This window comes from Chlamydotis macqueenii, chromosome 2, assembly GCF_036417535.1.
Source record: "Chlamydotis macqueenii isolate bChlMac1 chromosome 2, bChlMac1.mat, whole genome shotgun sequence".
Taxonomy (NCBI): Eukaryota; Metazoa; Chordata; class Aves; order Otidiformes; family Otididae; genus Chlamydotis; species Chlamydotis macqueenii.
This window is the reverse complement of record NC_141557.1, coordinates 126,539,457-126,600,404: the sequence shown is the minus strand read 5'-3', so window position 1 is coordinate 126,600,404 and position 60,948 is coordinate 126,539,457. Positions and strand designations below refer to the sequence as shown.

The 60,948-nt window shown below is 38.1% G+C and overlaps 2 protein-coding genes and 1 non-coding gene across 8 annotated transcripts; 1 reads left to right on the top strand and 2 right to left on the bottom strand.

The window, feature by feature from the left end:
• Positions 1 to 582: 582 nt before the first annotated feature.
• On the bottom strand, positions 583 to 23,929 carry MTFR1 (mitochondrial fission regulator 1). Of its 4 annotated transcripts, none has more exons than XM_086740878.1 (8): positions 23,897 to 23,929; positions 17,691 to 17,833; positions 14,384 to 14,482; positions 9,284 to 9,402; positions 6,019 to 6,260; positions 4,205 to 4,457; positions 3,853 to 4,021; positions 583 to 2,241 (listed from the first exon to the last, which is right to left on the bottom strand). In XM_086740878.1, exons 2-8 carry the CDS (start codon positions 17,754 to 17,756, stop codon positions 2,182 to 2,184), a joined length of 1,008 nt encoding a protein of 335 aa, XP_086597004.1. In that variant the 5' UTR covers positions 17,757 to 17,833; positions 23,897 to 23,929; the 3' UTR covers positions 583 to 2,181. The 4 variants fall into 4 exon arrangements, with proteins under 4 accessions (XP_086597004.1, XP_086597007.1, XP_086597006.1 ...); XM_086740881.1 differs by having other exon boundaries at positions 3,859 to 4,021; XM_086740880.1 differs by lacking the exon at positions 23,897 to 23,929 and adding an exon at positions 23,492 to 23,510.
• On the bottom strand, positions 11,520 to 11,592 carry TRNAV-AAC (transfer RNA valine (anticodon AAC)). The gene has a single exon. It is a non-coding gene; the product is annotated as a tRNA-Val (tRNA).
• A 609-nt stretch (positions 23,930 to 24,538) lies between the features above and the next one.
• ARMC1 (armadillo repeat containing 1) lies at positions 24,539 to 55,924 on the top strand. 3 transcript variants are annotated; one of them, XM_086740875.1, is made up of 7 exons: positions 24,539 to 24,667; positions 26,914 to 27,114; positions 31,205 to 31,296; positions 50,743 to 50,932; positions 54,198 to 54,314; positions 54,398 to 54,472; positions 55,010 to 55,924. In XM_086740875.1, exons 2-7 carry the CDS (start codon positions 26,923 to 26,925, stop codon positions 55,199 to 55,201), a joined length of 858 nt encoding a protein of 285 aa, XP_086597001.1. In that variant the 5' UTR covers positions 24,539 to 24,667; positions 26,914 to 26,922; the 3' UTR covers positions 55,202 to 55,924. The 3 variants fall into 3 exon arrangements, with proteins under 3 accessions (XP_086597001.1, XP_086597003.1, XP_086597002.1); XM_086740876.1 differs by having other exon boundaries at positions 24,552 to 24,667; positions 26,911 to 27,114; XM_086740877.1 differs by lacking the exon at positions 54,198 to 54,314.
• Positions 55,925 to 60,948: the final 5,024 nt, after the last annotated feature.

Genomic DNA, 60,948 nt, shown 5'->3' with positions numbered 1-60,948 from the left:
GTTCAAACTGTAAATGGTTTAGTGTGGTGTCCCCTCCCCCTCCTGTTTTAGCCTAGTTTAATAGGTCAAGTGAGGTCCTGAATTTTACAGTTAATGTAACTCAATCCAGTTATGTAATTATTGCAAATGTCAGAGTTCAAATCAAGTAAACTGAAAGACTTTCAGCAGAGGCTTTGTTTGTCTTGGGGGAAAAAAAGAGGACTTCAGCAGAGGTTTTCTGTGCCACAGCTGGGGACTGTTGGGAGAACCCAGCGTACCAGAGGATGGACAGGCTGTTAAACAAGCACCTTCCTGTTACGTTTGTGGTGAGGCATAAACTTCTCACTAGTTTGTGTTTGTGGTCGTGTGGTTTTTTTTTTTGTTGGTTTTTTTTGGTTGTTTTTTTTTTTTTAAATCTGAGTGTAACAACTAACAAACAGTGCTGTGCTGTTCTGTGACTAACTCCACTGTTATTCCTGCTGCACAGCAAGGTAAGTAGTCCAGTCCTGAAATCACTACATTTATCTATAGTGCCTGTAATAGAATGTCAACTATATTGTGGCTGCTGTCGTTTGTAGAGTACCACAAATCACACACACAGTATTTATTTTAACTGCTTTTAATTTTATATAGTGGCAATAGAGCATTAAATACAAAACTCGAAAACAAATTTAACTTTCAAAAAGGTGTTTTAAAGGCATTTAAAAGAACACAAAGGTTTTTAATGGCCTGTCAGTAAGACTGATGGCAGAGCGTTGTGGAAATGACACTGTGTACATATTAACACCATTTCAAGTTTCACACCACGAAGCCTCCTCCTCGGTCCTACAGCCTACATTCCAGTTATAAGCAGCAAAGCTTCAGTCATCTTTAGTAACACAGTCAGAGCCATTTGCCTGTCTTTATTTAAGAAGTGCTGCTTTTTTTTTTTTCTTTTCCTAGAAAACAGAAGCTCTAAGAGGCACTTGCACTTGTTCCAGCAGCCAGTGTGTAGCTAAGTTGTAGCTCTCTGGTTCCTAAAGAGTGTTTTAGTTTTTTTTTCAACCTGAATTTTATTTTTAGCTTGAGCCCTTTCTGCATCTGTGGCTGGAGACATGAGCTTAGGGGGTTGCTTAAGGAATTAACTCTCTACAGGTCTGGCAGCAAATAGCTGCTATGGGATGACCCCAGATGCGCTTGAAACCAGGTTATGTGCAACAGCTCCTACCATCTCTTCCCTGCAAACAGGACCATGAGGGCTTTTGCTGTCCTCAACTGCTAGAAACCTGTCCAGGGACCCAAGACAGCTGGGGATAAAAAGGTGTCCATGAGCATCTCTTAGCACAGCTGAGATCAGCAATATACTTTTGGCAACTTGCACCCCACAGTACTTTGTACATTTTTTCCTTATCTACACCACTTCTATGCTAGTTAACACATACTCTGACATTATTTTACTCTGCTGCTGTCTACTGGTTATTTCAAATTCACTGGACTACCTATTCACAGTGGCTCCCACAGCATGATTTACTCACTTGTCACATGCTCTTTATGTTGGCCACGGGATGATACAAAGAGGTTTTGCTCTCTTACCCTTGTAAGCTCATTTGAAGCCTGAACAAAACCACAGGAAAAAAAAAACCACCCCGAAAACCCTAACCAAAAATGTGCTACTACTTAAAATGTCTCACACTGACCAGGTGAACTCTGCAGCAGATGTAAGTTTCTTCACTTTCTTTCAAGCAGGAAGTGGAAAGCATTCAGACTTTCTTTGGGCTAAAAATTTGCTAAAATTAAGTTTAAAAGAAAGACTCTGACATGAAATTTCAGTATCAAACTAAACACTGTAGTGCAAGTTAGAGCTCAAATAACTGATATTAACTTAAGGGTGTATCGCTATCATTATTAACATGTACACAATTTTTTAAGGTGGTCAGTTACACACAAAGAATGTTGTACATATAACTTAGTGTTAATAAACTAAAACCACCACATAAGTCTGAGTAGAAAGCCAAGTTTGAATACAAAATTAATACCTGAGTATGATGGTCAAATTTATTTCCCTTGACAAATTGCATACAGACATGTTTAGTGCCTCAATTCTACTTTTCATGTTAGGTTTTTCCTGTGTTGTAAGAGACCACTCAGCACTAGTGCTATTTACAACATAAAAGATTTCAGACATAACAGCTTAACAGTCTTTAATGTAGTGATTTTAATACATTAAGATTTTTCAATTAAAGTCTTCATTTTTCCTGTAGACTTCAGCATGTGCGGTCCAAACTGAGAAGGAAACCAGAAACACGTTCAGACTGCTTTCAGCAGAAACTTTATCCGTGTAAGTTGTAAGTAAACTAGAACTTGGGCAGAGACAATTTCCTTTATCAACCTGCTGCTCCGCATGTGGATTTCACCCACCTTGTAGCAGCAAAGTAAAGGGAAACCTGTGTCAGCCATCAGCTGAAATCACTCGGATGAGGCAGCTGTCTGCCTGCTGGAGCAACTCTGACTGCAGGGAGTTCACTCTACCACTCAAAACAAGAAGATAGATGCAGTTCTCCTTAGAAGCTGACAACCATTTTCTCCGGCAGGAGTTTAACGGTATTTCTGTTCTTACTCCTGTATTTTTGGGCAAGTCCTTTTAAAAACTGTATTGTACAAGGACTGATCTAGCAAAGAAGTTAGATACAGTTAAGTAACTGATGACAGATGTCCATCAGCTCATTGTGGCTTAACATTGTATTATTTAACCAATTAAAACCTTCAATTTTCTTAGCTTTTGAGGACTTTATGATCCTTAATCTCAAAAGATGGACTGTAATTTTCAAAACTGGGAAGTCATGAAAAACCCATGCGTTAATAAAACCTTGCCAACTCATGTTCTTTTCCTTAAAGCCCTAGAGATGCTGGGAAAAAAGTGACTGATTCTTGGGGAATATCTAGCTTTTTAGTTCTGAAGAACAGCTTGAATGTTACAGGAGTATACCTTAACGGCCTAAAGCTGAAGGCAAGTAAGTCAAAATTAATAAGCTAAGTACTCAGAAATACTTACACTTGTGGCTTGGGAATATTATTTTCCTCAGAACTTAATTCAGAGTGCAGCCAGCTTTTGGAGTTTTATCTGCATTTTTCCAAATGCACAAAGGGAAAAATAACTCTTTACTCCCTCTCTGGTTCTATAGCACAAAGCTTCAAGACTGCTTACTAACAAAACTGATCTACACTAACTTGTTTTTTAAGTAAGTGTTTATTGCTAGAAACTTGCATCTTGAACATTCACTGCTTAAAAACCCTTAACTTCAATTTCAAATCAACCTGAAATAAACTAGAAGCCATTAACTTGTACTATGATGTGAATTTTTAATATTTCATTTTAACATTCTCAGACTATAAAGAAACTGCTTTTAGTTACTCAGCGTTTCTGGTTACTAGAAGAAACTCCTTATACCAAGGCCCAGCGGGCATTCTGAACAATTTGCTTTCTGCATTCCTAGGAATAGCTGACATGTTCCAGGGTCTCACTTCAGAATGTCACATCTGAATGGTTAAAGGTTGGTCATAGCAGGCAAACTGAGTTCAGATTTGTTTCTGGTATGAGCCCTTAGGAATTGAGATTTCAGAATATCACATGCTCATAGCAACAGAAAAGATGTTTGTTTAAAAAATAAGATAAGTAGAACAGGGCTTTTTAAACCTACGGCCAAAAAAGTACACGGTCTTAAGACTTGATACTAAAAACGTATGATGGCCACAAATCCTGGCATATCAGCAGTACTTCATAGGGCTTTGTGGACAGGGATGCTAACTTGTAGGTATTTGCACATTTGTTAAAAAGACACGTTGGCTTTCATGACAAATATAATTTCATCCAAGCATGTGTTCAGAAATACTTACCAGCACTACTTCAGTCTTTGTCTTTGTTTCAGTCTTTGGAATCACTCTTTCTGTTTCTCTTTGGTTATCATTTTGGTATCGATAAGCAAATTTCTTTTTGAGCGCTTCTGCTATTAATGCTGCAGGATCTGTCGGGTCAGCCACTTTAGATTTTGTATCTTCTGATGACCTAGAGAAGAAAGTGAGAAGCATTAACGTAGTCCAAACCAAAGCTTTAGAAGTTGTGAATGCTTTTGCATTCTCTTTGCCAGATGCTATGTCAGCATCTCTCTCACCTTGAAGTTGTTATGAGTCACAAAACCAAATCATTACTGCGAATGTTAAGACACTGATATTTATTTATATTTATTACCTTTTAACTGAGCGTAGTTTCACGCTGTTCATGTCTTTGAGGATTTCTAGCATGTTTGGCATTTCAGGCTTCTTTGGACCATTTTCTGCCAGATTCTGCCCAGAGTTCGTTTTTTTATTTTTCCTTTCTTTAATGAGCTCAATTGCAGACATACTCTGTTGTAGACCTGGGAGAGGGAGTGGTGGTGGAGGAGGGGGTGGCGGTGGTGGAGGTGCAGCAGGGACAGCAGCTGAAGCAACTGGACTTGACCCAACTACAAATAAAAACATGCATTCCATGTCAGTTTACTCGTAAATCTCCTATCTCACAAATGAGATGTGAAAATATGACTTCAATAGCTTCACTTGCCTCCCCTCTACCTTCTTGGCATTATCACAAAACTTCTTCATCCCTAAACCACCTAAGTGGATTCAACTAAAAGCCACATAAAAGTCCTTAAAGAGTGAGAAGCATTTTTGAATTTGCAATATTTAAATTTAAGCTTATTCCAACTCCCTGGGTTTAAGGGTTTTTAGGCCAGCTGGTCATCTGTCTGAAGACAGAGATTCTCACAATAACCTTGATTTCAAGTTCCGTGTACTCTTTAGGTAAAAATTGATGTTATAACACCAGTAATAAATTGTCAAATAAATAAAGAAACCTCTGCTCAAATGCACCTTCAAAGAAATTAGCAAAATCACATCAAACCAGAATTTTGAGGCTTGGAGTATACAGTGTGTAAAGCTATGTGTATAGGTAACACAGAGGAGTCCACTCATGTACATGTAGGCATACACAGTGTCATTACCATATTCTACCAGAAGAGGGAGGTAAAGATGATAAAAATCAAATAAAAATTTAATTTTCCTAATAAATAAAGGTAAAGGAAAAATGATGAAAAGTAAGTTATGAGTTATTTCACAAAACCTCACAGTAATTACAATTCCAGAGTGAAACCATGTGATCCTTAAAACTATTTCACAGTTTTAAATATGAAGAGTTAAGGAAAAACAAAGTAACTGTTGTCAGTTTGCAGACAAACTAAACAAGAGCATCTGAAGAATCATATTCTGATTTTATACATAAACACAGGCAAAACTGTATTTGCTAACTGACCTCAGGAAAGAGTGAAAACAAATTGGCTGTGATCTCCTGTTGACAGGAGCCATCTCCCACTAATCTTTGGAGATGGTAGACAGAGAACTGGAAGGCAGAAGTGAGGGAAGGAGAAAGAAACTTGGGAAAAGAAGAATTACTCTGTTGACTACTAGAAATAGTGCACCACTTATGGTTCCATCTGGACAATGTGTCTGATTCCAGAGATTACGCCAGTAACCAATCTACTTTCCTGTTATTTATTTCATAAACTTGAGATGTATATTGCATATTCCAAAAGTGTAATTAACATCTTGTATGATTACTTCATTGTATCAGAGAGTCTATTTCATTACTGGATGGGAAGACTTAACTATTAGTAATCAAGCTACACTTTTTCAGTTTGGTTTAAGCCATCATGTTTATCATAAGCTTTGCTCCGAAAGCTGTTTAATACTTCCTTACTCATCCAACAGATTCAGAATTCTGGCAGGCTTTCACACAAACTTGGAGACTTTTGAAATACTAGAAAATACAGAAAATCTGGCAAGTCGCTTGTCTTTCAGACCTATTCTGTATCCCTTGGTTAGTATGCTACGTCTGTCTACAAAACTAACAAAAACAATATGGAGAAGCGTTCAGTATTGCAGTATCTCACAAAAATGAATTAGCACATTATTAATTATAAAACAGACAAATTCATTGACTAATTTGTGCTAAGAGTACAACAAATTTAATACCTGCTATCAGGTTCTGTTGTTCTTGCAAGATTACAATTTTGGCTATTTGTGCTCTTAAATTGGCTAGTTCATTTTCTAGAGCACTGATCTTCTGCAGAGCTTCCTCGTTCGCGGTCACCATGCTCCTCGACGCTGGTGGTTCTTCCAACGGGTTTTCTAAGGACATCTGTCTGCATGGGGACTTTCTGGAATGATGTAGTTCAACTGAAACAGGCTGGGCTGGTTTTGACCAAAATTCTGACCTGTAACAAAAATATCACAAGATTCCTTTTAAAAAAGGCTTTGTTATAGATAAAAACTAAAGCACCGTTACATACAAACCAGGAATATAAGTTGAGGGCCTGAATTTAAAACTGGCTTTTACACAAATCACTTCCACCAAGACATTATATAGCTTAAAGTAAACAAGAGCTTCACATCCTTTCTGTTTGCATCATGAGCTGTATTTCCTCTCTTTCCCTAGCCAGCTTTTTGTGGAATCATTGATTTCAGGAGAAAAAAGGAATACATTCTCTCTCACCACCAGTCTATTTCTCTACCTCATACCTATTTTATTTTTGTTGGAATTCAGATCTGTTTGTCTTCCCTCCCTCCCCCCCCCAAGTGCTACAATTTTTTTCGCCATAGGCTGCAACATCTCTTGTAGTTGATTCTTTGGAAGAAGAAGGAAGAGTTTCTTAGTCCCGCAGTATGTGAAACAGTATAGTGGTGCAGAGGCTGCTTGTCAGTAAATGGGAAAGGGTCTTATATCTAGTTTTCTAACACAATAAATAAAACTATAGACAAGAACACTTCATACAGTTTTAGAGAGTCTGTAAGTTTCCTTCTTCTTCCTCAAAAGAGCAGCAAAATGCAACTCCTGCCTTTCTTTATTACCCACCAAAGCTCAAGCTGTGTTAAACGCTGAGGCATTACTGAGCATCTGCAATCAAATAAGCACTTACAAAAGGTTATATTCACTCACACCACCGATGTTTTTAAATAGTTTGTCTCAAGTAAAATCAATAAGGATTAATGATAACAGATTATCATAAACATCATAACTGCAAAATATGACCACATACTTAATTCCTCAGTCCTCCTTAACTTCAATACCAAAACTTCTCAGGCAGGTCAGGATTCTATTTTTTTACTCGAACATGAGAGTAACAACAGTGGCCAGTGATAAGACTTTTCAAAATGTGTAGAATGGCTCCAGACTAATACAGCTTAAAAGCCCCATTGCTCTGGATGCCCGGGTTAAGCTACTCTGGATGCACATCATCTTAGACCTGCAGTTGTGCTAGACTTCAAGCAAGAGCCAAGATTTAAGGCTAGAACAAGCCCTGTGCTCTGACCACCTCCATTCAGGATTAGATACACATTTGACAAGTCTTCCACAACGCTGACAGAAAACATCAGCACAACTTGCAGAAATTTGATCAAGCAGAATTGAGTATTATCAAGGATGTTAAAATTTAGGTGTTGTTTTCTACATAGGAATAGAGAGTAACTAAAGCTGAGAAAACAATGGGATGCTTCCTATAGCAGCCATCTCCCTGCTCTCCTTACGTACGTACAGTGGAAGGAGCCAGTGATCACTTCACTCTTTAAAATCTGCCTTCTGGAGCAGAATAGCTGAACAACAAAGGGTATTTTCAGCTCAGAGCAGTAACAGTGTTTTAAGCAAATGTCTTGATTGGGCTCTAACACTGTGGAAAAATGTTATGCCTGTATTGTCACCACTGCTCTGACCTAGGGGTAGAGGAAAAATGATTTGTCATTTAATCGCTTCCTCTATAGAACTTCATTCGCAGAAAAAATAACGTCTGCAAGACTGTTTACTGAATTACACAGTGAATATATATTTAATAGTAACACCTATGTGAACTTGTCAAAACAGAGAACTCCAAATGCTAGGAAAACACCTAATGCATGCTAGCTCCACAACATAATACCGTGCACAGACGTAATAAACAGTGCACATTGAAATACTCATATTTGCTAAGTAATTAACTTACCATGCTCCATTATAAGCTGTTTGCCTAAGGTCACTATATATCTGCAGGATTATTTTAGTGCCATCCCACACCCATCTGTCCCCCTTCACCTCTTCACGTGCAGCCGTCTTGGCAAATATACAAGTTCTACATCTTTCGTAACGGGTTCTTTGAAGCAACAAAGATCTATTCTCCCTGTTGTCTCCATTAAACACAACAGCTTTACAGTTAAATCCTTAAACAAAATGTTTCTGTGCAAGCAAAAGCAGCATTGGGCAGTTAATTTCCTTCGCATCAAATGCACTTTACAAATAGTGTTTCCCAAACAAGTGTTGATTTCTGTGACTCCCCTCTGAGTTTGTGAAATTAATGTGGCAGTGCCAGAATGTTTGTTATGCAAAGCTTCATCTGGCAAGTCACGTTGGAGGGCATCTAGGTCATTACTAACCTATTTTGTGCTTTCAAATTAAGAACAGTATCCTCCAGTAATCTCTGAAGCCAACAATCTGTGCCTTTCTCTGGAAGGTTAGTTTGTTTAGAAGAAAAACTTCCTCTGCACTGCAGAACCGTACCTTTATTTCTGGCTGGTTGGAGCAGCAATTTGAGTAGGCTGGAATAGAGAACTTCATCACTTCAGCCAACCTGTTTCATGCAGTTACAGCGCTATGTAGTCCAACACAACAGCACCTATCCCATCATTCTGGACACAGGTGCTCACATGCTTCCCTGCCAGTTTTTATTATGAAGATTGAAGACGAAATACAAACCATAATTGTTTAATTGTCTTTAGCAGACTGCACAGCCTTAACCAGAAAGGTGGAAAACAACGTGCCAATTATTGGATTGTTAGAATGTCCATTGCTGCTAATTAGGAAGCTGTACAGCACACTGGCCCATATTAACGAAAATCTCAGGAGAACTGAAGAAGAATCAGTGTAAGCTATTGTGCCATACCACAGCAGACATTTTTGAGGGGAAAAGGTTGCTTGAAGCTGTCATGTGCAATTCTTTGCAATAAATAAGTACATAAAAACCACAGTCTTCTGTGGTTCTGTGGTACAGTCAATCTCCTGTATGTTTTCAAACCAGTCTTTCATTCATAATCCTGTTAGTCTAACCTCTACTTTTTTTCTAGACCCTGCCTTTTCTATCACTCTTGCCTCGCTCTTCTCCCAGCATTCAAGTGCTCTCCATTAACTGCAATGCACAGTAGATTCTCCTAGGATAGAAGTCAGGTTTCTTCCTCTCAGTTTAGAAGTTCAAAAAAGAAGATTTGAGGAGCATACCTGAGCCTTGTAGAGACTTCACCTTCTTCTTGAGCAACCCAACCCACATCTGCGAAGGAGGCCACCGCATCTTCTCTAAGTTGACTAGGATGGTTGCCTTCTGTGGCATGAGAAGTAAGCTAAATTTTAAAGACAAGATTGAAGGTTTTAGGGTGACTATTCTCAGACCATGTCACAGTTATTTTACCCAGTACTTTTAGTGAGGCTACATGTAACTATGAACACATACATGCACAAAACACATCTGTAGACTTAGCACACTTATTTCTGTCCAGAACCATTTCAGTGACTTCAACAAACTATTCAATCATCTAGTCTGCTGAAGACTTTACAGAAACTATTTTTGTTTTTAAGGTTCACAGCTAACTACATATACCACCACACGACACTACTGAACAATAAAAATCCAATGCAAATTGTTACCTTAAAGACAAACAAATATCAACATTCCCAAGTAGTTTGCTATATCAAACATATCAAATAATATGTTTTAAAACATTATATTAATGATAAAATTATAATAGTTAAATATGATAATAACTCATAGTTAAAAACACATTAAGGCTGTTACGTTTTGTTTCCTTTCCCCTACAACTTCCAGAATTTCTGTACAAGAATTAATGTGTTTACATTACACAGGGGTGGGGAGGAGGGGAAAGCCATTCCTACCAGCTCAGTAGTCACAAAGACCTTGAGTGAGAGGTGGGATGCAATCATAACAGAATACAATATTTACTAACAATCTTATTTACAACATGACAAAGTGACCATTTTCCAGCATGGTTCTGCCATTAGCTTTATAGCTGTTTGAAGCCAAACGTGAGCAAAGCTCCACAGACTGGAACCTTTCTTAGACTTAAGTTAACTGACCTGAACAGAGATTTGAAAAATCGTTTGGATCATCAATACATGCTCCATAGCCACAAAGATACAAAATGGTTTCAAATCTACTTTGAAATACTGGCTGTTTCCCTGATTAGACAAGGCCATGTGTAGTCAGTGACTGGACTACTGAGCAGCCTGGTCTCAGTATCTTAGCAGATAAAAGCTTCTAAAACATCTTTCAGTAATGTCTTCTGCTCAGTCTGTCTCCTTGAGTTACTTAACTGCGCCACTGCTTTTGCGTGTAGTACATACAATCCACGTGCCAAATTTGCACAAGTCGTTGCAGCTGTTTAAGCACTGCCTGCTGCTGACAGTGGCCAAATGGCTAGTAATACTGACAGAGACGGTGGCAGTACTTAACAGTCTGTGAATACAGCCTTGATCCAGTCTGTTAGCACCTAGGGCAGTTTTCAAGGCAACTCAACTCTGGAAGAGGAAACTATTATGTAGCAGCAACTATGGAATGTTCGCATTAACCTGAATTTGTAACAGACCTGTAGGTCTGCTGTCTGGATGAGGTGAAACCATTTCTGAAGAAAATCCAGAGGTATTTTAGTTGTAGCCTTTGATATACAAGTCCCAGGAAGAAAGAAGTTGTGGGTTGGGGTTGTTTTTTCCCCAGGAGTTGTTACAATTAGCTTTGGAAATCAAGATTAGTCATCTTCACCTCACACTCTCGTAACTTGTATGTGAGCCTTCATCACAGCTCCCAGGAGTGTGTACTGGCACCATTAGATCATTTGGAAACAACAGGGTTTTTTCCAGGTAGCATCAACACAGACGGTAATACGTTTATCACATTAACAGTTGTGCCTAATACCATCACAGTCTGCCTCTCTTTAAAACAGTCTAGAGAATACTATATTGCATGTTAGGATTTTCATTATTTAGCTTTCCTTGGCTTTTTTCTTTTTTTTAAATAAAAAGAAATTTTCATGACCACAGCACCTGTATTAATGTTAATGGCAATTTAAAAAAATCCATAATACATTAGCCACTTCTTGCAGGTGATACAGATTTTCCTGATGGCAATGGTCACATGAGGAACTATTACTATGAAAAGACTGAAAGTCCATTTAAATAAAGGCACTACATGTACCTGCGTCAAAAATAATTTTATAAAACAACAGCAAGGAATGCATTTACCACTGCCACGTTTCCTGCACTGTGAGATAAATAACTTCTAATCCAACATTTAGTAGAAAGCCTTCTATTACATTGTGGTATAAGTTCCTTCTTACCTTTTTATTCATATTTATATGAATTTGTATTTATATGTAAAGAGAATCTGCTTGTTACCCTACATACACATTTCTTTTCATCCAACCCCCAAAAGGGCCAACCTCATCAGTGTTTCCGCCTGGTTTCGAACCAGGGACCTTTCGCGTGTTAGGCGAACGTGATAACCACTACACTACGGAAACACCACTTTGCAGACCATACATGCAGGATCCCTACCTTTTTGTCTACTCTACAACTGGAAAGTAGAATAACCATTTCTATACAGTTAAGGACAGAAAAAACCTCTAATTTAAAATTACAAACACAATTAGATATTAAACATTTAAAAATACTTCTTCCAGTAAGACAAACTTGCTATGATTTTTCAAATTATCTCAGTAAATTCTGATGTTTGCTATGTGCACACCAATTCCTTAGGAGACTTCTACAGAGTTACCAGGTCTCCATTAGACAAACAGGAAAAGCACAGGACTAGAACAGAGATGCTGTAGCTTAAAGATGCCATCCTGAGAGACAGTAATATAGGCCTGGTTGAATCTACCTAGGCTATATTGGCAAGTTTAATTTTATTTTCTCTTAAAGACTACAGATAAACCTAAAAGATATGACATACATAAGAGCTATATGAACTACTTTCATTTGTTCATACCATATAGAGTATATAAGCCAAGCTCTGCCACCGCCTACTGAATACATAAACAGCATTTAGCAATCAATTTAAATGTTGACTATGGCAAGATCCATACAAACAGATACTACAACAGCCAGTAGACTTCAAAACTCAAACTGCTAGGCTACTACTCTTTTTTTTTTTTCAGACTAGCTGAACAAAAGCATGCTAGAAGAGATGAAAGAATTAATGTAACAGAGATATTCTTTCAATATCTCTTGTCCACTTATCATAAGGAAAACGAAGACCAGTGTGAAAGCATTGCTCTTAGATGAAGTTAAAAACACTGATGATATACATGCACCCTCAGATGAAGCAAGTAAGGTTTGCTTTGTTTTTTAAGTAAAGTGACTTACAGCAAGGTTCAGTGCATGGTCCTTTCATAATATAGCTAAAGCTGGCAAGAAAGAAAGAAGAAGAGACAGCTACAGGAAAGCATCAGTTGCAATAGCATAAAAACGATCAAGATCAGTATTGAACTTCACTATAGAATCTTAATGCTGAGATAAAGACATAAAAAACAGATGTTAGCATCACACTTTTACATGTTCAACAGTTTATATATTAAAATAGTTTAAAGCCTGAAAAAACCATATACATTTTAACGCCTTTCAAGGCTCACATTCTGAAATTCATACTTCTAGTTCAACCAACTCTGACAATTGTACTTCTATTTTTAGGATCCTTTCCCTTCTTCTAATAGAAGATGAATGCTTATACTTAGTGTGCATAAAATCTAAGCAAAGTGGACTGAATGTCTCTGTATGAGGAAAAAAAGGCAAATATTTTATTTATTCTAACACAATTCACATTACGACATATACATATTTTTGCTTCAACACTAAAAGAAACAGATTCCCCAGATGTGTCTTACAGCACTTAGCAAGTACATAAACCAGAAATGTCTTCTTTCATGTATTATATTAAGAGAAGGCAGTATTTGGCTAATTATCTGCAAAGGAGTATCATCTTCCCTTGTATGGCCTTTACAGTACAGAAAATCAGACACATTATGCAAAGACTTCACTTCCTTTCAAATCTGAGGTACACAGAACCTTATTGCTGGCATAACTACTATTAATTACACATACGAAAGTTTAAATTCAGTATGTCGTCTTGTTGTCCTCCTCACCTGCACAAATTCCCATCCCCACAATATATATAATTTCTTTTTTAAGTTTCACAAAGCACTAGTAGTAGGAGATGGTTGCCTTCCTAGTTTCTCAATGTAACTATTTAAGAGAGGCAAAATGTTAGCATAGCGTTTACTATCACACCAAAAAGGCTTCTATGGTAATCTGAACTATCTGATTTTGCTACTGTGATTTCAAGTCTAAATATTGTTCATACATTTCGTATAGGATAAAGATATTACTTTAAACAGTGAAAGATTGAGCTGTGTGGAAATTACCTTGTCTTAGTGTGGCTGATGATTCCCACCATTCACCTTTATGTTCCCCACTCTTGCTTGGCCCAAGAAACATTCCTCTCTCAGCTCGAGTTTAAACACTAAATTTTTCAAATTCTATACCCACCCGCTATTCCCAGCACACACAGAGTTGAAGAGATTATGCGTAACAGTTTCCAGTTTCCCATCTGTTCCTGAGTTGTTACAAAAAGCAAGGGTTTTCTCCTCCTTAAGCTTTTACCCTCACTCTTTACCCTCCCACTCTATGCAGTTGAAGTTAAAAGCAAACAAGTCAGCTGCATAGAACAGATGTTCCCCTTTCACCTATACAGTGCCAGCCTTTTATTTAAAACAAAAGCAAACAAGGTACTCCTGTTACCTTGATTGGTTGTTTTGTTTTTTTTTTAATTTCTGATAAAGTTGTTTATTATCCCAAATATTTTAAAGTAACACAGTTCATCTTTACATGCCTCTTACGCCTAGCTTATAAGTACTGTTTATAGAAATAAGTTCCAAATGTTTTTCCCTTTTATGAATATATATTTTTTGCAATATCATCTTTTTGGTACTGTATTGCCTTATTTTAGAAGTTCCAATTCCCTTAGGGGAAAAAAAAAAGTTTCAAGTTTCATTTTGTGTGTTACAGCAACACAGATTCAGGTTTTAGGTAGTACAGAAGCTGAAGAATCCACATTTGGGAAAAACCTGAACTGGAAGTGGGAAGAACCTAAGTAAACTGATTCTCCTATGTGTCTAGTTTATCGCATTCTGCTTTTACAAACCCTCTAGTTATTAACTTAAATGAACCGCGTATTTGCTTAAAAATCTTTTGATGCAAGAGCAAATCCCTTTATTAGTACAGTGAAACACACTCTAAACCACTAAGAACACGTACCTGAAATTGAACTCTTGGACACTGTATAAGAGAGAGGTTAGTACCAATTTTTCTTACAATACTTCGAGATGAACCGTAAGGCTTGCTTGACCAAAGCACCTAGAAAGGAAGGAAAAAGAAGTCAGCTGTTAATGAGCCAGAATAGAAGGGAAAAAAAAAAAACAAACGAAAAAAAAAAAAACCACAAAACCACCAGAGAGGAATAGGAAAGATTTCAACACAGGGAAAGACAACAAGAATAATGCAAAGAATAAAAAGAATAACGGAAAGACTCTAACACAGAGTACGTTGTTAGAAAACAGTCAGAACACTGTACAGTAACGTAAAAAAATTGGTCTGTGTTTACTTCTAGAACCATAGAATAGTTTGGGTTGGAAGGGGCCTTCAAAGGTCAATCTAGTCCAACCCCCCTGCAAGGAGCAGGGACATCTCCAACCAGATCAGGTTGTTCAGAGCACAGTCCTTCTTATGTTGGGGGCTCCAGAGCTGGACGCACTACTCCAAGTGAGGTCTCACCAGAGCAGAGCAGAGAGGAAGAATCACCTTCCTCAACCTGCTGGCCACGCTTCTTTTGATGCGGCCCAGGATGCGGTTGGCTTTCTCAGCCGCAAGGGCACATTGCCTGCTCATGTTGAGCTTCTCATCCACCAGCACTCCCAAGTCCTTCTCCTCAGGGCTGCTCTTGATTCATTCTCCACTCAGCCTTTATTTGTTCCTGGGACTGCCCCAGCCCATGTGCAGGACCTTGCACTTGGCCTGGCTGAACTTCATGAGGTTTGCACGGGCCCACCTCTCCAGCCTGTCCAGGTCCCTCTGGATGGCATCCCTCCCCTCCAGCGTGTCAACTGCACCACACAGCTTGGTGTCATCCGTGAACTTGCTGAGGGTGCTCCCTATCCCACTGTCCATGTCACCAACAGGGCTGGTCCCAATACTGACCCGTGAGGAATGCCACTTGTCACTAGTCTCCATTTGGCCATTGAGCTGTTGACCGCAATTCTTTGAGTGCGGCCATCCAGCCAGTCCCTTATCCACTGAGTGGATATGGCTGTAAATATGAATTTACTACTCAAACCTTAGTTTTTAAAGGCTCATAGCATCAAGCAAACTCAAAAACTTGTTACAAGGCTGCCCAATAAAGAAATCTTAGATGAAATCCAGGCTACTAATACTGAAATAACTCTCATCTAGCAGGGCAATATTGCATGTGTGATTAGCATTGTGCAGCTGTGGGAATTTCACAACACACAGCTGAATAACATTTTGATACACTAAGCAAAGATCACTACTCTTAGGTTCTGTTAAAAAGAAAATTTATGCTCCGTGGTACTTATCCCCAGATTATATGATCTCAGAAATGTCACACAAACATTTTTCTTCTTTTTGAATAAGTAATTTTTCTTCCTCTGGCTTTATTGGAACGCATAAGTTTTCACAAAATAAATGTGCACTGCAGATAAGCTATGCTAGGTCCTCCCATCAGAGCCCCAACTTTGCCATTAACCCACTCACAGCAATTATTTTCCCTTCTGTGAAACACCCATTCTCTTGCTTAATATGCTGCTAAGTTTGAACAGAATTTTTTTCAATGCAGAGTACTGTACTGATTCTGCATTTTGGATGCCACAAAGACCTCACATTTGTGACTGTCACATCACTGTTTGTCTACACATCTGAGCAAAGAGCAGGTAGGATCAGGAGCCTTCAAGAAAAAGTCACTGGCATACAGTACCACAGTAACACAGCCTCACTATTCACAATGGATTCTGACGTTAGCAGCAGAAGTGTCTGTGATAGCTTCAAAGTGACATTGCACTGAAAAAAATATACTAGTCAAGGGAAGGCTTAATTAATTACAGAAGTACTTCCACAACAGGAAAAGAGCCTAGACTATATGCTGTATTACCAACATAAGTGCAGTGCATTTTAAACAAGTGGCAAAACTTGTTTAGAGATTGCTCAGACCACAGCCAAGATGTCGACTAGCATCCAGATCCTCAAAAATATTTGGTGCCCAAATGCCCTTGGGCTGTTCAACAACAGAGGTTTGGTGCATCAAAACGTTTAGTGACTCAGTTTTGGTAATTCAAGATATGTCTGGACAATATTTTCAAAAGACTGCACACAAGCTGTGCCACAAGGTATGCAAATAAAGTCATCACACTGCTCAGCTGAGCTAATAAGCTCTACCCAAGTTCATACAACTTCTTGTTGACTTGAAGCACTGGCAGAGCAAGTCTGCAAAATATTACTTAGTCATACCCACTTATTGCATCAGTGTGTTGCTGTTGTCCAGAAAAGCTAACATTTGGAAATGTAACTGCATTATCACAAGCTTGATACAAGTAGAGAACAGGAGGAAACATTAAAAACTTGTTTCCCCCCTCCTGCTGACAATGACTACAGCAACGAACATGGCAGTCCAGCATATTCTTATATTTTCAAAGTTACACTGCACAAAATCTCAGATCCAAGTTCAAATAACATCCTAAAATACAGACTGTTATTGGTAATTTTGATTTACAATGTGTAAAAGATTTTGCTCTCCATAAATTCCCAAGATTGAAAAAAGGTTCTACCACAATAATTCAGAGTAAGAACTGCCCTTTTAAGTAATGCACATAGCTGTTAAGGATTTCCCCACTGTTAAAACACTAAAATATTTTGACAATGCACAGGGATTGCTGCCCTGAGGTCAATATTTCTACTCAAAATAACCTCCTAAAGGGCCCAGTGACAAAGCAGTTGATGTGTAGCAGATCGATCTCTCTCTTTCTGCTAAGCATTCAAAGAAAACTCTCTACACACTTTCCTCCAAGAGAAGAGGAACATTCCTGTTTTCCCAGTAAAGAACAGCACCATGTTGCTCTCATGTAGCGTAACACTTTCAGAAGAGATAAATATAGCAACACAACTATCACCATCTCAGTTTCATGGGGCTTTTCATATCTCCAAGGTAAGAGCAAAGAAATAAGTTTATTTAAGAATCAGTATCACTGTTAACAATCAGTTGAAAATTTTCCTTCAGTTTCAAAACACACATAGAAGTCCACCATGAAAAGCAGTGTTTACAATGTAAACAGTTTGTTATCAGAGCCAGAAGGAACTGCATGATATTTTTAACACATATTTACTCAACGCTTCGGTGTCTAAGTAGTAAACTTCGCACTTTTTTCAGCAATGCAGAATCATAAAAGCATTGAGTATACTTGATGTGTTCTGCTGGAACAGGTAAGCACAAACTAACACGTATGAAGTGCTTTCTAGACCCGATTTTCTGAAAACAAAGCACCTTCAAAACACTTACTGAGTCCATGTTCAATCCCACTTGTTCAAAAGCCATTCTAATTAAGCGCTTAAGCCAGCAAATCATTTGGAATGGAAAAAGCCTTTCCAAACTTGGATTTAAGCCTTCCAAGCACACAGGGCTGCAGAGGTTCCATAGTATTTCTGAAACGAGAAAGATAAGAATTTTCAATGCATATTGTGGAACATATACAGAAGTTAACTCCTCCACGTATTCCTAAAAAAAACAAGCTTTAGAAACAGTTACCGAAAACAAGACGTGTTAGGTGAAAACAACTCCTAGTACTGCAAAGTACAGGCATTCAGAACGCATTTACTTAATACAGATGACAAAGATTTTTAGTAGCATCAATTTTAAGAAATCAAAGCTGTTGCAAAGTTAATGACTAAAAAGCCGGGGAAACGATAGCTCACTTGAGCTTGGACAGATGATGGTGTCCAACAGCTCCAAGTGAGCACCGAACACCATGGAATGCCTGCAGCTGGGGATGAGCACTAAGAGTAATGTGCCATACTCCTATCTAAACCTCATGTCCATGCAGGAACAAACTATAGCAAGCTGATCACTTCTCTTCATTCACATGCTCTTACAGCTTTGTGGTTTCCTCCTTTTTCCCACAACTGAGGAGAGAAAGGAAACATGGAAAAATGACTCATGCAAGAAAATGACAGGAAATAGCGTAGATGTGGGACCTGAAAATATTCAAGCCATTTATAAAGTTGGACAGATTTCAAGTTGTGTCTATTTATATGTACTACTATTCACTTAAATCAAGATGTTTTCGTTGCTCCTCTAGTGAAAATAGTGTAGCTTTTCTTTAACTGTTCTACACCAGTTATTACTTGGATGCTACTGAGAAGTGTATACCAGGAAAAAAAAAAAAAAAAAAAAAAAGGAAGCCATAGATTTAGGTTTATCTACATTTTGTGTATGAGGCTAGAAACAACACGCTGTTCAACTCTGAACATGTTTGCAGTACGAACAACAGTGTGGCTGAAGCCGCTATGTATACACAGTGATGACTAGAGCAACGGAACAGCAAGGAACTGCTACTTGAGGAGTTTGAAAGTCAGGAGACAGAAGAGCTATGCTGTTTGAAAGTGCGCACAGGCGTTACAGTTAAACCATCACTGTTTCCATTACAAATGTTTTTTTTCAACAGTTTACAGTTCCTTAGTAATAACCTGCTTCTTGTGGAAACTTGGCAGGAACAGTGCAACTCTACAGTTATCTTTTTTTAGAAAGTAAAAGACAGTTCCTAAGAGGATTTAATTTTGTTTCTGAATAAACTGCCCATCTATCAGCTAAAGGTGGACTAATGAACACGTAACATTAAAAAAAAAAGTTACCTAAAAAAAAAGCGAACCAACTACCATGAGATTAGACTGGAAACTATAATTGCTATAAGAAGAAAAACAATAGGGAAGAATAATGGGCTACCTACCAAACAGCCATGAATATAAACTACAGTTGTACATAATAAGTAACTCATGGACTTATTTATGGAAAGCTGGAAAAGTCCGTTACCATCTACTTGATCTATTCTTCCTTGAGGCATCTGTTGCTCTTTCCTTAGACAAGCTATCGGACTGTATGGATCTTTGATCACATTGCACCTGCTGTACTTTTAAAACAGGAAGAATATAAGACTTTCTACATGCCCCATGTTAGATTTGGCATCATATCTGGCACAGTAGACATGCAGTGACATAAAAGAGACATAAAAGGAATGCTCTTTTAAAAGGGGAAACCTGTTCCAAAAGTGTGATGCACGTGACGCACTCTGCCTTATTCCAAAGTTCAGACTTGTTGAACACGTAGTGTGAAAATCAAAGAGAAGAAAAACGAAAGTCATGTCAAAAAGAGGGAAAAAAAGGTAGAGATTGTATTGCTGAGCAATTGCAAGGACAGGGCTGTCTGGTAAAGGCAAGTTACAGGACTATAAAGGGATTACTGTATTCTGACACGTTGCTCTTTCAACAGATAGCGAGGTCATTAGTTTGAAAATCCTCATATGTAGTCAGAGTCATGTTTTGTTCCAGGAAGTGAAGAAAAGGTATTATTTTGTTTCTGATCAACTGAGAGGACTGAGTCTTTAGTAAGAGACAACTTGTACAGAAGTGAAAAGAGAGTGTTAGAACTTCCTCTGAGGAAATCAGAGCAGGTCTAGAAAGTTTCCACAAACCTAAGAAACTGAGAGGCGAAGAAGTAAAGGAATGACACAAGAACCAAGAAAATAACCAGCAAGAGGCACAAAAGCAGACACAGGAAATAAGTAGCATATTAGGATTACAGAATAGTATAAATATTAAGTAGGAAGTAAAAAAAAAAGGGTAAGGTACAAAATGGGTTCCAGCTTACAGGCACTGAAAAAAAATCCTACACTTGTATTAGGAGTAAGCAGGAGATGAGAGAGCCACGATGCAACAGCAGAGGAAAGAAAGAAATGAGTGATATAGTCATTATATTCCATGTTTTCATATGAAAATAGTAGAAAAGACAGAGACAGATGTTAGAATTAGATAACAGTTTCTAATGAAATGCACCTTGAACAGCTCAGAAATTAGCCAAAGCAATTTCTGAAGTATTAGTGATTACTTTTAGAAGCTTGTTCAATAAGCTCCAACAGACCCCGGAACAAAAGAAGGAGCATGACGACACAAAGCTTTGGGAATAGTCCAAAATACTTATTCTGCCCTAAAACCTTTAGGTGAGCTTTATAATTCCAGGTTCCAAGACTTTCATGACTGAACACAAAAGAACATCCATTCAACAAAACAACTATTTCAGTACAATGATTATTTATAGTTCACATTATAAATCATTGTTTCTTCTGTAGCCTAAATACTTAAAACTACCTAAGACTGGGGTCATCAGCTCCTTGCTCTTCTCAATGACCTGGTACCTACTTTTGTAGAAGAAAGTGACTGAAGTCAATCCGTAAGACTGCAGAGTACCAACTAGTTCCCTTAGTTCCCAGCATTAAGGAAAACCACCATGTTTTAATAGCCTCCAGCTAATTTGTTATCTAAAAGGAGATCTAAAAGGAAAACGTTTCTAAGTATATCAGCTTGATATTTTTATGAGATCTATTCTTCTTCCAGAATTATCCCCAGACAAACTTTGACACTCATTTCTTCCAGACTATATTGGACTATACCTTTCTTCATAAATCTCAGTTATTTCACAATTATTTTATGTGCCAAGAACAGAAAGGGCTCAAATGAAAATGCTGGACAGCAAGAATGAAAATATCAGGAATTTTTTCTCTCATGCTCTGTATACATGCCAATTTCAGAAGTAGGAATTAAACGTTTATTGCTTTTAGTAAACTAGAATAATACCTCTTTTAAAACACTGATGTTTGCTTTATTTGTCCTCTATCTTCTTTATGCTAGTTAAACTAAAAGTTATAGTAGTTTAATTCCCCTAAAACTTCCCCAACCAAATTACTGCAATAAAATGCTCTGAGTGATAGTAACACTGCTATAAAACATGGTTGTTCTGCTGTGCTTAAGCAAAACTATCACAACGACAAGCAGTAGTGATAGGCAAGATTCCCAGAAGAGTTTAGAAAACTAAAACACAAAGAATTGCATTTCACTGGGTTAGAATTTTGTGGGTTCTTCATGTATAAAACTCTACTTACACAGAAATTAGCAATGCTGAAGAACTTTCTTTCTGATACGGAAACATGCAGAAATCCCATGGTTCAGAAATGAGGAGATCTACATCTCTGAGTGCCGGGATTCTCACTTCAGCCTCCTTGAACTCTCTTTTGCCCTCACTTTTGCAGGTTTTATTCGATACTGTCATATCAAATATCAGTCTACAAAGCTGAGAGATAATACCACTTATAGATTACTGTTCATGAAATAAATATAAAGGCTCTGGAGGCTTTACACATAAGGCATACCACTCAGTAAATATGAAATAGAGCCCTTTGCCAGACTTTCTAGTAAGTCCTACACATGAAAGATGAAAAGAAAGAAAAATCAGACACAACTGCTTTCAAATTGAAATTCTCTATATGTATTTTCCAATGTTGTATTTGTCCAAGTCCCTTTCAAATTATGAGTACTCACTCTTAAAAAGAAATAAGATATTCAGATTTTTCTTACTGAAGGAAGTCTCTCTCATTCTTGTAAGATCCACACAAAAATAAAAGAGAATAACTTAATGGGCTTTATGCTGCAGATCAGCTTTAACAAAGAATAAATAAATGCATGATATCTGAAAAATGGAAGGTCTAGTCTCTAAGTTGAAAGGCTACGTATAACATAAAGAAGTACAAAATTTTCAGAGAAGCATGGTTTCAAAGGAATACCAACCACATCAAAAATCACACACAAAAAGTGCAGGTTCCTCCTTATTTCATCAGGAAACTAGGGCACACATATTTTCACAGCCTTTAAGATTGACACATATGACCCAAACATATCTCACAAAATTATATCCATATGGAAACATATTAAAAAAAAGCTATAAAGAAAGATAAAGCCAAGAAAAAAATATCACAGCAACAGCAAGCCAAGCAGGCAGGAAGACTCTTCTGATGAAGGACCAGAACCTCTCCCAGATCAACACAGACCAGCTATAAGTAACGTAAGTATTTAGCAGAGATCACACAGCCAAATACAGAGGTCTGTTTTTTGGCTTGTAAGTCTCAAATAATGAAGTGTCTACCACTTTCAGAAATACCTGCTTGGAAAGATACGCAAAGAGAGATAAAAGTCAGTGAATACTACAGAGACAATCAAGGGTCTACCTAAGCTAACATCAGCATGAAATCTAAAGCAAGAATTGAAAATAATACATACCAGCAACAGAAGTTGTTAAAGCTTTCCTAAGAATATAGCCTAGTTATATACACCTCAAAGTGCAAAACCATATTAATCACATTTTACTGATGTTACCGTATCTTGCCAGCTAAGGACAGAGAACAAAGAAGCCCCACGTTTAAACACTAGTTTAATCAAAAGCCTTTGCTCAGTGGAGATTATACCTACACGCTGCAATATGACACCATGCAGAGGTGAAATCCTTCAACATCTCTAAACCATACAGTGTTATACTATACAGACATAACCATACACCTACACTTTCCTGCCAGACATACAGACCTCCCCAGTCATTGCTGCGAAAGCCAGTCCTTCTGCTACATCTCTGAGAAACAGGCGCATGCAAATTTTATCAACAAAATGGTATATTTGTCTGAAAAAGCACTTAAAATTTTCAATTCCACCCCCTCTCAAAGCTCTCTTTTGTAACAACGTTGAGTTCCTACACACTGGGAGAGGATTCCAGCTACGGACCTTTGTGAAAAAAAATATTTTGATTCAGTGGCAGTTAACTGGAACTTTTAGAGACAATGCACAGGAAACTCATCTCTCTTCTTTTTTTCTCTATCACGTAGGTAAAAAGCAGTGTGTATCAGAAGACAGAATTATTTCCTTTTCATTTAGTCTTCGTAAGTCTTGTCTTCACAAGAACTACAGAGGAGTACTGTTTGAGGACAGCATGTAAATAAGAATAAAGTCTGGCTTGACTGGGATCAATGCACTACGGTTGATGCCAGCATTCAAACTCTACTCACACTCAGTACTTGGAATTTCAACACCTTGTTAAACAAAATAAAAACAAGCACCTAGCAAGTTACTTATTTATGACAGTTGCATAAGAACCTGAGCACAGCAGCAGCATCACTAGAAGTATACAAAGGAAGCGTCATAAGTTTACAGAAAAGGAAAATAAGGACCAGATCCCTTAAGAGTAGGCTGTTTTCCCCCTCTATGTGCTACCTCAATATCCTTAAAAAAACATCCCTGAAGCTTCTCCAGGTTATTTTTTATCTGCATGCTTTCCCGCAACCTCTCACTCCCACCGCAGCACCGTCAGAGCGTTTCAAGTTCCGGTCAGCTCGCCTGCAGGAAGAACAGCCTCCACCCCAACACCCCGAGCCGTTTCCACGCTGCTCCGCTGCGCTCCTCTCCTCGGCCCCCTCGCAAGGCCCTCGCCCGCCTGGCACCTGCCCTGCCCCAGCCCGGCCCTGGGCGCTGCCACGCTGCCCGGGGACAGCAGCCATCAGCCGGGCCGCCCTCAGGGGCCTGTACCCGCTTCCAGCCGGGCAGCGGCCCTACGAGAGGGGTTGCCCAAGGGGAAAAAGAGGCCCCACGGCCGCCGCTGCCGCCCCCACCTCGCCTTACCCGCCGGCCGCCGCGCTCTCTCACCCGCCTCTTCCACCGCGGCTCCCGACACCTCCCCCCCCTACCCCCCTCCTCATCGGCAGCCAATCCGCTGCCGCCTAGCCACCACCCCGACCAATAGTCAAGCGCGCCCGCGGGAGGCGGGATCTCGAGTGCCCTCCGCCGGGCTGCGGCACGGTGACCTACCCGGCAGCCCGCGGGCCCGGCGGAGCCTGGCGAAACCGCCCCGCCCCTGGCTCGTGCGTGGGGACTGTCCACTTGGGGTGTCCAAATGGGGGTGCGCGCTGTGTGTCCGTGCAGGATCAGGTGTGTTTTGCACCGTATTACTTTACAGTACGCTTTACACCTTACTTGCGCAGTAATTTCATGTTCTAGTGGTGACCATCTATAGAAAACAAATATTTAACAAGTAAATAAATGGGACTAAGGGGCCGTGCCCCCCCGTCACTTCCTCCCAGGCAAGGTCCTGAGGCCCTCTCCGAACTGCAAGTCCCAGAGTGCAGAGCGGCGACGTCGGCAGGGGGCGAGGCAGCCACCGGCAGCCAATCGCGCCTCCTCAGGAACAAAGCGCGCCGCGAGTGGCCGAGAGGCGCGCGGGGGTCCGGGCCAATCGGGTTGCGGGGTGGTGGGGGGTGCGGGGGTCGGAGCGGGCTGTGGCGGGTGGCGCTGTGCCGCGGGCGCTCCTCCCGCCGTTCTCCGCAGGCCGTGCCGCCCCCGCGGGCCATGGGGGCGCGGGGCTGAGCTTTCGGGCCGGAGACATCTTTTGCGACGGTACGGGGCCGCAGAGGGGAACAGGCTGTGCCGAGGGGCGGGAACGGGGGGCGCTGGGGAAGGCCAGGATGGCTGTGAGAGGGGGTGGCGGCGGCGGCGGCGGCGGCGGCGGGGCCGGCTGAGGTTCCTCCTGCCCTCCCTGAAGCTCACGTCGACCGGTTGCTGGAGGGTTGTACCTCCGCCGAGCGAGGGGCCCGGGAGCCGAGCCGCAGGGCCTTGTCGCAGGCGGGCTGTCAGCTCCGTCGCTTAGGGAGAGCTCAGCGTGACAGGGGAGGTGTGAAGCTGTGGCGGTTCTTCTCCTGGGCCTTCCCGGTGAGACACAGAGCGGAAAGGGAGACCGACAGAGAGATCTGCCGTGCCTTTGTTGAGCTTTGCTCTCAGAACTGGAAGGAGGAGAAAAGAGCCTACACCTCACTAACTTCTCTGATAGGCCTCCACATTCTAGATAACTTCTTAAAACTTCTAAAACAACTTAATTCTTTTTTATAAAAAGATGCTAGAGGTCCTGGTTTTTGTAAAATTGGCTGTTGTAGGCAGTGGAGAAGGTAAGGACTTCAATTGTTTCCCCAGCTGTGGCTGAGGAGAGGAGGAGAAGGTTCTGGGGAGGATGTAAGTGGGCCCTAATGGAATAGGAGGGGGTAGAATTTGGCTTCCTGCTTTTTCAGGAGATTAGAAGCAAGAAGGCAAAAGGTGACCAGAATGGAGAGAGTTGTAGGGATGATATTGTGGTCAGGATGCAAAACTGGAAGTCAGAGACTTAGATTAGCATCAACTCACAACTGACTTGATTTTTAAGTTCTGAGTAAGTTACTTTGCCAACTGTGAAAAATAATTAATAGCACTTAACAGAAATCTTTTAATTTAGTTGTCTGCTTGGGAAATATAAATTATTATTTATTGGTTGAGCTGCTGTATTTGCCAGTTGACCTCTTGTGAACATGTGATGGTCAAGAAAGGTGGCCTGGAGAGTAATCATTGGCATGTACTTTTCGCACTAATACTCTCTTTCCTGAAGGAAGGATCAGTGACTTGGAGATAAACAGCATTTTTCTATGTGAAAGTGTCAGAAATTATCATAGCCAAAATTCGTATTTGTGGTTGGTTGTTTTTGCTGAGTATGGTTAATTCATGTTGCTGAAAGGCCTACCTTCAGCAAGGTTTATAATGTTTGTACAATATTATTTGTTTGGGAAATGATGTTAAAAGAATGTGACCACTTACAAATTTAATTTGTTTTATTTTTATGCAGGGGAGAAAAGAGGGAACACAAATTAATAATGCATATTTACTCGCACTTTTGTGCCTTAAGAAAAGTTGCTTGCGTGTGTTGGTACTGACAAGGCCAGGAGGATGGTTAGCATTTAGTAGTTTCAGAGGTGCATAATCAGTCTTCTGAAGGAAACCAGTTTTTGCACCAAGCTGTAGCATTTTATCTGAGTCAACTTACGCTTTTGTTGCCTGTTAAGTAGTTACTCTGTATTAAACAACTCTGCAATCTGATAGTCTCAAGCTAACACCTGTCTCCTTTGAAACTGATATGGTGGCTTGGGCTTCGTCTGGATCAAGGCGTGACCTGCTTTCTCTCTTTATTGAGAGGGTACTAGTGAAAAGAAAAAAAAAAAAACCCAACCCCAAACCCACCCTCTAAAACCCTTTTTGCCTTTGAATGAGTATGGCATTACACTAGTTATTCAATATATAGATCCAGATTAAAACTTAATATTCACGATTCATGATGCAGTGTTAATCTTTTGTTGGCTTTTCTGGTTAGTTTTTGTGTAAAATTTGATTATTGCTAAAGGTACTCTGAAAATACATATTTTGATTTTTACATATGTTTACACAAAAGGATGTTTATAGACTTCTAGGGTGCCTTGTTGTGAGAAAACTGTGGATTTCTTCTAAGTATTTGTTGGTAGTGTAAATAAGTTTGTTTACCAATAGGTTTATTACCATAAATGTTCTCCTGTAAAGGCTGATTGGTCTGAAATTATATACAGGAAACAAATAAAAATATTACTAATGAAACCCACCTCTGTATAGGAAGTTTAGATTTCTAGTTTACAGATTTCAAGATACACATCCTTATTAATTCCATCCACATTCCATGGATTCTATATTCTATACTTTTATGCTTATAACAAATCAGTGCCTTTGTGCTTTTGTCTTATCTATGTTTTAATTGATGATAAATGTTGTGATATTAGTAATAGAGTTTGTTGGTTTTGTTTTTTTTTTTCCAGCAGGTATTTTATATGCATGGTACAGAAAAAATGAATTCTACTATGAGTGAGGAGCCCGATGCACTATCTGTAGTTAACCAACTCCGAGATCTAGCAGCTGACCCATTGAACAGACGGGCCATTGTTCAGGATCAAGGATGCCTGCCAGGTCTTATTCTATTCTTGGACCATCCCAACCCTCCAGTTGTCCATTCAGCTTTACTAGTAAGTATTCTGGAGGTAGATTTGTATGTCAGCAGGACATTTTGTAACTTTGTTAATGTGTCTTTAAACAAGTAAAAATGAAAAAATAAAACCTAGTTTTATGTTATGTTGATACTCATTATACATGTTTTTTAAAAAACATGTTTCAAAAATTGTTTAGCAACAACACATTCCAGGGGAATTTATGTATTTTGGAAGAGATTCATTTGCTTTGCATTTTTTCCCTAATACAGCTATTTCACTTTTGTGTGGAGGGAGGTAAGCAACCTTAAATCTCTATTTTTTTTTTAATGATGAAGTTATGGAGCTTGTAAAAATATACACAGTGATTTGACAGTCATCTTGTTAAAAACAAACAAAAACAACAGAAAAACCCAAAACACTGTGTAGGATATTTTAGGTTAGAAACTGCCTCCAGAGGTCACGTAGTCCAATCCTGTACTCAAATTAAGTGGACTTGGATCACACCTCAGGGTTGTTTCCACTTGATTCTTGAACACCTTGAAGGATGGAGATTCCATAACCTCTCTGGCGCGCTACTCCAACATTTGACAACCCTCATGTTATTAAAAACAAACAACCAAAACCAACCCCAAAGCCCCCAAAAAAACCCAAACTCTATTAATATCTAATACAACTTGTTCCAGCTTTTGTCCATTTCTTCTTGTTCTAAATCATAATCTTGATTTCTCATCCTGAATCTGAATACTAACTTTAAAAGGCATGTTTCTTAGAAACAGGACAAACAAACATCAAGATTTTGTTAAAAGTCTAATTCAGTTCTTCTAATCAGATTTTAAATTGCTGAAATTTGTGGTGCTCTTTTTTCTTTTTTAAATGTCATTATTGAATTCTAAACAATGTGAAACTAAAGAATAAATAGAGCTCTGGCTTTTACATACATGTACACGTTGTTCTTTATACCATTAAGACCTATCTGTGCTGTAATTCTGTATTTATAATTTGGTTTACTTTCACAGTGGATATTAGTGGACTTTTTGGAATTACTTCAGTGTCTCTGATATTCTTCTAGGTTCAGGGAACGGGGTCCCATAATCCAGGAGACTTGTGTCCTGCTAATTGGTTTTTAGGCTAGCCTTGCCATAGCATTTGCCTGTCTGTAATGTTCTTCACTGGGAGAACTTTGAGTTGAGGTTACAGTTCTTGGGAATATGTTGCATTGGTTTTATTTCCAGTGCAGTTTCCTTAGGTTGTGGTCTTAAAAGAGGATCTTGTTTGGATGTCTCACTCTTTTTCCTTCCTTTGCTCCTTTGAGTTTTGTATTGTCACTGCCTAGACAAGATTTGGTAATCAGTCTGAGATCATGTTACAAAACTTCACTTGAAAAGAACTGACTTTGTCAGATTGATGAGGGCTAATCCAGTTTGCAGTGTGATTCCACAGCCCCAGATATTCTTCAAATTGTATTGTAAGGACGTCTTATTTGATGGGAATGGGAGACAGCTGTCTTGTTTTATTTAGTGATAACCTACAGTCAGAGTGGATTGAGAATCTGGATTTTGAGGAGACCATGCTATATCCCAGAACCCCAGCTGCAGTCAGAAATGGATCAATTTGCTGTGAAAAAGTGGTTTTGTCTGCTACTCAGACTCCTTGTGTTCATGAGTTCTTGAACCTCTTGGGTTCTGTAGCTTTTAACGTCTTTGCTGGTAATTTTTTAGTCTTTATTTTTAGTATTTTTCCATTTGGAATGGTCATTTTAGTTTGGTTTGGTTTTGGTTTTCTAGCCATCCCGTTGGTCAGAAAAGTGCTTCAATTTGAATGGGAAACATTAAATGTAATGGTTTGCCACTAAGCTTGTACCTAACTCAAGGGTGTAGAAGACTCATTTTGAATTTCTTACTGTATTATTCTGTGATTCCCATAGCTGAAATTGTAAATAGTCTGTATGAATTGTAATAGTTCCGTATTTAACTTTATTGATGTCTTGTAGAATCTTTCAGGAAGGATGCTATCCTCCTCATGTGCAGTTTCAGTTCAGTTCTTTCTGTTACTTGATCGAGAAGAGGTATATTTTTCTATAGTTTTTTCTAGTTTTGATTCCAGGAATTCTTTATGGTACACTTCAAATGCTAAAAGCTTTAAATATAAGAAAATAGAAGTAACCCAGATATTATTGCTTTTTTTTTCTTCTTAAATTTGGACTAAAATTTTGAAAAAAATAGGACTCTGAAGTTAAGAATTTACTTTAACATTTCAATTATAAAACATCAGAAGTGTCTTTTGTTACTAAGATTGACAACAATATATGTTTATATTCAAGTATGGAGATATTCCTATCGATTATGATGAAATTACTTGTGAACGTAAAACTAACGTAGGTAAGTGTTTTGCTGAACAGTGTGTTCAGTGTTTTGTGTGAACCAAAGTCCAGAATAGTAATCTTCCTTATGCCTTCAGTAGACTGTGATTTAATAACCATAATTGATCTCACTTCTTTGAAGGTGCAGACCTTTGCATCTCCCATCGGGGACAGAGGGAATAGGACTTCCTGGTGTTGAAAAGTCAGGTCACTTAAGTTATTCTGATAACTCTGGTCTTACTTTAGTGGAAGTTCTTAGCACCAGTAAGGATCCACGTCTTAACATGAAAGTTAGTAATTCAGAGCTGTCATTTGGATATTTCCCCGTAGTTGCAAAGTAAGAAAATAAATGCATGTACATTTATAAACGGCAGTTACTGATACTGATCCACATCAGGAAATAGCAAAAAAATAACATTTACAGTTCTTATCATGCCAGACAGCAGCCAGACTTTCTCAAAAAGCAATGAAATGGTCTGGGATTTTACCTCATATACACTGAAGATGATTGGGGCGGGGGGGGGGGGGCAGGGGGCAGATAATTAGTTCTCTGTTTCAGAAGGAATTAAGGAGCATGTTATTTTAAAAGCAGCTTTTGAGCAGCATAGCATGACTATATCTAAGGAACTGGTGCACTTCTAAGCCTTGCTATCACAAACCTCATTTTATAACCCATAGTATTTGTGTATTGTAGGGTTTGGCAAGCGCAGTTCTTGTAACTGCATCAATAAAACACTGCTAAAAGCACAATGCACAGTACACCTTTGGAGATTCATTCTAGGAACACTTTATCTGTCAGCACTAACAATAGAGAGATCTCTCATGGAAAGGATTGACATTTTAACTGAAAGAGTATTATGTTAGGAGGATCATGCGAATATACAGTTGCTGACTGGGATCGGCAGTGTGAAGTTGTGCAAAGAGTCTACCTTGAAAGTCAAGTAAACAAAACTTTGAGCAACAAATAAGTGTAAGTTCCCAGTTTAGATAACAATAACCAAGCTGCTTGCTGCTGTTTCTATTCTTATTCCTGCATGGAGTGCTGAATGTTGCAATTAGTCTTCAGAAGCTTATAAATGTGTTAGGCTTTTTTCTGTGGACAGTAGAAACTTGATGGTGATGAATTTGCCAGCAGTGAGGGAGCCCACAGAATTGATGGAATTTGTACTAGAAGGATAGTGTATAGAAGTTACTTAAGATCTCAGATCACATAAGCGTTTTTTGGAAGGGACTTCTGGAAGTCATTCACTTCAACTTCCTGCTTGAATTGGGACTGTCACCAACACTCAATCAGGTCAGTTGTAGCTTTGTTTCATTGATTCTGCAGTCCCATTAGGCCCTCTGTTCCAGTGTTGAACTAGCTTCATAGCAAAAAAACTTCTTGTAATATCTGATCTGAACTTTCCAAGCTGCAGTTTGTGACTGCTCCTCCTTGTTATGTTGTCTGCTGCTGTAGAGACAAATTTGGCTTAGTTGTCTTTGTAAAGGCTTTTTGAGTAGTTGTATACAGTTGTTGGATTGTTGCTTAGACTTTTTTAGCCATTATAAACAGAAGTAGTCTCTCAAGCTTTTCTCATAGATTAGATATTCTATACTTTCTGTGTATTTATAAGAATAAAACATTTTTTTCGTGTTCACAGTCGGTGATATACTCTTTATCTTCTCACTAGAACTACCATTGTCAATGTTTTGCTGAAGTACACTAATAAAAAGGAATGATAATGTGCTGGACGTATTGTTGATTTGCTGTCGTCCTCTTTCTTTTAGGCTCTCCGCTATTTGGCAGAGTGCCGTGCCAACAGAGAAAAGATGAAAAGTGAATTGGGTATGATGCTCAGCTTGCAGAATGTAATACAAAAGTAAGTTTATGACGAGTTGTTGACTCCAAAGACAGTGTAAACATAACATTCTGATGTGAAGTAAAACTTAGACTATGAATTCGTATAGCCATTTTTTAATATTGCATTCTTCCTTGTTGAAGTTATGTGGCTGCAAGCAATTAATGGTTTTCATTTTATAATATAGGAAAGTAATACACTGTAGCCTGCAAGAAATAGTTATTTGAAAGTCACTTACCAAACAACAAGTTTCTTACCCTTGTTGCAGTTAAGTAATTTTGTCTTTTCCCTTTAGGTTCTCTTATAATCATTCTCATCATTGAGAGGTGTGCCTTGTACTAGTGCATTTGATGAAATTAGGTGGCATCTGCCACGTTTGTTCTTTGAATTCCAGCTTTGGGAAGGAAAACTGTATATGCAATGTATTTGGTTTTATGTGTTTTTGAAGATGCATGTCTGCAGTTCTGTGTTGAGGAAACATCTCGCAGGTGGAGTAGAAGTTACTGAGGTTTGTAGTGGTCTCTGATTTCTTTGCAGAATGTGTCAGCTGGGTTATGTCTCTTAAAATTTGTGAATTGTGTTTTGTTAAGATAGCTAAGCACTGAGTCTTGAATACTGGAAGATATGTGGATATATGCACACTGGAGAAGATGCATATGTGCACTTAATAGAAATCAATATGATAAACTAAGATGAATCATTAGCGAAAAACACCCTAACTTCCTTCAAAGACCAGACTGTCGTAGTAGAAACTAATTTGTTATGAAAAGGTGATTATTTTGCACACAGTTTGATAGTGCTGTAGTTAACTGGACTTTTCAGGTGTTAAGGACTGTTCCATGAGGGAGGAGAAAAGTCATATTGCTGCATCTGAGATATGTCTCTGATGAATGTTTGAAACGATTGTTTAGAAAAGGATGGAACACAAGTAAAATTGTGTATTAAAGATTCAAGTGGAAAGCTTTTGAAACTTTGTGTTAGTTGAATCTCTAATGTATCACTTGTAGTATAAGTTACACGTTTCTTTTAGAAAAAAACAAGGCTAGGCTTTGCTAGTCCCTTCATCCCATAGGCCCTCCAGTTTTTGGTGGTGTGTCTGTTGTTTGTGTCTCCCTCTGACACTGCTTATCTAAAGGTGTAAATCTGAAGACTTGGAGGAGAATTCTGGCGTATTCACATACCACATAGGACTGTGGTATGTGATCTGAGAAAGAGATGAAAACTCTTTACCTTTACATCATTAATTCTGCTGAAATTAACAAGATTATGTATTGGCATGAAATTTAGCGTTATCCTAAGTACCATCTTATTATTCACCAGTTACCCAAAACACAAGGTTTTAAAACAGATGTCTTAAATAGGACGATGAGCTAAATGACTAGAATTCAGAAGTTAATAGTTAATAATAATGTAATAATTGATTTTTGAAATGATAGGTGTTTTCCATAGGATGTATGGGGAAAAATGGAATTAAGTATTATAGTATTCACCTTTTTTAAGGACAAGCATAGGTAAGGTAAAACATATAGAAGTCTTTGCTACTTTTATCATAACAATGAGAACTGAAATGTTCAGGTAATAACAGAAGCATGTATTTCAGAAGAACTTACTTTTAGTATAGATTACATGTCTACTTAGAGCACGGAGACATCCTTAAGTTGTTAAAAGAGGAATGGTAGTTCATGGTAACTCTCTGCAGCTTACGAATATTACTCTGGAAATGGTCATAATTAAAACTTTTGTTTAAAGAATTTTATGGAGATCTCTTCAACATTTTTTCTATGTTTCAGTTTCAAGGACTGAAAGAGTGTGACATTCAGAAATGTGCGGAAAAGGAGAGATAAGTCAGTAAAAACTGGAAATCTTGTAGATATTCTTTTTTTCTAGAAAGCTCTTTGGCAAGACTAAAAACATAGATTTGATTTGTATGCTTGTAACATTTGGAAAGTGTGATATGAAAATTTAAATGCATAGCATCTTCAAACACAAGAGTTTGTCATGTGTTTGTTAGGATTTTAGGCTTTAATGTTGTCGGGAAATGCTGAAGCTAAGTTTTGTATTGCCTGCAGAAATATGGACAAAGATGGTAGAAAAGTGCTGAGAAGATAGATATGGAATTATTTCTGTCACAAAAAACCCCCAATGGTTTGGGGTGGTGTTTTTTTGTTAGAAAGTCTGTAGGGAGAAAAAGGTCTCCACCTTCTTCAAACTCGCTTTACAGAATACAGATTCTAGCTTTTACTGTGTTTTCAGTTTACTGGAAGATGTTGTAGTCCTTTGAACTGAAACTAGACACTTATAAATGCAGTAATAAATGCTTTGGTCTTAATGACTTCATGCTGTGCGTTCCAGTGTACTTTCCAGAATCTGTGTATCTAGTTCATCACTTTATCTAATCGAAAATATTTTTATTATTTCCACAATTTAATTTGGGATTATTTGTTTTGGTGATTGCTATAAAAATGCAAACAAATCATACAAAGAGCTACAAACTTCTGTCAGTATTCTGCTTTTCTAGTTATTGCACAGTTCTTTCAAGCAAGATAGAACCCAGCATCTTCTGGATCAGAAGCTGTAGTCACTGGCTTTTTGCTCTTGACAGGTTAAGCACACCCTGTGGTCTGAATCTTTCATCAAGGACTTTGTAACTCTCACTGTTCACTTTCATGAACTTCTTACTTAAAATCATAGAATAGTTTGGGTTGGAAGGGACCTTCAAAGGTCATTTAGTCCAGCCCTACTGCAAGGAGCAGGGACGTCTCCAACTAGATCAGGTTGCTCGGAGCCCTGTCCAACCTGGCCTTGAATGTTTCCAGGGATGGGGCATCTACCACCTCTCTTCCACCACCTCATCGTAAAGAATTTTTTCCTTATGTCCAGTCTGAATCTACCTCCCTCTAGTTTAAAACCATTACCCCTCGTCCTATTGCAACAGGCCCTGCTTAAGAGTTTCTCCTTGTCTTTCTTGTAGGCCCCCTTGAGGTACTGGGAGGCCACTATAAGGTCTCCCCGGAGCCTTCTCCTCTCCAGGCTGAACAGCCCCAACTCTCTCAGCCTGTCCTCGTAGGAGAGGTGCTCCAGCCCTCTGATCATCTTCATGGCCCTCCTCTGGACTTTCTCCAACAGGTCCATGTCCTTTTATTTTGGGGGCTTCAGAGCTGGATGCAACTAAATAGTATCTTACACTATCTTATAAATAATGTCTGAACTTAACTAAATAATATCCAGTGACTTTCCCTGTTCAGTACTGAATCACATCAAACTGTATTCTGCCACTAACGAGGTTGTGTTTTGTTTTTTCAAGCAATGAAATGGAGCCCGTGTGCACAGAGGCAAGTCGCAAACTGAATATTTGTCGTATTTCAGACTTAAGTTGATGTTCAGCAGCACTGAACTGACACTGTCCTTAGGAAGTCAAAGAGTTTGTTTAAACTTCCAGTTTTCTTTTGCCTTCAGTTATGTAAATTCTGAAATTTGAGGGTTTTCCTAATCATGTGAGTGTCTTTTTATAAACCTTGAAGGTCCCTGTATTAGAGACCTCAAGTTCAGGTGTGGAATTTCTTGTGGTAACATGCCTACAACTAACCAGTCTAACACATCTTTAAATGGTCGATGACGTCAATTGGAAAATTGTTGGAGTTGATTAGTTGCGTATGATTTCTTGTAAGAGTACATGGGAGCCTCAGACACAGGCCAAAACCCTTTTGTTGCAAGTAATACACAACCAGTGGAAGAAGAATATAGCAGTTGTTGAAACTCATTATCATTAAGGTAAAGTACTGTTTCCTTCGTAAGACTACTAAGGGTGGGAGTTGATTGAGTGCCACGTGTTTATCCAGTGATAAGCAGTAAATTATACTGTGCACTGCATCATGGGAAATGGGTAGGAGATGCTTGAGAGACATCCTAGTTTAACTGTAGTTCTTTGAGGTACCTTCACATCTCATTTCGTGTCTTATCAGTCACCTTGTATTATCTGATCAGCTTTTTGGTGTTTGCTTATAATAAGCGTTATAGCTCATCTGTGAAAATTATTTTGCTGCATGAAATGAATGTTCAGCTGACTCCTTGACTGATACTGCATTTCACTTAAGGAACAAAGGACAGGTTTTAAGTTCACTCTGACAGTGATTTTCAAGATATATGAAGGCTAGGTTTTGCTCACAGAAGAGTAACAGATTTTAGATGTAGAGACTGGATCTTACAGACTCTACAGCAGAAAATGAAATGTCATTTCTGAGGAGTACAGAATAAAAATTTGAAGGCAGTGAGATATTTATTTATTCAGGATTTTTTTCAGACTGAACTTGATTTGGAACATGTATGACTTTCTGAAGTATTTCATATGAAAGGCTTTATACACTTCCACTTATTCTAGGACGTATGAGGAGCTGTTCAAGTTTCATGGCATGCTTCAAAACATTTTTCAAATATAAAAATTTCTGTTGCCCTGTTCTATACTTGCTATTTTTTTTCCTTAGCAGGGGAGATTTTGTATTTGTTCATCCACATCTGCTTATTTTTAAGTGAAGCTTGATGCGTCTTTCCATGTTATAAGCTGGGCGTAGTAACTGTTGAAAGGAAATCAGACCTTTAAAATCCCTACCTGCAGGTTTCCAAACTTCCATTTTTTTTCATGGCTGATACTGTTTTATTGCTATCACAAAAACGTTTCATTCCCTTGCCACATGACTGACTACCTGTAAGTGTATATGTAAGTGTTTGTGTAGGTATATAGAAAGGAGAGGAGAAATTGAGGTTCATTGGAGAATGGTGTTTCATTGTATTCCAGCAGTCATCAGCGGTTATTTAATATTGAAAACTGGTTTAGTTGCTGGCTTTATGAATTGTATGGGGGACTTAATATGTCCGTATGGACTTTATAAAATGTTATTAGCAGATTCTGGAATTAAAATTAATTAGGATTTATAGCCTACAAGGAAATATACTAATTTGTGTTCAGAGTGAAAGTGACTTTTGATGGACAGAAAAGGTCAAAGTTCATAATTTTTCATAATCTTTATGAGCAGCATAATGGTACTGTTTAAATATAACTAACATGTATTTAGAAAAAAAAAACCTGATGAAGAGTCAATATACTAAATAGCTCTTATTATGGAACAGCAAATTACTGAGAGTAAAATTCCAATTACTTAGCTAAAAGAGCTTTGCAAGATAGTCTTCCTTTGCCAGGGTGTCAGATTTAACAAGCTGAACTAAATCCAGTGCATTAATCAGCTCTTCCAATTTATTACTTGCCTAAGAAGATTAGGGCAATTAATATGTGTTTAATTAGAGTCCCTTGCAGATCTGGTAAAATGCATGCAGTCTATAATTGCTGACTTCTTACTCAGTTTTAATTTTTTGTAGTCTTAATTGCCTATACTTTTTGAAAATTTAATTATTCGTTGAAACCAGCAAAGTTTAAATTTATGGCGTCTGACAAAAAAAAAAAAGCCGAGTATTTCAGGTAGTATTTGCTGAAATTAAAATAGCAGAGATATAGTATCACAATAGTTTTATCACTTCTGTTGTGCAACGTACTACCTTTTCTCCTTTGAGAAAGGAGGAATTGGGGAAAGATAGGGCAAAGGCCGTGTATTAGTAAGCAAGAAAGCAAACTACGTATTTAAAGGGATAGCTGATGACAAAGGGGGTGTTGCCATATCACAACTGGCTTCAAAATAATACTTTGTGAGAAATTATGGCTAAAAAACTGTGTAAAAGCAGTAAATGTGAAAAGTTTACAGATTTATGCTATTGACTGGAATACTTAAATTCTAATCTGCAGAGCAGAAGGAAATAGCTTTTCATAGACTGTAGAGATTTTATTTTTCTATACCTGAATCATTTAGTATTGTTATTTTTGTGATCCTTGGTGTGTGGGGTTTTTTTCACACATCAAAATGGAGAAACGGTTGAGACTGGGTAATGGGAAGCATCATTTTGTTGCATGATTATTTTTGTACTTATGATTTTGTCCTGAGAAGCTGTGTTTTTGGAGAAAAACATGGTTATCCTATATGTTAAATACTGCTGTGAGCAGGAGATTCCAAAAAGTTTGGTTTTAGAAATGATTTACAAATTGCAGTGTATCACCTGGAGTAAGAGTAATACATACATCTGTCTATTCCATGTTAACTTTCCTAGCCTTTCATTTCCTGTTATTTTTCAGAAGCCTCCTTATTTTACCCGCTTTGTTTCATTTTTTCTATTAGAAGGTGTGTCCTTCTAGAAAATTACACTATTGGTTGCTCATGCATCTCTTTGGGCTGTGGGGCTCCACTCTATTCAGTGCTCTAGCAATGTACTTGTTAATAATAGATGGTCACAGCAGGAAGACGTCTGCAGGCTGTTTTATTCAGCATTGTTAAGCAAAATGGCTTAATATCCCCCTTCTCCACTCTTAGTTTCTTTAAGGAATGCTTTTATTCTACATTTTGTTAATCTTAAAAGTTTCAGAAATAGATTGGGTTTTGAAGTTATTTTTGAAAAAGCATCTTCTGCCAAAAAAAAACCCAAAACAACCCAATGAAATATTAGGAAATGTAGGAAACATCAGTATGTCCTCTTTAAATATACCATGCTATTCGTTCTAAGTGGCTGAATGATGCTTTTGTCTGTCAAACAGCTTCCTGGTATTTGGAGAAAGTTATGTACAGGAAGGAGTGGAGTGGCAGGGGAGAGGATGAGTTCAGTGCTCTGGGCTACCTAGGTTGCTAAACCGTATATTCAGTAACAGTTCTTGCTCTTTTTGCTTGTTGGTCATGGCAAATTAACAAGAGTTCAGACTTTCTCACACTTCACCAGATGTTTAAAAAGTGTTTCAAGACCTCTTTTAATATTCCTGTAGTATACTTAGCATTATGAAGGACATGGGACATCATGATCTCAACGCAGAGATGTGTGCACAGGGACAAATGGTAACAATACATAAAACACAAAAAACATTAACTATGAAGTGGTGTGAAATCGTACTTTTACAGTACTGGTGTTAACCTGGACTTCAGTCATGATGTAGTGGGCTTTCTGGGAGATTCTTCTGGTTTTTGTAAGATAAGAAAATAAGGTATAAAGGTTTGGAAAGTAATTTGTAAGAATAGTACAAGACTTGACTGCCAACAATTCAAATACAACTAGTAATTAAAATATTGAAATGTTACTGTGGATTTATATTTTGCAGGGGTTAATTGAAGTTAGCAGTCATATAAATACCTATTCTAAAGGTTTATTGTAAAAGGTGCAATTTAGGATGAGCATATTGGTTTTGTTTGTGTGTGTAGAACTGGTCACTGAGAAAAATATGAAAGCATGACCAAATGGAAGGGTCTACCCTGTGCCCTACAAGATGTAGTTGATGATCTCTCGATGTATTTTTGTTTTGTTTTGTTTTTTTTTTCTCTTAGGACCTCTCTAAGGTAGTCAGAGGTATTACAAAGTCATCGTTTCTTCTTGCACACAACTTGCTTGCTTAGTGAGTTCTGTACGATCAGTACTATTTCTGTACTCAACAGTTTAGGTGGTTGTCAACCTCTAGATTTGGCTTTTGTGTGTTTGTATTATTTTTTTCATTCTGTCATATGTATGTTTTTCCTATTACAAGGTTTTTGACTGCAGTCAGGAATAGTTTGGTTTCACTTTTTGCTCTCCAACGTGCTACTTTTATCCTTTTATCTTCTAGCCTTCCTCTGGATGTCTGTGTCAGGGCTGTTGGTTGTGCAGCTTTTCATCATCTGGTGTCTGTAAATTTAATTCAGGTACTGTACATCCATAGACTTTTTAGGATAGCAGTTCAATACAGTACTAATTCAGTAGACTAGCTTTTGGTATACAAGCTCAATACATTTGCACACTCAGTGAAACAGTGAACCAGCTGCTTTTGTTACGGTGCAGCACTTGCAGTTAATACACAGATTTCTTGGTACATATCTGACACTACAGTTCTGGCATTTCAACAGTTTCTCTCATCCCTTTTCTTCGTTATAAATATTTCATTTTCTTGGTATTCAGTGAATTCCAAATTAACTAATTGACAAATAGTGAAGTAATGGAGTAAGTAATCATTAACGCAGTGTTTTTAATTGGTCATTTACATAACATAAAATTTAGAGTCTACCTGTAAGTTCTCCAACATCGTGGCCTTCAGCTATTTTACCATGACTGGTTTAAGAATATCTCAAGTAGTCCAAGTTTCATGCCCTGTTACCTAACCATCAAAGTGCCTGAGTTCTACAGTGGTGATTTATGTACAATTCTGAAAAGCCACATGTTACCAAATTACAGATTCCTAAACCTGGAAAAGAATTTTCAGTACCTGTTACTGAGTGAATAGACATAATTCTGGTGTTGCTTTTTTTGGCAGAGAGGGGGCTATAGTCACAATTGCTTTAAGTGCTTTGTATTTAAATGTGAAGAAATCAGTTGGCAAGTTAGATAATGAACTAGTAGTTTTTCATTATAGGCAAGAAATACGATGAGTATTGCAGAATTAAAAAAAAACCCCAACGCATTGGAACACTGAAAAAAAGTGTGTGAAGTATAAAATAATAAAAATGTATAAAATATAATAAAAATGCATACCTTTGAAAATGTTTTGTGCTCAATGTCTTAATTATTAGCTAGTTTCTTCTTTGTCTGGAGCAGGGAGTTAAGTATTTCAGAAAGCTTAAGGTGTTTTTATTTTGTATTTTTTTTTCTTGCAGACTTTATATTAAACCAAATATAGGACTCTTGAGAAACATGATGATTTTGAATATAAAAAAGGAAATGATTTGCAGATTGTGGCACAATGTTCTGATATGTTAAAAATAATATAATCTGGATTGATTTTTAACTAATTGCTGACTGTGTGATAGGGAAAAAATACTCTCATACCTTCTCTTTTTGTGGTGGTGTTCAGTACTGAGGTGGGAGGGAAGAGATTTTAAGTGGATTGTCAGAAGAGTCAGGAATAGCAATGGCAACGCAGGGTGCCTTAGCACTCGATAAATCTTGTCATCAGCTGATGTGGAAAGCATTTTATAAATGCTTGACCTTCACTGGTTACCATTGAGTTTACAAAAAAAAGTGCTGAGGTAGATTCTTTGATATGCTGATTTTTTTTTTTTTTTTTTCTGACAGCTTTCTAAAATAAAGAACAAAGAAGGCTTAAGATGCTTTGAAATAAAAGCAGCAAGTTGTGTTGTGAAGTATTTAATCGCAGGTGCAGATTGACAGTATTGTGGGCTAGAGCTACTTATCTCTGAAAAGGGAGGTTTCTCAGTTGCTCATCTTTCCTTGCCAGTATCCTATGTCTGCTTTTGGCTTACAGTGAGCTTGTCCACAGGTGGTGCTTGTCTCTGGTTTTTGACCTTCATGCTAAGCACCCGCATATTTTCTCTATTGAACTATACGTTTAATACCTGGATTACGTTTTTGTTTTGTTTTGTTTGTTGGTTTTTGGGTTGGTGGTTTTTTTTTTTTTTTCCTGCCTCCCCTCCCTGGGATGCTCTTCGAGCAAGAAATGTAGTAAGGTGCTGATGTGTGATTAGCACTTTACATAGTTTCATTTGAGTAATATAAGCAGTAAGTGCCACCAAGGGAAATTCCTCAAAAAATACTAATTATGAAAGTCTTCATTAGCAGTTTTTGAATGGAGCTGTTATTTCAAAAGAAAGTTAATTTTACTCCGGAACAACTAATACAAAATGAATATGTTTTTCTGAATTAGATATATTTCTATCCAGGAATGTGTTTTTATGCTTAGATATGGTGACATGTGCTGCAAAACGACTTTTTCTACAAGATTCCATTGAATTCTGCAGGTAGGAAGTCCTATGTAATAACTTGGAACAAATTAAAATTGTTAGCGCATTCTAATTGTAATTACACAGTACATCATCAAGTTCACACAATTTTTTTTGTAAACCTTGGTGAATGCTTCAGCCTGTTTTGTATGGCTCCTGTCGCTGGCAGTGAGGCTGCTAATACTGGCTTGCTTTAAAAAAAAAAAAAAAATCCATTGTCAAGAAATAAGTAATTCAAGAGTATGAAAACAAGATGTTTAAATAGTTGTTGCTTTCAAAGCTACTTACTTCAAGTCTCTGCTGGATTGATTTGTATTAACTGTATTAGCAAATGAATCAAATACAAAACTTACATGCAGATAAGCCTGCATAGACTAAACCTGATGTTGATTTGCTCTGGTCCCAGCTGGTGCTGTAGTTTAAATTTTGTTTTCTTTTTTTTTTTTTTTTCCACTTTTTCAGTAGATTTCAGGGAAATAATCAGATGACACTTACTTCTCAAAATTACAATAAACTGTAGGTTTTTTTAAGACATAAAAGGATTTTCCAGATTATATGCTATCATCATGTATTACTATACAATATACTTAATGCTATTAGCATGCTGATAATACAAGCAGTGGTATTTGGCTTCCTTCAAGAAGTTCCTAAAATGCTTCAGTACAGAGCTTAATTCCAGCACTATTAATACTTCTTCCTACAGTATTATTTCCAGAAAGGACTGACTTTTTAAAGGCAGTATCTTCCACTGGAAAGGACTGGAGAGAGTTGCTATCCTTAAGATTTTTTTTTTTTTTAACCCTGATGCAATTTGTTGAAGCCATATAATAAACATGATTTCTGCCATATAAATGCATTAAATAATTACTGTTCATTAGCAGGCAAGATGTTGGAACTAGCTACTGTGAAATTCAACATGGAGTTTGTGTCTGTTATGCAGACTCTTGTCTAGCAAATGCTACTCTGAAGCTTTTTGAGTTTAGTTGAGTAACAGTCCTTGATTTTATTTTTTTTTAATTTTTTTTTGAGTTGGAGGATATGTCCATATGGTAGATACCAAGCTGTGGAAGATCAAAAGTTGATCTTCCATTTAGCATATAAATAGCAAGAGTTAAACAAAATTGGATGAATAGCTGGGTTAAACATATGGCATATGTTCAAATCTGTTATTCCATTCTTGAAAGTTCGTTCTCTTCTTGTGATCAAAGGACAATAGGATGAATCAGGGAACTGTTCTAAGCATGGGTAATTACTCACTTTGCAAAATGTTTAAGATTACATCCCAGTCACTGATTTTACAGCAGTTAGTGGTACTATACCATGATTTTACTCAGTTTTTCAACTTCTATTAAGTATTCAGACTTTTCCTGGTTTTCAGCAGTCTTCAGATTGTCCCAACATTTATATGGGGTTTCTCTAAATTTCCAGGATCAGTAGGCATTTGACTTAAATTGAGGTGGAAGTGGCACTGGGAAATCCAATTCTCACTCCTAATTTCAGTGAGGTATCTCTTCTTTAGTACAAAATCAACTTCAAGACATCAGGTTTCCTCATGCCGTTCCAAACTTTTCTTAGTTTAGTGTCTCCTGGTCAAATTGTCACAGCTAGTAGTGTGAGTAGAGTCTGGAAGACTTGCCAAGTCACAGGCACGTTGCAGGTCTAGAAAGCATGTTAGGAAAGTCTGTCTGACCTTGCCTTGTTTTCTTGATGTGTGACAACCTTGGAGTAAATAAAGGTAACATGCAGCTCGCACACGGTTGATACCGTTGGAGTCTCAGGCTGTACGTAGGCTCATTGAGCAGTCCAGCTGCTTGGTTTTGGGATTTGGAGATTCATAGTGCTGCAGCTCAGCGTATCACTTCAAATTTGCCCACTCCACAGGTTCTTTTGTTTTTCCTATTCTATGCCTATGAATTCTTTTTCCTATTGTTAACTCACTACTATGCTTGATGTGTTGTTGTTGGCAAACATAAGGACCTGCTGTCTATATTCTTGAGGATTTTGACTTCTTGCTTTTAAGAAGGCAAGTGGTAATCCTTTTTTGTCAGTTGCTATATAAGGTTATCTGGTCTTTACTGCGTGTTTTGGGGCTAGGGGGAACTGAGGTGTACTGTAGCACAGTAATAGCACCGAACTGGGCCTGTGAGAGTCTGCGCTGAAGTAATGCTCTTTTTCAGGTTGTTTTCAAATGACTTGCCCGTTGCCTGGAACGAGTCAGGAGAGCAGCCATATGCTTGTGAGCCCATCGTATCATGGAATGCATTAAAAGCCCACAAGAAAGAGCAGCATTCTTGAAGATAAGAAAGAATCTTGCCCTGGCACTGGAGCAGAACAGCCAGAAAAAAAGCCAGATCAGATAACTGTCTTGAAACAGATTGCTTTTTCTCTAATACCACGCTCTTTCTTTAGGCTTGTCATTCATGCTCAAAGTTTTCATCAAAACCATGTCAATCACTGTGTCTTACTTCTAGAATCGAGGATTAGTGATTTCCCACTCCCCTCTTACAGAATGTAGCAGTTCTATGCAGCTTACTGCTCCCTTCAGTTATTGCTAGAGACAATTTCTGGCTTTAAATATAGCAAGAATGGGCTCTGAAATAAATTGGTCACCTGGAAACCAATACATCGGCGGTGTTAAGGCATACTTGATACAAATACCTATTTGCTAGGCGTTTTTAACTGTAATTAAATCAAATTATAAATCCCTACTAAAGTATATGTTTTAAGGTTTCTAATACAGCTTTGTTTACCCAACAATGTATTTAGATAGAATTCATGCCAGTCCATTAAATTCTTACCTGTGCTTTTTGTGTCATATAGGATACTATGTTTATTGCAGTGAAAGAGGTTCATTATGGAAATAAAATGATGGTTGAAAATATCACTGCTTAGGATCCTAGGGAAAAATACTAGTTCTGCCTTATAGGGGCAGTACTTGCATGTATGAAAAGCATTGGGATCAAGTGAAAATATCTGCTTCTGTGTAATCATAAGTTTTCTCAGGCTTTTTTGGAAAGGTGCTTGGATCATTGTAGAAATGGAGTCTCACAAACTAGTATTTTGAAGAAAAAATTATGCATTCCATCTTTTGTTACATTTATTGACTCGCTTAGAATTTTTCTGTGATAAGACCAAGTTGAATATGAGAGTTATTTTTACTTTTAATTTATGAATAGGTTATTTAGTATGGGATTTAGCCGATGTCTTGCCAAATATCTGAGCCTGAGCTTGGATAATGAAGACGCTTTTATTCTTCAAGCTCTTCATATTTGTTAGACTTGAATTGTGTGGTGGATTTTTTTTTTTATTTTAAAGATATGTACTTTAAAGTACTATTTTTTCAATTAGTATGTGAACTCCTTGAGATGTCAATAGAGGAAATTTTACCTGAACTGACTTTAAAAGGCTGAGATCTATTTCCCTATTTTTGTGGGTTGGGTTAATCTTTCCTTCACCACTGTCAGCTTTCTGTGCTTTTACAGACCTGCTCTTACTAATTTTTCTCTGTGTTGGTTTCCCAAGTACTCAAGAGCAAGAGTATAGTGATGAGCCATACAATGCACATCCAGCTTTTCTGATTGGCTGTAATTTGGCCTTTTCCTGTGAGCTGTAAAGCTGTATGCCATGCCCCCTTCCTTATGGGGCCATGCATACTAAAAATAAATATAGTACAGACATGCTATGTGTGAAAGTGTCTGTGATATGTATAGGTGGTGTATGGCAGATGTATTGTTCTTGTATATAATTTCCCTTGCTTGGAGCTTAACAGAGTTCCAGGGAGTGGGCTGTTCTATGATAAAGAGTCTACCTCCAGTTACCCTCCTCTCAGAGGTTTCTCAGCCTCGTGCAGGGAATGAGCTGTAGCTCTTCTCCAGGTATCCCAAGGTGTAAGTGATGCCCGGTTCTAAGCTAGAAGTTGAGAATGGTCTGTCTGTCTTTGGCTCTCTTATTTCTGAGCAACCCTGGGGAAAAAGGTCATTGGTACAAGGCTGAAATTGGTCCCTAGATTACAAAATGAGTACTCTTGAGCTACGTCAGATTTAGTTAAGAGAGAGAGTAAAAATGTGAACTCTCTGGTGAGCTTATATACATTGAGATTTTTATATGTTGTGAAATGACTTGAGATTAAAATATTTCTTTGGTATTCTTGTGTGTTCTCATTTATGGCTCTATACTAAATTTACTGAATACGATTATTGTGCTAAGTAAAATAGATTAAGGAGAAGACTTGCAGCACTGTTTTCCTAAAAATCAGTGTCATGTTTGAACAAGTAAACTATTGGCTTTTTAAGTTTTTTGTATGAAAAGTTTCTAAATTGTTATTATAAGGTGTAAGCACCTCCCTCTACCTTCTGGTAATGCTCCTCATAATGCAGCCCAGGATACCATTAGCCTTCTTTGCTGAAAGGACACTTTGCCAGCTAAAGTTGAACTCCATGTTCACCAGGACCCCCAAATCCTTCTCTGCAAAGCTGCTTTTCAGCTGGGTGGCCCCCAGCCTGTGCTGGTGCCTGAGGGTGTCCCTCCACAGGTGAAGGGCTGGGCACTTCTCCTTGTTGAACTGCATGAGGTTCCTGTCAGCCCATTTCTCCAGCCTGTTGAGCTCCCTCTGGCACATCAGCCACTCCTTCCTGTTTTGTGTCATTTGCAGATTTGCTGAGGGTCCCCTCTGGCCCATCATCCAGACTGTTAATGAAGATACTGAACAGGATTTGACCTAGTATTTACCCATGGGGTAAACCGCTAGATACTAGCCCCCAGCTAGATTTCATGGCTGTGATCACCACCTCCTGGGCCTGGCCACACAGCCAGTTTTCAGTCCACCTCACTATCTGCTCACACAGCCTGTACTTCATCAGCTTCTCTTTGGGGATTGTATTGGAGACAATGTCAAAAGACAATCTCCACTATTCTCCCCTTATCTACAAAGCCAGTCATTTCATTGTACAAGGCTATCGAGGTGGTCAGACATGACTTCTTCTCTGTGAATCCATGCTCACTATTCCTGGCCACCTTCTCGCCCTTCATGTGTCTGGAGGAAATGGTTTTCAAATTTGTTCCATTACCTTTCTGGGGCTGAGGTGATCGTTCAAAGATTATCAAGAGCCTTGAAATTTCATGAATGGGTATTTAACTTTTTTGTCTTATTGTGGACAGTAAGTAGACAAATGGAGCAAGTACAACCAAAAGCAGCATCCCTGTAGAAGTGAGACTTTTGGAATTAAATGACACAAATCTCCTTTGATAGAATCTGGGATGTAACTGAATCTCTGGCAAAGAAAGATACTCTCTTTAGTTTGAAAACCTCCTATCTCTAGGTTATAAACTCAGTAGAAATGCTCTAATGAAATGCCATTATAGTATGTTTGTTACCTGTTTGGCTAATAGTCTTCAGAGCACAATGTATGCCACTGAGGAAATGCATGTAATGCATGTAGCTTCTGTGCTTATGCACAGGGTCTGCTCTGTACTTTGAGCAGGATTATGGATGCATCTGTTTCCTCTGATATAGGAATATGTAAGTAATGTACACATGTTCATGTACATATATGCTTATTTTAAAATACATAAAATATAGCTTTTAAAAACATAAGGTGGCCTTTTACACATACACACCTTCCCCCTTATGTGTATTTATAAATGCATTTATACCTTGCCTTTCTCCGAAAGGGGAAAATCCACTATATTAGTCTTTCTCAGCCTTTGTTCGTTTTCTAAAGGAAGAAATACAACTTTCTGTGTTACCTTTACTTAAGATGCAGCTGTGCTAGGAAGGTTTTTGGGGCCCTTCTATTATCATTTATGATGCTGTGTGTATACTTAAGTCATATGCTGGTTGTACAGCCACAATGCTATATGCTGCTTACACATTCCTTCCAAGCATGCATGCCCCACCCACATGCCATACACCTTTGGACTTGTAGCCAGTAGTTGTCGTGTCCTTTAAGTTCAGCTAAAAATTTTTAAAATGTCTTGTTATGCTAATAAAACCTTTCCAGCACTTGGACCATGTTTAGAAAGTTATTTTTAATTGTGAGGAAAATGAGAACCATTTCTTGTATCCTATTCTGACAGATACAGCACATGTCAGTTGGATTCTGTGTTTGTATTACTTATACAGGCAGCCTTGGGTGAACATAATGGAAGGACAGGCAGCAGTCTAGGATGACAGGAATTTAAGAAGACAGTGAAATTTAAAGGTTTGGATTTCTGACAGGCATCTTTTGAATCTTGCTGAAGTAATGTAAGATGTTACCGCCTCTTTCAGAGGTGGTAACTAACTCTTACCAGCTGTTACTGGGCTCTAACTAGAGATGACCGTTTCCCTAGCAGGGTAGCAGAACACTAGTCATAGAATCATAGAACAGCCCAGGTTGGAAGGGATCTTGAAAGATCACGTGGTCCCAACCTTTCCTGGGAAAGGGAACCTAGATGAGGTTATCTAGCACCCTGTCCGATTGCATCTTGAAAACCTCCAGCACTGGGGACTCTGCCCCATATCTGGGGAGTTGTTCCAGTGATTGACTGTTCGCAGTCTCTAACTGCATAGTGACTTTATAGTACGTACCTGCACCTTCAGTGGTGAATAAAGTGCTATACTAGAGTGGGAATGGGGGTGGCGGAAGGATGAGCAAGAGTTCCCTTCTGCTGCTCTGATGGTGGCAGGAAGCTGGGTCAGACAGCTGTGAGCAGTAGTATCTGAAACTGCTGACATGCAGGTGCTGGGAGGGCCTGTCTCAGTGCCCTCACAACCCTCTTAAGATTGCAGTTTTTTCCCATTTCAGGCAACAAAACCACAGCCCATGTGTTAGTTTTAAAAAAAACCTTTCACTATTCTACTATGTTTTAATTTTACAGGTAGTTTTGTTGTATATATCCCTTTGTTACCAATACAGTGAATAAAGAAACTGAGTCAGCGTTTACCATCACCTTGGTTTTACGATAGAAAGGGTTTATTATACTTACTTCCAAATAGATTTCTCCCCCCCCCCCCCCTTCCTCCATTAAAGACTGTAGAATCATAGAATAGTTTGGGTTGGAAGGGACCTTTAAAGGCCATCTAGTCCAGCCCCCCTGCAAGGAGCAGGGACATCTCCAACCAGATCGGGTTGCTCAGAGCCCCGTCCAACCTGGCCTTGAATGTTTCCAGGGATGGGGCATCCACCACCTCTCTGGGCAGCCTATTCCAGTGTTTCAACACCCTAATCATAACAAAAAAAAAATACTTTCTTATAGCTGGTCTGATATTAAGGTTTCTATTATTTTGTAGCTGTTGTGTAAATTACTTCAATGAAAGAATAAGAAATTAATGCAAAACTTGTAGTCACTCATTTTATGAGTACACTAAAAGTTGTAGAAGGCTTTATGTGGAAATTTGTGTGTCTTTGTTTGTTTTAACTGAGTTTCTGAAAGTGTAGTATTGCACTTACAAAGGCTTATATCTTTATTGGTGATTGTTTTGTAATCTGAGTCTTATGTGACATCCATTGTTCATGCCCTTGTAGTGCAGTGTGTGAGTTTCATGCAGCTTCTTATTACGCAGTCAGTTGCTTATTTTGCAACAGATTCTCTTTTTATAAGATTAAAATCTTGTGTTTGGGATATTTTTTTTTTTAATGTAAAAAGGGTAACTAGAGTTATTGTCTGTAACTTAGTGGTAGATAGTAATAATTCTCTGTTTGGAAAAATACAGAATATTATCTAAGTAGTTTGTTTAAGTGTGTGTGTGCGTACACATAACATTTACCTGTACAGACTTGTTTTAGGAATATCTTAGAATACTTGTATGAATAAGAGCAGATTTAAATTTGTATTTTCAAATCAACAGATCGTTTGAATAGTATAGTTAATCCTAGGTCGTTAGTTTTCCAACTGTAATGTTGGGAGCACAAAACACGTATGAAAATCACTGTTGATTTTTCACTTCTAGGCATTTGCATATTTTATATTTGCTGACATATTTTTTGAACTGTTCGTGTTGAATGAACTTTAAATTATTTTTCTTTTGTGTGTGTATGTGTATATGCATATATATTATGGGTAATATTCAATATATTTTATTTCTTATTTGTCTTTCTACATGTTTTTTTTTAACTCTGGGAGGCAGTAGTACAATTGTATTCAAGCAAAAACTCTTACCAACAGCGTATTGGATGCTGTAGATGGCAGAGTGACATTTTCAATAGTGTGCTTAGTTAATTGTATTTAAACTTACTGGAAAAAAAAAAGTCTTCTATTATAAATCACTTGATATGGACAAGATTGTTGTTGTTGGTTGTTGCTGAAAGAATTTGCCAAAACTAATGGATGGATAAATTTCTTAGTATCTTGATGTCACTTTTGTACAAGCTAATTTATTACTACCTCAGGACATCACTTGCACAGCTTTATCATCTATTCTGTTCTATTACTTTATCTAATAAATTACGGAGGGTTGAAATGAAAATCTTGGAGTTCCCATCACTTGTTTCTGTGAATTAACATAAGCATTTTTTTCACTGTAGGAAAGCAAAACATAAGCATGTATTTAAAACTGAACATATACTGAAATGCTTTGCTGTTTTAGGTCTTGGTTGTTTGCTTATTACCCCTTTCTTTTTTCCCTTTTTCTTTTTTCTTTTTTTTTTTTTTTTATTTGAATGCTATCACTGTACTGAATGATCACAAGAACTCACGTTTTCCTCTCCAAATGGATGCTGTTCAAAACAAGGTGCAGAGAAGGAAAGAAAAAAAGGCTAGCTGGGACTCCCACAAGTTGAGAGCTCCTAACATGGTTGCTTCAGTGTTCTCTCTTGTCCATATGGTAGGATAGAAAACGTGTTTCATGTATGGTAATTAAGGAAGTCAAATGGAAAAAAAAATCTAAAGGTACTTGTTACTTACTTAGTGTTTGCTAAACAAAGCAGCAAAGCTGTCATTCATCATTTTAAGATTAATTGCAAGTTGATGTGGTAATAATTTTGTTTCTGCACATAGCTTTAAATCGCTGGCATAATTAAAACAGAGCTGAATTTGGACAACAGATTTATTTTAGTACCTTATTAAAATCAGCTTTAATTAATCATAAGAAATTAATATATTTGGGCTATTATCTACATTTTTTCCTATTTAAAAATGCTGTTATATAGTTCTTTACATAAATTTTAGCTTAATCAGGGATAGCCATTGGATTCTTCAAGAAAATCTGGCATTCCACTTTCCTTTTGATACTCAGTAACTTTGGAGAAGAAAACATTTGGAAAGATTACAGTTCTACAGAGAAATTATTTTTATTTTGTAACAAGGAAAGTGGGAAATGAATCATATAAAACAGTTGGAGATCTTTTGTTTAAAAAAAAAACGAACAAAGTAACAGTGGTGTACTGAGCATCTATTAGTGTTTTGTTTGTAGTTGTCAAACTGATGTAAACCGTATTTGTGTTATATGAGAACACACTTGTTTATATTAGAATATTAGAATTTTAGAACTAACAGATCGACATAAAAATTGGAGTATGGGAAAGGAAACAGTTCTACCTAATTTCTTCTCTCCTCTTTTAAAATTTTCCCTGTGTATTGACAGTATAATCATATTTCTGCAGCACGTGAAGTATTCCAGTTGCAAGGACATAATCAGCAGCTGTTTGAAGTACTAATGTAAAAACAAATATTTACAAATCTTAATCCCTTTTTTTTCTTTAAGGACCACTACACCAGGGGAGACTAAACTTTTAGCTTCTGAAGTCTACGATATCCTTCAGTCTTCCAGCATGTCAGATGTGGACAGTGTGAATGAGATGAATTATCGTCGACGGAAAGCACAGTTTTTCCTCGGCAGCACAAATAAGCGTGCCAAGACAGTGGTTTTGCATATAGATGGCCTTGATGATTCGGTAAGGAAACCTGCAGCATTTATGTAGCTAAAGCATGCTGTACTGAGATGTATTTTGCCCACAAAAATAACGTATTCAGGCTACTTGTGTGGTATCATCAATTGTAAGCAATTTCTGTGAATTGCATTTTGAATCACGTGATAGATAGAAAATCTTGTATAAAATGAACTTACTCAGAATATCTGAAGATGATATTTTAATGTAGTTTCCTTGATGGCTTTCTAATTACTCTAAAAAATCTGTTCTATTTCCACTTCTAATTTTCTTTCCTTTCTTAAGAAAGAATGAAATAAGCAAGGTACCTTCAGCAGTTTCACTTAAGGTTATCTTGCGGTTGTACTGGTGTGATAAACTAAAAAAAAGTTTCCTTTTAGTTATGCGAGATTTCAGATACTGTTGTTTTGGTTTTTTGGGGTTTTTTTTATTACTCTTAATTTAGAAATGCTGTATTTTCTTTGAGCTGGTTTTGTTACATCTTTTCATTGTCTGTGAGATCTTTTCTACTGTGGTGACCAGAATGGCATTTGAGTTAATGAGGTCTCACTGAGTCTTTATGTAATGTCAGAATAACTTCTACGGATTTATCTACCATACCCCTGTAGATAACACCCCAGGGCCATGTTTGCCTTTTTACGGCTGCCAAACAGCATGTAGACTGTTTAAGCATGTTATCCACAAGTGCCCTCCGGACTCTGTATCTTCAGTTTTGTACCCATTTTAACTGATCAAACCTGATCCTTTGCTTTGTTGCTTTACATTTTGCCAAGTAAGCGTGTCCACAGGCCCAGTTTATCAACAGCACATCCGTCGTACTGTTTTCATAAGACCATAGTTAATTCCTTTAGAAATAACATGCTGCTCTAGCTCAGTTTATACAGAGTAAATATTTTTTACAGTTTTGTCCTTCCTTCCAGCCCTTGCTGTGTCTAGAAAGGCAGTGCTTTGTCAACACCATTGGCTTTTGTACTCTAAAGGTTTTTTAATTCAGTCCAGTCAATTGTCTCCTGTTAAGTTTGTTTTGTTTTTAAGCTTGTTGTTGATTTGTTTGTTCACAGGTATCTCCAAGCAAGAAATTTAATCCATGTCTACTTTGTGAGTTTAGATATTCTGACTGTAGTCTGGTTCTATCTTAAAAGTTTTTGTATGTGTTCTTTCACAAACGGAACTTGGCGAGACTTGTGGAGTTTCTCTCTTAAACGCTGAGGCAAAGGTATTCTGAAAAAGTGTAGGATATTTAGATGTTCAGCTCCAGAGAGCAAAAACTACAGGCTTCTGTAGCTGCCTTGAGCATGCCAGCATTTTCCTTAGCTCATTGTTGAAGAAAAGGAAAACCTGACCGTGTACTGGCTGGAGATGGCTAGTGTACATAGCTCTGTATTTCTCAGATGATTAAAGAAATGTTAGTGATACTCCAGGTGCCCACCCAGCAGTTAAACATCCCTGTAATGCTGTTTTAAACGTCAGGATAAGTTGGGACTGGGAGGATGATGAATGATGTGGTCAATAAAAGCAACTTAGTTTCATTCAACAGTCTAGTCACCACTTAGCTAGCAAAGAATTTTAAGTGGCACGTATGAGTGTTAAAAGGCATGATAAGTAAATGCAGGGCTGTAAATAGAGTGTTCTCAGTTTACCTGTGTTTTGTCACTTAGATTTGAAACAAGAAGCTGCTGTTAGGAATGATTGCAAATCCTACAAATGCTTGTGGATTTTGAAACCTCAAACAGTAGACATTGATTTTTTTTTTTCTTTTTTTTTTTTTTCAGAAAGGGAGGGGAAAGGTCGGTTGTTGCTTAGCGTGGGGTCATATGTTTTTATTTTAACTTATTAAATTTGATTATGAGCTTTTTTTTTAAAAAAAAAAAAGAAAAAATAAAGCAGTACATGTTAGTAGTATTTATTAGAGTATGGTAATCAATGTTCAGTAGTCTAGCAGGAGTACTTGCTAGACTACAAAGTGTGCAAGAAACTACCTGGGATCTCAGAGTAAAAAGCCAAATTCTGTCACAGAATTGCTATACACCCATGTAAGCATAAATTATTTGTGTAGATTAATAAGCTGTGAATCCATTGCTTCTTGTATCCAAAAGTAGTTTTGACTTTCACTCATGCAAGGCAGCCTATCATCTTTGCATCATATATTTCCTGTGAATGAGAAATGTAGCCTATCCAGCAATGTTGTTTTTTAAACTGTTGAAAATGTTAATTATTTCAATACCTAAACTTACACAAATGAATTGTTTCAATATATATGCTAAACTGCTGAAAAAAACCAACCCTGCTTTGGTTAGTTCTTCCAGATAGCAAAAGAATTTAATTTACTTGTTGTGCATGGAAGTATCTCAAGTACTGACCAGTAATTATTTGATAACTAATATAAATATACTTTGAAATAGCTTATTATTTAACACCTTGCAGAAACTTGCAGTAAAAGTTAAATACATCATTATTTTGAACCTGCGTAAGGTTGTCAGTTCATTTCTGGTACAGTGTTATCTTTTCTTCCCCCACTGCCCCCCTCTCCTTCTGTGCTAGCAGTCTCTCCAAGTGTATTTTAATCCTTTTTGCTACAACCATCTTGTGCAAATATTAAAAAGAAAAAATATAATAGAACATTCTAAGATACTATAGAACAGATGCAACTAGTACAGGTCAATGTAATGTTACAGCACAGTAGGCGATGTCACTTGCTTTAAACATAACATTCTGTGGGTTACCAACTAAATATTTTCCCTTTGAAGTAAGAATTAAGCTTATGCTGTGCAATGATGTCCGTGAGCTGCCACAGATGAAGCAGCTGAAAGATGTAACAGCTGCTTTGATGCATTCAGTCAGTATGGAGGCAAGGTGTCTGATAAATAGCAACTTAAACACTAACTACTTACTCATCAATGAGCACTTCAGTCAATCAGAACTTAACCAGAGGGGACTGTTTAGCTGATCATACGGAGAAAAACATTCTTTGCTTTTCAGCACTTTTGTCTAATTATTTACAGTTGATTCCATCCTCCTCTGACTTCTAAAGTGTAAGCATTTTTTCTTTTCTTTTAGTTTGTGGTTTGTGGGTTTTGTTTTGTTGGGTTTTTTTTTTTGGTGGCAAGAGAGTCTAATATTTGTGCACTAAAATGTAAGCCTTTTACAAAAATGCTGTTGAGTAACCACCTGCCCTCAGACATACAGGAATTCCTTAACAATTAATTGTTAGCATTTTCACATGGTGTGTTATGCAAGTACTTTAGTTGTGGGATTTTTGTTTGTTTTTTAGTCTCGAAGGAATCTTTGTGAAGAAGCCTTGTTGAAAATTAAAGGTGTTATTAGTTTTACCTTTCAAATGGCTGTTCAAAGGTGCGTGGTCCGAATTCGCTCAGACTTAAAAGCAGAGGTAGGTGCTCCATAACCCTCCAGATCCTCACATTATTGCATTCTGACACACTGAAGCTCTTGGTCTTTTTTGTGTACTTGCAGGCATTGGCAACAGCAATAGCGTCAACCAAAGTTATGAAGGCACAGCAAGTTGTGAAAAGTGAAAGTGGTGAGGAGGTAGGATGTGCATCTTTCTAAATACCAATTGTTTTGTCTTGGCTGCATGTTTAATACCAGCACCTCTGTGCCCATAACTTCTGATGCCAGGCAAAATTTTCTTAGTGGGAGTGCTACACATATAGTACAAGGAGAATAAAGGCTATCCAATGTCAGGACATGTATCCACAGAACAGTTTTACAAAACTTACTCTTTAGAAGAAGGACAAAAATACTGTAATTGTTTCTCTGCTTAATTATATGAAAAAGATAACAGTGAACTTTTTTTTTTACTACAGTTGCTGAAGTGGTTTGGTTTTATTTCACAACTATAGTAAAAGGGCTATGGTTTTTTTTTTATTTGACGTTTTTTCCTCCATGTTAAGCCAAAACTTTTCTTGTGTATCATCTAAGCGTAGTATATTCCATTAATGTTCTTGCTGTATAGAGGGACTGGGATGAGTCTCACAGCATGCGTGCCTGTCATCCTGAATGTGTAACTTTCATTCTTTTAAGTTACAACTTCTGACATAATTTTAATCCATTGTGTTTTATCAGGTGCTGGTTCCGTTCCAAGATGCTCCAGTGGAAGTAGAGCAGAATACAGATCTACCTGAATATTTACCAGAAGATGAAAGCCCTACTAAAGAACAGGACAAAGCAGTGTCTCGTGTTGGGTCACATCCAGAAGGGGCAGCAAGCTGGCTCAGCACGGCAGCAAACTTTCTATCGAGATCTTTCTACTGGTGACTTGTATTTGGTGTTAAAAGACTGTGTGAATGAACCAACAGGGGGGCCAGTTTTCCATTGGTGTGGTGAACTGCCAAGTGCAATTTGCAATAAATCATCACAAAAATTTTAGATTAAGCAAGTGTATGCTGCATTTTACATTTTATTGGACGTTTAGCCTGATAGGGCAGAGGTCAAAGGACAGAGGCCTCCAAATTGTTCTTTCATTTGTTTTTCATGTAGATTTTATTGCTTCACTTTTTAAAAATGGGTCCACTGTTATATACCAAATGTTCATGCGTCTAGAGCTTTAAGTTTGACTTCACATGAAACACATGATAGGGAGAATCCATTTAACTCAAGTCTCAGGGCCTCTGTGAAAGAAAATTCTTAATAGCTCTAGCTGTGCATTAAGTAAAATGCCCTTTTTATTTCTGCATCCCTTTGGACTAATGTTATTTTGTTTAATTTTCTAGATTTTTACTCCAGAGAAAAATATAGTCTGCCTGGGTTTTTTTGCCTTTATTTTTGCCAGCCATGTAAACAGCATGAGCACAACGTTCCCCTGTTGCTATTAAACTAGAATCACTACAGACTTGAAATTTATAACCCTTTTATGTATATTGAATTTTTTTCCAGCCTGCCCTTAACCACTGGAGTGCTTGAGATTAAGAAATAAGGGATGAATAAACACAAATATGTATACATACATTGTACAGTAAATAAACTAGAACATATTTGTAATGATGGGTGTGACTGACTGGTGTATATAACTAATACGTACCACTGACAGCTGTCTAGGCTAGCTGGGAAGACTGTAGCAAAAAAGCTGTGGTTCAACGTAGTGATGACCCGTTGCAGCTCTGTCTGCAGAGAATAGAGGGATGTAGACTGTATTTGCTTAAGAAATGGTGTTCACTGTTAGCAAATATTTAATGGTAACTGAAACTTTAAACTTAAAGAATGAAGCAGAACTGAATGCCTCTTTTGCCACAGTGCCAGACTCATAAATTTTTACTCTAACCCTTTTTATTTTTTTACCTAACAAATTTGATATGTAATTACTGTTCCCTCCTAATGTATTTAATGAGACTCCCATGAAAGTACATCGGTTTGGATAGGCTTGAAAACATATGCAAACAATTGGCTTTACCTTGATACTTACAGACAGTATAGGTTTAAAGATCTCGTGGTAATTTCTGTGACCAAAAGTGATAATAAAAGCAAAACTCCTGTAGGCAGAGAATAATCTGTATCTGAGCTGTTAGTAAACACTGTGTGCCTGAGAGGAGTCTATACACAGTGCTTGAAAACTTCAGTGCCACTGCTTTGTTGCACGAGAGAAATACAGCTGAGAACTTTAAATAATGTTATAAACTTCAGTATACAATGCTTTTTTGTGATAATGTATTTGCTATAATATTAATTATATTTACCACTTGGAGACTCAGAAAAAAAATTTAATGCATCAAAGTTATTCTCCTGTGCCTATGCACAAGGAATAAAAAAAAAGTTCACGGGCTCTCATAATACTACAGAAATGCTGAGAAAATGATAATGTAAAATAATAATACAGGTCAGAGTTCACCCACCCAAGTTAACTGTCATTCTAGGATAAAAAAGAAACAAAAGCTTGTTGGCAGACTAGACGTCTCATGTTTTTTAATATATCTAGTTTATTTTGGATTCAGGTTTACACGCACAGATTGAAAATACAGGCTTTTCAGGGCATGTATTGCTTTAAATATGTAATACTACTCATATTGCTGTCTAGAATGTTACAGTACCAAATGTGTTTGAAAAGTCCTCTGTTCTATAGCCATGAATGCAGAGTTTTCCTTTTCTGCATTAACATCTGTTTGCATTTGCATTACTGCACATCTATTTACTAAAAGACTACACCCTTTGGATATTAATGGTTCAATACCAGTAGGTATTACAGTTTGTTTGTGTGTTCGGTCTGTAGGTGTGCTTTTATGACAGTATTGCAGCTCTGTAGAACAGTATAAGGCATCTGTAAAAGTTTTTGAAATATATTGTAAAATAATAAAGGATAATATAACTAAACAAAATACAACTGCTGCCTGGTGCTGGTGCCTTTTAAAATGTTCTGACATTCTTTTAAGCTGTTTGTGGTATTAGAAGTACATCTTTTCTCATCTTTAGTTTAACAAAATGCAAATGTCCAGTCACAGTGAGACGTTTGCTGCATATCACAATGGAGTTTTTGTGTATGTTTAGAACATGCTTGCATTTTAAACAAAGTTTTTGTCAAAGTAACTAGAAACTACTGAAGGACATTGTCTCAAATTCATTCTTAGGGGAATTTTTTTGACACTAGCTTTTTTTTTTTAGTAACTAGTACTGTGTAGGTCATATTTCATTAGGGAAAGTAAGAAGAATCAGCATTTCTGGAGAAATCTCTTGTTTTGAAAAAGTAAAAAAAGACACAGCACACAGTCATTAATTTTATGCTTGTACTTTTTCAGAGATCAGGTTATGGATAACAAAGCCCATTCACTCTTGACCTAAGGAGATGACAAAAAAAAAAGAAAAATTACTGCAAGATTAGAAGCTTTCAAGAAGAAGCTGAACTGGGAGACAGAGCACTGATATTGGGTTGCATTAGTTGTGAAGTACTCGATTGCCAAGGAAGCCACCGCATACATCGTGGTTTAAGCTCCTGAACTGCCCTAGAGTTATAGCCGTGCACAGCATAATAGAATAATCACTACCATGTTTCTTCATAATAAGAGTAAATGCTGATGGGATAGGTAGAGGCAAAATTGAGGCTCGTAACTGCGCCTCTGTGAACAGCTGTCAAAGCACTGTAAGCTTTCTGCAGTACTGTGAAATACAATATACTCTAGCTTTCCCACTCCACAGTCACCTATGGCTTATTCCGTACAGAAATAGCTGATGTGGCTGAGTTTTGCCATAGGCCGTGTGAGCCAATGGGGAGACTACTGCGTGGGGCTAATTCGGAAGAAAACATTGAATACCTAGGCAGATGCAAACTGGCAAGTGTGAAGTACTCCTGTAACTGCCTGCAATGTAAAATAAAATGTGGATGCTCCTTTTTTTGCCTGTGAACAACGCTCCAGCTGTCAACTAGTGGAGTTCAAAAACATACCTAATAAAAATTAGCAGCAGCGTTCCTTGCTGTATTCGTTTTGTAGAAGGCTGGACCATACAGTATTTCCTGTTTCTTCTTCTGTACCTAATTATTATGAGTTCCTAAAATGTGAACAAATCTATTTGTTAAAATTAAGGACTGACAATAAATGAAGATGGAGATGAGAGTAACCTCTTAACCCATCTCAGATTTTGATTGTAATTCTTCAGGAAAAGTTGAGAGCACATTATTTGGCAAAAGGGGGTGAGTGGCGGGGTCACTGGAGACTTCTTCAGTGAGGTACAGCATCTAATTAGCCTCAGGGGTGAGACTGGCTGTTAAGATTCCTGCTCTAAAGCTTAATATAAAGCTGTTACAAAAATAAATTGTCCCGTTTCTTGTAGTTTACATGCAGCAGGCAATACTCTACTTGTTTAGCCTGCTTTATGTGCAGGTTTACAATAGGGTTGAAAAAAGCTGATGTAACTTTGAAGTACTTTGCATATATATTGGTTAAAACATGGAGAGCAAGCTCTACCTCTGTAAGCTGGTGCGTGTGCCACATCAGAATTTACATTATTTTAAAATCTCTTCATGTTATAATTCATTTATGTGCATGTTGCACTAGGCTGGAAGAATTATATCTTCCCCTGTGGAATAAATTAAGAGCCATTAAAGCAGTTAAAGTTGTCTGGAGCTACAAAAACATCATGGAGCAGATGCACACTCTTACCATATTTTTGTGCCAGTTGTCGTGGTGGAAGTTGTTTATTACATTAGTATCTGAAGGCTGCTATCTGGATCAAGTTCCTAGCAGCTCTGTCTCTTCCTGGCATGAAGACCGCACAGATCTTGGTAGCTAAGTAATTTCCAGCAGCATCCCTGTATTTAGTACTTGCCCAGTGCTTACAGGTCAGGTCAGCGGGCAGCGCTTGTGCTAATCTGACCAGCAGTGTGTGGCAAAAGGCCTGATTGGCATGAAAACGGTCTTTTAAGTAGCGGACATAAAAAAGTGACTACCACAAACCCACCATATGACAGGATTGTTGCTTTCATTTCCTACTGGAGCACCATTAAGTGTGAATACTGAGAATGAGGGAACACTGCTGGTTTGAAGTAATGCCGTACTGGTTCATAGCTCTTCTTGCTGAGGTCCTTCAGAGATGTGGGCGTGCTAACCCGCTGGTGCAGGGAATTGCCCCTCTGGATGTTTGCTCATGAAAGGGGAGAGCAAGTTACCACGGGACCACACAGTGAGCTAGCAGGGAGCAGCTGGCGCCCTGTTCACACCTAACATCCCACAGAAACACAAACATCTGTAACACGAGGTCTTTACAAAGATATTTTTCTACTAGCCTCATTTTACAGACTGCACAACCGAGTCTATTTACCCAACCTGCTCAGGAATCCTGGGAAGTGCAAAATTCAGTGAGCTGTCTCTGATTCTTGGTTCATGCTTCAGTACAAAAATAAGCTGAACTGCCCTCCATTTTAAGCGAGGCCTTTGTGCTGTGTGAACTTCTCTGCCCTGGAGCAGAAAGGCAAACCTGTCACAAGAAACTTTTCTTATTGAGTTACACATAGGATTCTGTCAGGTATAGTTGAAAGACAATTTTCTTCTCAAAATGATCCGTACTGATTTGTTGATGTTCTAGGTAAGGAAGAACTTTTGGTAACAAATAACCTTTCTAGTTGGTTTCCCCAAAAGTATGTAGCTATCTTTGCATATGTTATGGTATATTTCAAAAGCCTTGCTTATTTATTTCAGCAGCGCTAAGTGCCATACATGCCTGAGGCACTTGCTGTCTCTGCATATGTTAAAGCATCACCCCGTCAGTGGTGTTTACGCCTTTTCCAGCAATTAATGTCATTAGTGGTTTTTGGTCCCTGAACACTTCTCTAAGAAGGTGTGATCTTTATAGACTCCCAATATATACACCATCATATAGCTGATATGAACATGGTATTTCTTTTTAGTTACTTTTTCAAGAGCATAGAATCATAGAATAGTTTGGGTTGGAAGGGACCTTTAAAGGTCATCTAGTCCAACCCCCCTGCAAGAAGCAGGAACATCTTCAACCAGATCAGGTAGCTCAGAGCCCCATCCAACCTGATCTTGAATGTTTCCAGGGATTGGGCATCCACCACCTCTCTGGGCAACCTGTTCCAATGTTCCACCACCCTCACTGTAAAAAATGTTTTCCTTATGTCCAGTCTGACTCTACCTCCCTCTGTTATAAAATCATTACCCCTGATCCTATCACAACAGGCTCGGCTGAAGAGTTTCTCCCCATCTTTCCTGTAGGCCCCCTTTAGGTACTGGAAGGCTGCTATAAGGTCTCCCCGGAGCTTCCTCTTCTCCAGGCTGAACAGCTGAACTCTCTCAGCCTGTCCTCATAGGAGAGGTGCTCCAGCCCTCTGATCATCTTCATGGCCCTCGTCTGGACCTTCTCCAACAGGTCCATGTCCATGTTTTAGTTCAACTCCCCTCTGTTCACAGGTCGAAAATGATAGCACAACAAGGTGTCCTGTTTGCCGTGTGACCTTCTGACCATGCTTCCTTCCTTGGGGAAGAGTCCAGGGTGCGTTGGCTTGTATTAAACTCTGAAGGGCAGGTAGAAGATCCAGTATGGGGACTCATTCTTATGGGAAG

Coding starts and splice junctions, on each gene's coding strand:
- MTFR1 (XM_086740878.1), bottom strand. CDS start 17,756: ATGATTTGCTGGCTTAAGCGCTTAATTAGAATGGCTTTTGAACAAGTG. Junction 6,261..9,283: donor GAAGTCTCTACAAGGCTCAG/GTATGCTCCTCA, acceptor TTTTTGTTACAG/GTCAGAATTTTGGTCAAAAC. Junction 4,022..4,204: donor AAACTACGCTCAGTTAAAAG/GTAATAAATATA, acceptor TTTCTTCTCTAG/GTCATCAGAAGATACAAAAT.
- ARMC1 (XM_086740875.1), top strand. CDS start 26,923: ATGCATGGTACAGAAAAAATGAATTCTACTATGAGTGAGGAGCCCGAT. Junction 31,297..50,742: donor TTGCAGAATGTAATACAAAA/GTAAGTTTATGA, acceptor TTTTTCTTTAAG/GACCACTACACCAGGGGAGA. Junction 50,933..54,197: donor TAGATGGCCTTGATGATTCG/GTAAGGAAACCT, acceptor TTTGTTTTTTAG/TCTCGAAGGAATCTTTGTGA.